Below are 72,089 nucleotides of genomic sequence, written 5' to 3'. Positions count from 1 at the left end.
AACCTAGGGACAATAAAGAAAAAAAAAATCCTGTTTTTTTTTTTTTTATGTCATTTTGCGATTTAAACGTGGTTTGTTTGCTTAGTGTATGCACATGCTTCCCTGTATTGCCGCATGTTTAAACAGTTGTATTGATAGATAGTCCTGTTGTATTTTATAGTGAAATGAATTGTTAAAACCTCTGAAAGGTTATTACAACCAATTGGGAAAGTATTTTTCGGTGCAGAAAACAATGGTGTATGTGAAATGTGTGACTCTATAGATAAAGTAAAGTTGATGCCGGTTGCTGTTTGACCAATTGGGAAAGTATTGGGAAAGGTTGCTGTTTAACCAATTGGGAAAGTATTTTTCAGTGCAGAAAACAAAGGTGTATGTGAAATGTGTGACTCTATAGATAAAGTAAAGTTGATGCCGGTTGCTGTTTGACCAATTGGGAAAGTATTGGGAAAGGTTGCTGTTTAACCAATTGGGAAAGTATTTTTCTGTGCAGAAAACAAAGGTGTATGTGAAATGTGTGACCAATTGGGAAAGGTTGCTGTTTAACCAATTGGGAAAGTATTTTTCTGTGCAGAAAACAAAGGTGTATGTGAAATGTGTGACTCTACAGATAAAGTAAAGTTGATGCCGGTTGCTGTTTGACGAAACAGGGTATAAAAGATAACCGAGGAAGGGTGTACAAAGAAGGTATACTGTGTTTATGAAAGCAGGGTAATTTCGTGATCAATCGCAATTGTAATTGCGTGGTATACAGATAGCTTAGTATCTGTACGCTGCGAGGTTGTACCGCACGTGTTATATGCGTAACCAGTGATTGAGTGATTGTGAGCGGTTGGAGGAAATATGCGGGAAAGGATGTTATGAATGTATATTTAGTGTTCTCAGTGATAGAGTACTCAACAGGAACGTCACTGGAAAGGCGGGGTATTACTACGTCGATATTCTCGTGCTACCAGTGGAGCGTGACTGAGTTAAGAGACCTCGCTGGGTTCACTAGTAGTCGCAGGTATTGCTTAGTGGTACACAGTGGAGAAGGAGTGAGTGGACGCAGCTTACGGAATTCGTCCATGAGGATTTTGTTTCCACATGGGTGCTAAACAATCGTGGGAGATGGCCGATATGACCGACGTACAGGACAAAGTATCATCTGTGTTTGTGAGTAGAGACTGTAAGGTAAGAATGCCGTGGAATACAGTAAAGGTAAGTATATAGTTGCATACAGTAAATGTAAGTATATAGTGGCATACAGTAAAATTAAGTATGCAATGGCATACTGTGATCAGTGGGTCAAGATAGCCAATGAATGTGTGAAACCCTTTCCCATAGTTGTAAATGTTGATCAAGAGGTAGTGAGTATGGTTAGAGATAAAAATATGTGTGAAAACTGAGAATTAAACTGACTGTTTTAAACTGTGGCAACAGTAAGGGAACATGTAGCAGGATAGCAAATGCACAGCTGTAAATAGCGTTGCTGAGCGAAGAGAATTGAGCGCAAGCAGAAAACTATAAACTGAATAAAAAAAACAAAAAAAAACAACTTATAAAAATAGCAACTGTGACTAATAATCTGTATTAAGTGTGTAACTATTCAGGTTTAAAGATGAGTAACTTAAATGTGTATTTTCTTTTGTGTTTGTTTATGTTGTGTAATTGAATCTAGGAAAAAAAAAACCTGCAATAGAAGTAGAGTTAGTGCAATATAAAAAAAAGGACAGCAATTGGATCCAGTTAGACCAATTTTTCAAACAGTCTGGAGATACCTCTGTTTCTAATACATTCATTGTCAATATGTAAAGTGACATTCTTCACCTTATGTGGATAATTACTAAAGTGCAGCCAGGGAAAATAAGTGTATCATGTATTAGTAAAATAAATTTGTTGTATCCTTGTAGTGGCTTAGTTTCAGATATCCTACAAAGAAGAAAAAAAAGGTTTCACATGTATTGCTATTAGCAGTGTCGGACTGGGGCATGTAGGGTCCACCGAGAAAATGCAGTGATCGGGGCCCACTACATTGGGGTGTGGCCAACTGTAAGAGGGGGTGTGGCTAGTCACCGGGGTGTGGTCAGTCCATGGAGGACAACTTAAAGCACTATAGTGTGGTCCTTATAAAAAATAAAATGTGCACCTTCTTGGATGCAATGAATTAGCCCCCCTCTACTGGTAGGGAACTGCATGGGACCCATTAACAAAACACTTGTGGTTTGGAAGAAACTCTCGTACAAGCCCCTGTAGTCTCCTGAAGCACCAAGACTGCTACAAATGTAGGATTTCGATTTGTTCAATCAGCTACATCAACAGTTTATAGCTGTACATTTTAAAATATATATATATATATTTGTTTCTGTTTTTTGATATGACACTGAATAGAGCAGACACTAAACTAAAATATATTCTTTTACAAGTATTTGTTTTGTAGACCACATATATTTATACATTTTGTTACAGAAGTGGTCATTGTACTTTTGTATCTAAATCAGAAACCATTTGTTTGGAAAAGTCCAATGAAAATTGCCAGGGAATATAGATCTACTGATCTCAATGGGGTGTAACATATTTTGTCCACACCGGCAGCAATGGAATACATAAGTGCATCATTCCAACCCTCATATGTTATTATTGCCCATGTATTAGCCTATAAGGCACAGTACAAAGACCAACGGATCTTTTGCTCCACTAGTTCTGCAGTGGTTTTATTGTCTCGCATTCTATTTGGACTGCAACAACAAAAACTATTGCGTTACTTACCTGTGCAAAGCTCCGTTCCTTTCTTCATGTTCTTCTGGACAGCCGCTGCTGGATGACAGGACCTCCTCCTCCACTGCTCAAACTGCTGAAAAACACACTGCTGCGCAGGTGCAGAGAGCCCAGACATGGCTCTCTGAACCTGCGCGGTAGTGTGGTTACAGAAAGTGTTGCCGTCAAAACAAGTGTTGGCAACAAGCTTCGCCCTAACAATGGAGGGGGCGGAGCTTCAACACGGCCGTGCCTACCGGTGGATAGCCCGGCAGGCCAGTCCGAGGCTGCTATTAGTAAGTGAGAGATATCCATTGTGTTAAGAAAAATGGTTTTAACTAATTGACCCTGACTGCAATAAGGCTATAGCCTTAGAACAATACAAAAGACTAGAGATACCAGTTGCTAGGGATTTTTTTCTGCATAAGATATAGTTGCCAATGAATGTATACAGTCTGAGTTTTTTTTTGTGTTTTCTGTTTTGTGTTTGTTTTTTCTGTTTGCTGATGATAAGGATTGAAAGTAAAGAAATGAAAATGTTTTGTTTGTTTCTGATACTAACTTCATTTTGTTTTTCTCTTTTGTAGACGAGGACAGCCAGAGAAATATATTTAGTAAAATATGGGGATTGCTGGAGAAATACCAAATTTTCCCTTAAATGACAAGATAACAATGGGTCATTGTAACACTCTTTCTTCTAATTGCGGTGGCTCATGATAATTTATTTAGTTGAGGTTATTATATAAAATGAAGTGTGTATATACTCTGATTCTAATGTTGTTTTTATGTATTCCAAGAAGACACACATGGGAGATAGAGTATGTGTCACAAAGGGTTAATTTTGCACTTTTCTATTATAGCCACATGCCCATCACAAGTTTGTATAGCTATTGTGATCAGAGATATCGGGCTCCTTACGAAATGATGGACGACACTAGATTGAATGGGCGATATAACCCCCTGTTAAATTTAATAAGAATGGGAGAAGGGTCATAGATTAGTTAGGAGTCAAGGGGATTAGTGAATTCATTGAGAGCCCATTGCCCATAGTGCCTAATCCAGCTGTCATTTTGCTGTAAATCTCTTTATCTGCTTTCCAGCTTTTTTGCAAATCATTTTGTTATTATTCTTTGCAGTCCTATTTCCCATTCTTTACATCTCTAACTGTCAGTATCTCATTCTTTTTTTATAAAGAGGTACAAAATACATACACACTGTCTCAAAGGATTATAGGAAGCCTCAATATCAGGACACAGGACTGGCATGACTATTTTTAAAAAATTTTCAACCAAATAAGGGGTGCAGTATGCAAAATAGTTTTGCTGTGTCCTGATTTGTTTATATCCTCAGTGCTTGAAACTAAAGACTTGTTCATTCATTTCTCTGTAACAGGACTTGAGGTTGCAAGGGGATGGATCACAGCCATGCCAGACAAACGTCCAATACTGGAGATATTGTCTCACTCACAGGACTAAGACATTTTTTACAACGGACAGAATTAGGGGTACACACACTACACTGACATAGTTACGAAGGTAGCTAAAGGTTTTGTTTTTATGTTTATAGAAGCTGCTGATTTTAAGCAGCAGCTTTGTTGTGGAAATATGATTCAAGTTATATAGATTGCATGTGGTGTCTGCCTTTTTGTCTCCTGAACAAAGTGTACAATGTGTGCCTCTAGATGCATAAAGAGTGGAAGGAAGGAGACAGGAGACTAGCTGAAGGTGAATTAGGCAGATATACAGATATGCATCTCTGTGTGGAACATTTGATTACAATTTTTACCACAAGACTTTTCATAGTCAGACAGACATGTACTGGATATTGTTATAATTGACGAAAGTGCTATAAAAATTGACCCCTTTGCCCTCCTCAGCCAGGTAGCTGAACTTGTGGGATTGAAAATGCCATGTGAGATGGCAGAAGATAAATCAGTTGATATACATTGGTTTTGAGTACTTGTCTAGGATAGGAGGGTGCATTGAGGTGACTGAGGAACTTTTATGACATTAGCAGGACATGAGTAACACACTCACATTACATGAATGACTTGTGACAGTGACACAGTTACCAAATGAAGTAGCTGTTATTTAATTTAAAGCCTACACACATGATTTTAATAACAGGGCAGACAAAGCTGTCAAGTGAGCAGCAGGTTTAAAAATGACAACAGACAAATCAATGTTTTTTTGTTATTTTTTAACTTGTAAACACACAAGAAATTGTTAAAATATAAGGTTTGTGTTCCTTGCAGGAAAAAGTGTTCTGGAAGGCGAAGAGATGTGGTCAGGAGTCCTCTGGACTCTGGAGAGATGGACAAGGTAGGCCTGTGACTCTCAGAGCGTATCTTTAGGCCTAGCTGAGGCAGCACATGATCTGACTCAACTGGGTAAAGAAGATATGTGCAAACTGATAAGAGCATACTGGGGTACTTCAGACGTTTCTTCTTAGGATAGTAGGAAGACAATGTCCCCTTTTATTTAAGTGAGGAAAAATGTCGGGAAGACAATACCAATAGTGCCATCCCATACCCCTCCTACAGATGGACTTTCTCCAGGGAAAACAAATCAACTTCATTCAATTGCCACCATACAGGATTTTCAAGTATATACTGGTGTACTGATGAAACATATATCTGGGTAAAGGTTTATTCAAATGTTTCTAATATTGCTGTCTCATATTTAGGATTTTTGTTAGTAGATATGGTATCCCTAGAGTTATATTGAAAGTGATAGGGGTATTGATTTTACTGCTAATAACTTTTAGATAATGAGTACAACGTACGAGCAGTGATAGTAAGTTACATACTCTTTATCAGCCACAAAAGTGTGTGAAAATAGAATAAATGGTACTATCTAGAACAAGTTGTATAGAGTGATGGTTGAAACTAGATTGGAGTGGCCGGAAGCTTTGGCTGCTAGTCCTCCATATCATCAGAATCACTCCTCAGCTGTCTCTTAAACCTGTCACCTTTTGAAATACTTTTGATTTTTACTGAGATGAGTTTATAATGGAGAGACTGTTGAAAATCTGAGTTTATAATGGAGAGACTGTTCAAAATCTTGTAGAGAAAACCAAATAGGGAGACAGCAACAAAGGACGTCCCCTGATATATACTGTCACGAGCCGCGGCGGTACTCACAGCCGCTGCGGCTCGCTTACTGCATTCCCCGGTGTCCCGGCCGTCACCTTGACGGGGGACACCGGGGACAGCCGGGCGCGTGCACAGGGTTATCTAATAGCCTGGAGGCTATTTGGCTTTTATTAAATTAATTAACAGGGCCCTGTGGGTAATTACAGAGCTAGGCTCTGATTGGTCTAACCATGTATTTAAGGCAATGAGGTCTGCTGCCTCATTGCCGGTTATAGCTTCTGCTGCCAGTCTGCTGACCTGCTCTGTGCCTTGTTCCTGTCTGTTGAATATTCTGCTGATTACCCGTGTATGACCCTTTGCCTGGATTTGGACCTTGCCTGTGTATCTCGTGACCCTGACCTCTGGCGTGTTTACCGACCTTCCTGTCTGCTTGTGACCCTTGACCTCGGCCTGTTTATTGGAATTGCTATCTGTTGCCGGCCCTTGACCTTTGCTTGGACTTCACTTCATTTACCTGGGTTCTCCCCAGCCGGTACACACTTCACGACCCTCTGTCAGTCTGCAGCCCAGTCTGTCTCCAACAATAGGGGCTCCAGTGAACACCTGACTGGCAGAGTAGATCCCGGGTTGTGTTGTACCGGCTGGAGGGGTTCCTAACATTATAACTGGCCTACACACGTACCGGAGACGAGGGTGTAATGGATGGAAGCGGAACCGCACCGTCTCCGGTGCAAGCCCTAGCGGGTCATGTCGAGTCCCTATACCAGATGATCCAGGGATTTTCTGAGCATTTGTCCGTTCAGGAAGAAGCTGCAAAGCCTTCACAATCCATTCCAGATTCCACCTGTGAACCTAAAATGAATCTGCCAGACCGGTTCTCCAGAAATAGATCCCTGTTCCGGAATTTCAGGGAGAGCTGCAAGCTCTATTTTCGGTTGAGACCCCGCTCCTCTGGTTCAGAACAACAAAAAGTCGGGATTATCATTTCCCTCCTTCAGGGTGACCCCCAGTCCTGGGCCTCCTCCTTGCCGCAAACCAGTCCTGCCATGCAGTCAGTAGACGCTTTCTTCGAGGCATTAGGTCTACTATATGATGACCCGGATCGAATAGCCTCTGCTGAGGCTCGTCTACGGGCTTTGAAACAAGGTCGGCAGAGGAGTACTGCGCCGAATTCCACACATATTCCTGACAGTGGATGGAATGACCCTGCCTTATGCAGTCAGTTTCACCTAGGCCTGTCGGAACAGATCAAAGATTCTTTGGTGCAATACCCGTCTCCTACCTCATTGGAGAATCTTATGCACCTCGCCATTAAAATCGACAGGAGAATTAAGGAGCGAAAGTCTGAGAAGGAGGCATCCTCTCTTCCATCTGCCTTGATTCCTGTTCCCATGGATGGTGAGGAGCCTATGCAGTTGGGAGCGTATCGTCTCTCCCCTGAGGAAAGAGACAGGAGACGATCACAAGGCCTATGTCTCTATTGTGGCACTATGGGCCACTTCTCCTGTTCCTGCCCTAATAAGCCGGGAAAAGAGCATGCCTAGGGAATGAGGGGAAAGTTTATCTAGGTCTGCAAATTGTTTCCCCAAAAAATGCTGTATTGATCCCTGCACAGCTCACGTTCAGTGCTGGTTCTGTGGACCTGTTGGTCTTCATTGACAGTGGAGCTGCAGGCAACTTCCTCGACATCGGGTTTGGCCGCTCGGCTGGAATTCCGATGGTAAAGCTCAAATCTGCCATTACTGTATGTGGCTTAGATGGGAGTCCATTGTCTGGCAGCAAGATTACCTGGGAGACCCCGCTACTACAGTTGAACATTGGAGCTCTCCATTCAGAGTCCATAATCTTCTTCCTTATCGAATGTCCATCGGTTCCTTTGATCCTGGGCCACCCTTGGCTTTCCCGTCCTAACCCTGTCATGGATTGGGTAAAGGGAGAAATTGTCCAGTGGAGCTCTTATTGTACACAGTCTTGCTTGACACTGCCTCTGCGTGTGATTCAGTCTATTCCGGAGCAGCTTCCCTCACAATATCATGAGTTCTGGGATGTGTTCTCCAAAAAGGCTGCTGATACTTTACCACCGCACCGTGACTTCGACTGTGCCATCGAGCTCATTCCTGGTTCCAAGTTACCCAAGGGACGCTTGTACACCCTCTCTGGTCCAGAGACCAAATCCATGCAGGAATACATTGATGAAAACCTGGAGAAAGGCTTCATCAGGCCATCTAAATCTCCAGTAGGAGCGGGATGCTTATTTGTATCCAAAAAGGACAGAGGACTAAGACCTTGTATTAACTACCGGGGATTGAATCTCATTACAGTCAATAACACCTATCCCCTTTCTCTCCTCTCCGTATTATTTGATCAATTAAGAGGTGCTACAGTCTTCACCAAAATCGATCTTCGTGGAGCGCATAACCTCATCCGTATCAAAGAAGGAGATAAATGGAAGACGGCATTCAATACGCACTCTGGCCACTACGAGTATCTGGTCATGCCGTTTGGTCTTAGCAATGCACCTGCAGTATTCCAGGACCTGATTAATGAAGTTCTTCGGGAGTTCCTTGATTGTTTCGTGGTCGTCTATTTAGATGATATCCTCATCTATTCTAAATCTTTATCCGTACATCAGGATCACGTCAAACAGGTTCTACGGAAATTGCGAGAAAACCACCTTTACGCCAAACTAGAAAAGTGTGAGTTCGAGGTGCAGAAGGTATCCTTTTTGGGTTACGTAATCTCTTCTGAGGGATTCTCCATGGCTCCAACTAAGGTTCAGGCTATCTTGGATTGGGTGCAACCAAACAATCTTAAGGCGGTGCAGAGGTTCCTGGGCTTCGCCAACTACTACAGAAGGTTCATTCATGGCTTTGCTGACATTGTGGCTCCCATTGTCGCCCTGACTCGCAAAGGAATGGATCCAACTAATTGGTCGCCCCAAGCAGTAGCCTCATTCGAAAGCTTGAAAAAAGCCTTTGTGTCCGCTCAGGTCCTTAGACACCCGGATCCAGCTAAGGCATTTGTGCTTGAGGTCGACGCCACTGATGTCGGTGCCGGTGCTATCCTATCACAGAAGGATCTTCATACTCATCGTCTACACCCATGTGCCTATTTCTCCCGTAAGTTCTCTTCAGCAGAAGCCAACTACGATGTTGGTAATAGGGAACTATTGGCAATCAAATGGACCTTTGAGGAGTGGCGGCATTGGCTGGAGGGTGCTTCACATCAGATCTCCGTTATTACAGACCTCAAGAACTTACAATATATTCAATCGGCCAAACGCCTAAATCCCAGACAGGCCCGTTGGTCGTTATTCTTTACCCGTTTTAATTTCGTGATCACCTACCGACCAGGTTCCAAAAATGTCCGGGCAGATGCTCTGTCTAGAAGTTTCTTGACTCACCACGTTCCAGTTACAAACCCAGAACCTATTATTCCATCTTCCATAATTCATGCTGGGTTAACCCAAGACCTGAGTATCACACTTCAGAGATTTCAGAGATTAGCCCCTGATATTACTCTGGAGCGATGTCTATTTGTTCCAGTCCATTTAAGGAAGGCGGTTCTTGCAGAGGCACATAATAGTAGGACTGCTGGACTCCCTGGAATTCAGAAGATGCTAGAAATCCTTTCCCGTATGGTCTGGTGTCCATTATTGTCTGCTGACGTCAAGAGTCATGTCCTCTCATGCGAGGTTTGTGCCAGGAATAAAATCCCCAGGATTCGTCCAGTAGGTCAGTTGGTTCCATTTGCCATTCCTGCAAAACCTTGGACACACTTGTCCATGGACTTTATAGTGGATCTCCCACCCTCTGCAGGACACAATACTATTTGGGTCGTGGTAGACCGGTTCAGCAAAATGTCACACTTCATACCATTAACCAGACTTCCTACTGCTCGAGATTTGGCCATCTTATTCATCCAACATATTTTCCGTCTCCATGGACTCCCTACTGACATCGTCTTCGATCGTGGATCCCAGTTCATAGCACAATTCTGGAAATCCTTCTGTACCCTTCTCGAAATCAAGATCAGTCTGTCATACGCATACCACCCTCAGTCAAATGGGCAAACTGAAAGGGTTAACCAGTCCTTAGAACAATTTTTACGATGCTACACGTCGGAATTCCATGATAACTGGTCCTCCTTGTTACCCTGGGCAGAATTTGCCTATAATAATTCATGTCACTCATCTACCAAAACCTCTCCGTTTTACTGCAATTTTGGTTTTCACCCCAGATCTTATTCCTTGTACTCACTCAAGTCCGCTGGTATTCCGGAGATTCGCTCCACTGCCAGGGATCTCAGAGTTATCTGGAAAAAAGTGCAGTCATCATTGAGACAAGCCTCATTTGTTGCAAAAAAAAATTCGGACCTGCTCCCTCAAAGTGGGCCAGAAAGTGTGGCTTTCTACAAAAAATATTAGGCTCAGACAGCCTTGCAAGAAGTTGGGCCCTAAGTTCATCGGTCCGTTTTCTATCATGAAGCAGGTTAATTCTGTTGCATTTAGGTTAAAAATTCCTGGGTCGTTGAGAATCCCCAACACATTTCATTGTTCTCTATTGAAGCCTGTACTATATCCTAATCATACCCAGCCTTCAAGGTTGCCTGTGAGAAATACAAACAAACCACAAAAATACGTTTTCCAGAAGATCCTTGATTCTAAAAAAGTGCAGGGTCAGGTGCACGTCCTAGTGCAGTGGAGGAATCGCGGATTAGAGGAGCGGTCCTGGGTCCCGCGAAAACAACTCCATGCTTCAAGACATTTGAAGGAATTCTTCAAGAAATTTCCGAAAAAACCTGGGTGTCGGGGTTCCTTAACCCCTCCTCAAGTGGGGGTACTGTCACGAGCCGCGGCGGTACTCACAGCCGCCGCAGCTGGCTTACTGTGTTCCCCGGCGTCCCGGCTGTCACCATGACGACCCAGCACCCGACCGTTGCCAGTGTAGCGCCTCATAGTGTAGCGCCGCGTCCCAGCAACAGGGGACAGCCTTCTGCTGATTACCCGTGTATGACCCTTTGCCTGGATTTGGACCTTGCCTGTGTATCTCGTGACCCTGACCTCTGGCGTGTTTACCGACCTTCCAGTCTGCTTGTGACCCTTGACCTCGGCCTGATAATTGGAATTGCTATCTGCTGCCGGCCCTTGACCTTTGCTTGGACTTCACTTCATTTACCTGGATTCTCCCCAGCCGGTACACACTTCACGACCCTCTGTCAGTCTGCAGTCCAGTCTGTCCCCACCACTAGGGGCTCCAGTGAACACCTGACTGGCAGAGTAGATTCTGGGTTGTGTTGTATCGGATGGAGGGGTTCCTAACATATACTAGCTGTTATGACATTGGACTGGGAGAATATCGCTCAAGTTGTTTTACAGACAGGTACCAAGTTTTGATGACCAGCATCACATCCCTAGGAGTAGCAGAGAGACACTAGGACCCATTCCACCCACTGCAGAGAAGTCAACACCCAGAGAAGGTTCAAATTACAGACGAGTATGACACTCGTGAATCTGTGTCGGGAGACCCAAGATTGTAGTTAACAACACCTGAGCCAAGGACTTTGCAAAGACTGTTATCCAGCATGGAGCAGCGGTTTTTCTGTTTTCCCTTTCCAGTGTTTCTCTCACCTTATTCTCTTTTCAGGACAGTCAGTTCAACGGTGAACAGGTGCTAGAGGCTGGTTCAGATGGTGATACTGAGGAGGTAGTGTGACTGGATCACTCATAAATAACTTATTTGTGGCTGGATCATGTAGAAATAATTTATTGTAGAAATGTATTTAAATCAGAGGAGCAGGCACTAATGTATAATTTGAAATGCACTTATCGTGTTACATCGGGATGTGTTTTGTATGGAAGTGTCATTATTTGGGTTTGTAACTTTGTGAGAGGAAGTCTGTTTGCTGAAATGCTAAGTAAGTCTTTACATGAAGTGACAAACACCTGTTTAGCCTGCATGCCCAGCAGGGGGCGCTGCCTGGCTGTCTGGCGTGGCTGCATCTCAGATAATGCAAGCATTAAGTTTTAGCACATAACAGAGTAGTGTAAATATTGTTAGCTTTGCATTGCATGTAAATCCATGTTTGGGAAACATATCATATCCTGATACTAAAAATAACTCAGACCTCAGGGGGCTGGCTGGTAATTACTACTACAGCCTTATTGCCTTATTGCAAACAGTCTGATCCGAATTAAGAAAATGCCGTTTTATTTTTAATGGTAATTACTAGAGCCTTATTGCAAGTTGTCCTTTCACTGTTTGTTTGTTTAAACATTTAACTGCTAAGGTTTGTTGGGGGGGGTTTATTGAGGGCTTGAATGAAGTACTCTGATCACATGTGTCTGTTGAGCAGATATATTCATAGTAGAATGGCTGCAAAGCCAGTGATGGCTGCTTAGTTAGTGTGTATAGCTCTAAGTGTATAGATACAAGTGTGAAACAAAAAATTTAAACAGCATAATTCGGAGTTATACCGGAGTTACACTGGAGGAAACAGGAGAAGAACATTCTGCCTATTAACTCAGCTTCACAAGGACAACAGTCAGTATTCACCTGAAATTTCATATTCTACCTCTGATGTTTTCAACTCACTCTTGCTACAAGCTACATGCAACATGAGGACTGTTTTGGACTCTGATCTCATTTTCCTCTCATCTCATGAAAGTTTGTTCTATTTGTCAGTTTGTTTTCAATGCAAAATCCACTCTGTTTAATCAGACTGCTGTACTACTTGCTCAACCACTCCCTACCATGCTACAGTTATTTCTGTCCCCTATCTCACCACTGTACTTTATTTCTATTTAAGCTTTGTCTCCCTTTACAAGTAGGAAGAAATTATACTGTCTTTCAACCAATCTCGTCTCTCATGTGTCTGCAAAATCTCAGCTACTCAATTACCTGCTCTTTATTACTCTCCATTCAACACTTCCACCCACTCACCCACATGGCTCCCCACATCATTACTTTATACTATCCAGACATCCAGGAATACACTACATTTGCTGCAGCCTAGCTCTACACTACTTATCTGATTACACTGGACATTGCAATTAGGCAATTCCTTTAATTCCTCATTTTTGCTATTTGACTACTAGTCCCAATGCTTGCCAAAATATTTTTCTTTCTCTCTTTTCATGGCATTATCTTTAGGACTATATCATCCCTCACCCATCCTGCAACACACACCTCTGTCCACATTGCCCCTTCATTACTTCACTCACCTCTAGTGAACACTCACAAACTCTTTTGCTATTTAAATTCAATAACTTTAACAGCCTCACCCTGCCGCCAGAAACTAAAAGGACACACATCTTACAATCATCTTTCCTACCTTTCTTCCTCCCTGCTTCTATTAGCTGGTGATATATCACCTAATCCAGGTCCCCCTCACTTCTCCCACACACATATATCTGATCACTACAGAAATCTGGCAAACCTCAAACACATCACCTGTCTCCTCTCTCTTCCAAAGTCCTTTAGATGTGCCCTTTGGAATGCACGCTCTGTTTATAACAAACTTACCTCCGTACATGATCTCTTCCTCTCATACAACCTCAACCTTCTAGCAATAACAGAAACATGGCTCACGCATTCAGACACTGCCTCACCTGCAGCCCTTACACATGGTGATCTCCATTTCACCCACACCCCCAGACCAGGAGGCAGACAAGGAGGGGGGGTTGGACTACTTCTCTCCCCACAGTGCACATTCACAGTTCTACCAAGTATCCCTTCACTCACATTCACATCTTTTGAAGTACATGCTGTTAGGATTTTAACCCATTCTCTATGCGTGTTGCTGTCATCTATCGCCCCCCTGGTCCACACCAACAATTTCTTGAACACTTCTCTGCATGGCTCCTTCACTTCTTATCTACTGATATCCCCACCATCATCATGGGTGATTTCAACATCCCTATTTCTAATCCACGTTCCAATGCTGCTTCCAAACTACTCTCTCTAACCTCCTCACTTGACCTCTCCCAGTGGATTGAGTCTGCTACTCATCAGGATGGCCACTGTCTTGATCTTGTTTTCTCTAGACTATGCTCAGTTTCTAATTTCCTTAACACTCCTTTCCCCCTCTCGGATCATCACCTTATTAGCTATGCGCTCACCCCCAGTTCTTTACCCTCCATGGTGTCAAACTCTTCCAAGCCTCCTCGTACCCGCAGGAATATCAACGCTATTGATTTTCAACAGTTTTCCACCTCTCTCCAACACTTTCTCTCCCCAATTTCTACATTCTCCTCCCCTGATCGGGCAGTACCCCATTTTCATCAAACCCTAGCAACTGCTCTGGATCAAGTGGCTCCAGCGACACTACATACTTCGCGTAGAATTCGTTGCCAACCGTGGCACACTACAGTAACACGAACTCTACAAAAACTTTCTCGTAAAGCAGAACGTCACTGGCGTAAATCTTGTGCCTCTAATGATTTCATCACATATACTGATATCTACCACTCCTACAGAAATGCTCTGGACACTGCTAAACAAGCATACTACCGATCTCTCATCTATGCTCAGGCTTCTAACCCCAAACGCCTCTTTAACACATTTAACTCTCTTCTGAATCCTCCCGTCCCAAATCCTCCAACTAACATCAGTGCACAGGATCTTGCTTCCTATTTCAAGGACAAAATAGATAAGATCAGGCTTGAAATGGTATCTTCCTTGACAAGCAATCTGCTCAATTCCTTTGTAGCACCCTCTGACACTCTCTCTTCATTTGATCCCACAAATGAAGAGGAAGTTTCTACTCTCTTCTCATCTTCCTACTCTACCTCCTGTCCTCTTGATCCCATTCCCTCACAAATTGGTATGTCCCTGTCTCCTGTGCTCATTCCCCCTCTAACTAAAATCTGTAATCTATCTCTTTCTACTGGTATTTTTCCATCTATATTCAAGCATGCAGTGATTACTCCCATTTTAAAAAAACAGAATTCTGACCCTAACGCTCTCATAAATTACCGCCCCATCTCCCAGCTCCCATGCCCCTCCAAGCTTCTCGAGAGAATTGCCTACACACGCCTCACACACTTTCTTACAGCAAATCAACTTATTGGATCCTCTTCAGTCAGGCTTTCGCTCTCAACACTCCACAGAGACTGCGCTGACCAAAGTTGTCAATGATTTGATCACTGCAAAAAATAATACCCAATACTCTCTTCTAATTCTCCTGGATCTCTCTGCTGCATTTGACACTGTTGACCACTCTCTCCTCATACAAACGCTGCAATCCCTAGGTCTTGAAGGCACTGTCCTATCCTGGTACTCATCCTACCTATCTAATCGCTCTTTCAGTGTTAATTTCTCTGGATCCACCTCTGCTCCACTTCCTTTATCAGTTGGAGTTCCACAAGGCTCAGTCCTAGGTCCTCTGCTATTCTCTATCTACACCACTTCTCTTGGAAAACTAATAAGCTCCTTTGGATTTCAGTATCATCTCTATGCGGATGATACACAAATTTATCTATCCTCTCCTGATCTTTCACCATCTGTGTTGTCTCGCGTTGCTGACTGTCTATCTGCCATTTCATCTTGGATGTCTTCTCGCCAACTCAAACTCAATCTTTCAAAAACTGAATTAATAATATTCCCACCCAAGAACAGAAGCTTCCTGCCTGACATTTCTATTTCTGTCGATAATATGACCATAAATCCCACCCCGCAAGCTCGTTGCCTAGGTGTAATCCTTGACTCACAACTGTCGTTTTATTTCCCACATCAACTCTATATCTAAATCATTTTACATGCAGCTAAAGAATATTTCCAGAATACGCACATATCTGACACAAGACACCGCAAAAACATTAATTCATGCACTTATCATCTCCCGCATCGACTATTGCAATTCCCTCCTTACTGGTCTTCCCAAAGTCAGACTTGAACCCCTACAATCTATTTTGCATGCAGTGGCTAGATTGATTTTCCTTACAAACCGTTATTTCTCTGCTGAGCCACTCTGTCAGTCTCTACATTGGCTGCCTGTATTTCAACGAATCCAATATAAAATTCTTCTACTAACATACAAGGCCATCAACAAAATTGCACCGACATACATTTCCTCACTTGTCTCGAAATATCTCCCTACTCGACACCTCCGTTCTGCACAAGATCTACGTCTCTCCTCAACTCTCATCACATCCTCCCATTCTCGGTTACAGGATTTTTTCCGGGCTGCACCTACTTTGTGGAATTCCCTCCCTCGCACAGTAAGACTTTCCTCTAGTCTTCAAACCTTCAAGCGTTCACTGAAAACCCACCTCTTCAGACAAGGTTATGATATTCCTCAACCATCATCTTAATTTCCCTAGATTACCCTATTGCCATCCTCTACACTGCTAATGCAAGACAACAACCTTCTGACCAACATTGCAACACACACAGCCCACTCAGTACTTTTACCTTTGCAGTCTGGCTGGTCCATTGTGCAATATGATGTAGCACATGCCCTTGTGTTTCTAACTCCCATTGTCCTATAGATTGTAAGCTTTCGAGCAGGGTTCTCTTACCTCTCTGTCTGTATGTATTACCCAGTATTGTCTTATTAATGTTTGTTCCCAATTGTAAAGCGCTACGGAATTTGCTGGCGCTATATAAATAAATGTTGATGATGATGATGATGATGGCTTACCCTGTGATGCTGTGTCCAAACTGTATAGAAGGAGAGACCTTGTACACCTTGCGACCTTCAATGACCTGCTTGAAAACATTTTCCATGATGAAAATCCTGTTCCCTACAGACAGGGCTGCCAAGAGGAATTCAGGGCCCGATACAACAACTTCACAGGGCCACCCTTATAGTTGAGAATTAAAAGAATTTTGTGCCACCGCTTACATTTACACGTCCAAGTACTGTTTGTGCAGCACAAAAAAAAATATTTTTGCGGCAGAAAAAATATGTATGACCACACCCACGAAAAATGTGGGCATGGTCGAACAATTTGGGGCGTGGCTATGAATCACTTAGCGTGCCCAGGAAACCCTCTTACAGAAAAAAAACTTGCATTGTTGTGTACACCACTGAACGGTCACCAAAAATTGGGATTGTCCCACTAGAATCACAACATTTCACACACTCTCTTGCTTTCTCCTACATGTTATTCTCACATTCAACACCTGTGGCTGCAGGTTTTTTTAGTTGCGGCTTGTCTGGATCCTGGAATGTTGGGAGCCCTATTTGGAAATAAAAAATGGGTACATTTAGAAAATTACAGCCAGCCCCGGCGTTAAATCAGTAGCACCCACGATTAATAATTAGGCCTTTCTCCAGCCCCAACATTAAAATAATAGTATTCACATTTAATAAACAAACCTATTTCCCTCCCTACAAACAGCCACAGCAATAAATTAATAGTATTTACATTTCAGAAATATACCTATTTCCCGCAACCATCACTGACATTAAATAATTCATAGGCACATTTAATAAAGAGACCTCATTCTCCCCCAGATTCAGTAGCCCCAAACCACCCCATCTTAAATTAATAATCTGCACTATAAAATTGCCCAACCATTACCCCACAAACAAAATTTCACTCATTAATTAGCCACCACCCACCTCACATTACGTTGCCACAAGCCCCCTGTGCCATCACATACACATTACTGTGCCCCTTCGTCACCATGTTGTGCCCCATTATGATCACACTGCGCCCTCTATGCTGCTTTTCCCCATCACCTGGCCCCCCCATCATCACCCTGTACCATGCTGCTCCCCCCCGACTTCATCACACTGTGCCCGGCTTCATTACACTGTGCCATCCTGCCCCCCTCTCCTTCATCACTGTGCCATGCTGCCCCCGCTCTCCATTACTGTGCCATCCTGCACCCCCCTCTCCATCACTGTGCCATGCTGCCCCTGCTCTCCATCACTGTGCCATCCTGCACCCCCCTCTCCATCATTGTGCCATGCTGCCCCCGCTCTCCATCACTGTGCCATGCTGCCCCCGCTCTCCATAACTGTGCCATCCTGCACCCCCCTCTCCATCACTGTGCCATGCTGCCCCCGCTCTCCATCACTGTGCCATCCTGTCCCCCCTCTCCATCACTCCATGCCTTTCTGCTGCCCCCCCTTTTTTCCCTCATACTGTGCCTCTCTCTCTCTCTCCCCCTTTTTCCTCATACTGTGCCTCTCTCTCTCCCCCTTTTTCCTCAAACCGTGCCTCTCGCTCTCTCTCCCCCTTTTTTCCTCAAACTGTGCCTCTCTCCCCCTTTTTCCTCAAACCGTGCCTCTCTCTCTCTCTCTCCCCCTTTTTTCCCTCAAACTGTGCCTCTCTCTCACCCCCTTTTTCCCCTCATACTGTGCCTCTCTCTCCCCCTTTTTTCCTAAAACTGTGCCTCTCTCTCTCCCCCTTTTTTCCCTTCAAACTGTGCCTCTCTCTCTCTCCCCCTTTTTTCCTCAAATTGTGCCTCTCTCTCACCCCCTTTTTTCCTCAAACTGTGACTCTCTCCCTCCCCCTTTTTTCTTCAAACTGTGCCTCTCTCTCCCCCCCTTTTTACCTCAAACTGTGCCTCTCTCTCCCCCCCTTTTTACCTCAAACTGTGCCTCTCTCTCTCTCCCCCTTTTTCTTCATACTGTGCCTCTCTCTCCCCGTTGTTCCTCACACTGTTTCTCCCTTTTTTTTTTACTTACATTTGTATTAGCTGTTTTCCTCTCTTCTGTCTTCTATCTTGGTACTCTCTGCGCTGCTCCTCACTGACTGTCAGACGTGACTTGATGACATCACGCCCGGCAGTCAGTGTAAACAAAGCAGAGAGGAAAGAGGAGGGACGCCGGCGCCGCGATCACGTGAGTATCTTTTTTTTTTTTTACACCCTGCTTCCCCCACCAACAAATGGGCGGAGCCCCGAACCACCATACCGCTGGACCCCCACACCCATCGGGCGGCAAAAAAAAAAAAAAGGGAAAAGCAATTTAAAAAAAAAAAAAGGAAATAAAAAAAAGTGAAGAGTGAGGGCCCGGCGGGCCCCCTGGCATGCCCGGGCAATTAGTACCCGCCCCCCCCCCCTCTCGGTGGCCCTGCCTTGAGATCTCCTCAGTAAGAAGATTACTGCGCACCGCGGAAGGACTACGGCAGGGCGTGAGTGATGGAAGAACAGAGAAGAAAAGTCGGAGGTAAGCGCTTGTGTGGCGGGGGGTTTCTCCATTAGCCCGGGGGCCTCTATTCTCTTAATCTGGCCCTGCCTGTGCCCAGTAGATCAGGGAAGAGACACATCCTCACTGTGGTGGACTATGCTACCTGGTATCCAGAGGCTGTAGCTCTGTCCTCCATAACTGCGGAAGAGGTAGCAGACGCGCTGCTAGGAGTATTTAGAAGAACAGGGTTCCCTAGTGAGATCCTAACTGATTAAGGGACACCGTTCATGAGTGAACTCAGGAGGCTGGCTTACCATGTGAGGCTGTGGCCAAACTATATAAAAAGAGAGACCTTGTACACTGAAATGTATCATCATTCTTGATCCATCTGACCTGATCTCTGGTACCTTCAATCAGTGTGACTGCAAATAAACTTGCTGCAAAGACCTGCCTGAAAGCGTCTTCCATGCTGAAAATGCTGTGACCTACAGATTAGACTCAAAATGTAATCCGTTTCTGTCTGTCTGAGGATTGGACCCAGCTTCCCTTCACCACCACTCTGCTCACTACCCAGCAGCTCTGGCCATTGTGATAGGCCAGGGGGGATCCATCCCCAGCAACCCTGATCCATATTAAGCAAACAGGGGTACCAGCCCAGGTGTACCAGCGAGGGGGTACTCTATCAGTGACAGTAACCCAGAAGGAACCCGGTACTGGATGCTGTTAAGGAGTCCAGTAGTGGCAGCATTTGTAAGCCCCTCCTACTGCGATTAGAGGGCGCATTTGGGATAACGAAAGGGAACGGTGGCAAAGTAAGCCCAGCAGGTTCCCAGCAACAACAGACAGGGTGGCATAGGCGGTCCATCCTGTCACAGGTGGGAATGAAGGAGAAGTTGTTAGCACAATCGGTTCAGCCAATTACATTATAATTCAGGGGTAAAAGAAAAATTTGTAACCTTCGAGCTCGGAGACAGTGTGAGGGGCTATTGTCTGAGGAGTATTGTGTCTGTAAGTACTTTGACCCCATAGTTGAAGAGAGGTGCATCCAGCGTTGCCAGTCCAGTATTAATTTGGCCTTGAGCGGACGTCTATGAGAATGATTATCACTCTATTGTGGGGAAAGTTTTAGACCAAACTGAGTGCTGGGTGTGCTCTCACGTGCCTCAGAGATTATATTAAGGACTAGCTCTCTTTCCACTAAATATTTCTGAGGTACCCGAATTATGGGGAGGGAGGCCAGTTGGGTAAAGTTAATACAGCTAGGTCCCTTAGCTTGAAGTCTCTCAATATGCGTCAGGGCGATCAATGTTTCACGTACAAAGAAACTTGAGTATTAGGGGACTGGACAGAATGAACAAACAATAGCCCGCCTCACAAATGTTGATGAAAAACCTGTTGATATTATAAAGAGTGTACTTAACTACAAATGTTGAAGGCGATCATAAATGAGATTATGTTAACAGACATAGGATGATGTTATTGGTAAAAATGTATTATTTAAATGTCATATAAGCTACCAGACATGCTTTGGATAGATGAACATGCTAGGCATGAAGAACTTTAGTAGAATATTCTAGCTTGATGTTACCTATTTTATCTTACCTTGTATCGTTTCAAATAATGTATTACATATGTGGTTAAAGGACATACAAAAGGTTAACTCTGAGCTCCAAAGGTATGTGTTCCATAGGAAAAGAAAATGGTTTCTAGAATTTTGACTCTCCTTTATGGTAACCTGACTCATATCCACAGACAGTGTGGTCATACGTAAGGGGGATATACATTACAGAAAAATTAAACATACTACTGTGATCCTGCAATAAAAAATTTAAGGTGATAATTTTGTGTACTATCAAAGGATGGCATGTGAAAGAGAAATAATTGGATGAAGTAAACCATAATGTATTCAGTATTTTTATACTTTCCTGCTTTATTGTAATATCTTTTATGCATTATGATGGCTTGCTGTAAATCCTGCTATATTTTGCAATTAAATATCTTTGTGCATGGGAAACACAATAATCACATTGGACAATTGGTAAGCAATAAAATAAACTTAATAGCCCCAAACAATATACAGATGAATATTCGGATATTGTGCAATGTATTTTGCTCCCTTAGAGATAGGAAAAGAACTATAAAGTGCAAGGGCGCACGCAGGGGGGGTTTCTGGTTCTCCAGAAAACCCCTCCGCGAACGAACGGGCACTAAAGATTGCCCATACACAGCAGCACTGTACTGTACAGCAACCGCGGTGCTGTATTGTACTACAATACAAATATAAACCCCACCCTCCTACCCTGTTTTGTTAAAAATTACACATAGCCTTGTATCCAAGTGTGAAAGGATGGACTGCCTATGCCACCCTGTCTGTTGTTGCCAGCAACAACAGACAGGTAACTGTTCCCAGGAACTAGCTGGACTTACTTTGCCACGTAACCTTTTGTTATTCCGAATAAGCCCCTCCTGCTGCAGTAGGAGGAGCCTGCTACCACCAATAAACTCCTTTATGGCATCCAGAACCACGTTCCTTCTGGGTAACTGTCCCTGCTACTGTACTCCCATGGTGGTACACTTGGGCTGGTACCCCTGACCGCTTACTATGGGTCAGGGTGCTGTGGATGGATTTCCCCTGCCCTATCACACTGGCCAGAGCTGCTGGGTAGCGGGCAGAGCGGTGGTACTTGGAGCTGGGTCCAAACCTCAGACAGCCAGAAACGGATTAGATTTGGGTCTAATCTGATCTGAAAATCACAGGATTTTCAGCAATATTGAAGAAGTTGTGAAGCAGGGTCTTGAAGCAGAGAGTGATATTTATTTTGCTCAAGTGTTCCACTGATTAAAGGTATCAGTGGTCTGGTCAGATGGAACATCAAAATTATACATTTCAGTGTACAAGGGCTCTCGTTTTATACAGTTTTAGACACAGCCTCACAGGCTATTTTTAGAATCAGGATGCAATTTGTTTACTCAAACATGGATTTACATGCAATGCAAAGCTAACAATATTTACATTTATCTGTGATATGCTAAAACCTTGCTGTGATTTCCTGCTCCTTATTTTGGACACAGTGCACATCTGACAGCAAGTCTAATTACCCCTTCCTTTCCCTTAAGGGGTATTGGACACTCACATCAAAAGGTCTAATTAACATGAGATTAGCATGGGTGCTTTCTTTCAACAGTTGCAGAATACACATTTCCTCCAAAAAAGAATTCCACAAGAAAAGTTGCAAAACCCCTAACAAGGCATTTCCTTAAACCAAGATATACAAAAGACTTCCTAAACAAAGGCTTATTGTATCAGATATATACATCGGAAATAAAGCATTTCCTCTAGCAAGGTTAAAACAAACAAGTTTCTTCCCTGGTCGCTGAAATAAAGATTTCCCTTACCAAAATATACACAATATTAAAACATAAGTGCATTCGCAATTATATATATAAGCGCCCTGCGCTATTTCCTTTAAATAAATTTATACCATAAGTTACTTATAAGTGATCCAGTCACATATATATATATATATATATATATATATATATATATGTATATATATATATATATTATATACGTCTCATTTTATGATGCTAATATCATATTAACAGTGATGGGACCAGCAAATGAATGTCATGCCACACAGTAGTGCCCAAGTTTACATCATGCCTTATAGTTGTACCCACATTTCATACTATGAAACATAGCTGCGCCCCCAATTCATAGTATGCCACATAGTTGTCCCTCCTATTGATAATGTGCCACAGTTGCCCTCCTCCATATTCATTGTATGCCACAATTGCCCCCCCATATTCACAGTATGCCACATAGATGTGCCCCTCCATTTTTAGTACCGCTCTTACGTACCTTTGGAGACACGCATCTTCCTCTCCAGAAACCCGGGAGTTGCTTCAGTAAAGCAGCTGTTTCGGCCATCATTGGCTGCTTTAGTGAGACAGCTGCAGCGCCGGCATGCCAAACAAAGTGGTCCGCGTGCCACATCTGACACGAGTGCCGAGGGTTGCCGACCCCTGATCTAATGAAAGGGGAGGCACCATATCCTCAATTAGGCGAATATGTTTATGCCACCGTAACTCATCGAAAGATTATATCCATATTTGCTTGTATGCTCATTGCTTAGGAAATAAAATTCCAAATCTAATGTAATGACATTCTAAAAATTGTGCACTTTATGTAGAAAGGACAGAATAGAAAGATGAGGTGGTGGAGTGGCCTTTTCTATAAGACCCACTCCATCACAAAGAGCCTGTTCATCATCATCATCATCAACATTTATTTATATAGCGCCAGCAGATTCTGTAGCGTTTTACAATTGGGAACAAACATTAATAAGACAATACTGGGTAATACATACAGACAGAGAGGTAAGAGAACCCTGCTCGCAAGCTTACAATCTATAGGACAATGGGAGTTTGAAACACAAGGGCATGTGCTACATCATATTGCACATCGGACCAGCTAGAATGCAAAGGTAAAAGTATTGAGTGGGCTGTGTGTGTGGCAATGTTGGTCAGAGGGTTGTTGTCTTGCATTAGCTGTGTAGAGGATGGTGATAGGGTAATCTAGGGAAATTAAGATGGTGGATGAGGAATATCATAACCTTGTCTGAAGAGGTGGGTTTTCATTGAACGCTTGAAGGTTTGAAGACTAGAGGAAAGTCATACTGTGCGAGGTAGGGAATTCCACAAAGTGGGTGCAGCCCAGAAAAAATCCTGTAACCGAGAATGGGAGGATGTGATGAGAGTGGAGGAGAGACGTAGATCTTGTGCAGAACGTAAGTGTCGAGTTGGGAGATATTTGAGGGTCAAGTTTTGAGACAAGTGAGGAAATGTATGTTGGTGCAATTTTGTTGATGGCCTTATATGTTAGTAGAAGAGTTTTATATTGGATTTGTTGAAATACAGGCAGCCAATCTAGAGACTGACAGACTGGCTCAGTAGAGGAATAACGGTTTGCAAGGAAAATCAATCTAGCTGCTGCATGCAAAATAGATTGTAGGGGTTCAAGTCTGACTTTGGGAAGACCAGTAAGGACGGAATTGCAATAATCGATGCGGGAGATGATAAGTGCATGAATTAATGTTTTTGCGGATTCTTGTGTCAGATATGTGCGTATTCTGGAAATATTCTTTAGCTGCATGTAAAATGATTTAGATATAGAGTTGATGTGGGAAATAAAACGACAGTTGTGAGTCAAGGATTACACCTAGGCAACGAGCTTGCGGGGTGAGATTTATGGTAATGTTATCAACAGAAATAGAAATGTCAGGCAGGAAACTTCTGTTTTTGGGTGGGAATATTATTAATTCAGTTTTTCAAAGATTGAGTTTGAGTTGGCGAGAAGACATCCAAGATAAAATGGCAGAGAGACAGTCAGTAACGCCAGACAACACAGATGATGAAAGATCAGGAGAGGATAGATAGATTTGTGTATCATCCGCATAGAGATGATACTGAAATCCAAAGAAGCTTATTAGTTTTCCAAGAGAAGTGGTATAGAGAATAGCAGAAGACCTAGAACTGAGTCTTGTGGTACTCCAACTGATAAAGGAAGTGGAGCAGAGGTGGATCCAGAGAAATTAACACTGAAAGAGCGATTAGATAGGTAGGATGAGCACCAGGATAGGACAGTGCCTTCAAGACCTAGGGATTGTAGAGTTTGTATGAGGAGAGAGTGGTCAACAGTGTCAAATGCAGCAGAGAGATCCAGGAGAATTGGAAGAGAGTAATGGTTATTATTTTTTGCTGTGATCAAATCATTGACAACCTTGGTCAGCGCAGTCTCTGTGGAGTGTTGTGAGTGAAAGCCTGACTGAAGAGGATCCAATAGGTTGTTTGCTGTAAGAAAGTGTGTGAGGCGAGTGTAGGCAATTCTCTCGAGAAGCTTGGAGGGGCATGGGAGCTGGGAGATGGGGCGGTAATGTACGAGAGAGTTAGGGTCAGAATTCTGTTGTTTTAAAATGGGAGTAATCACTGCATGCTTGAATAGTGATGGAAAAATACCAGTAGAAAGAGATAGATTACAGATTTTAGTTAGAGGGGGAATGAGCACAGGAGACAGGGACATACCAATTTGTGAGGGAATGGGATCAAGAGGACAGGAGGTAGAGTAGGAAGATTAGAAGAAATTAGAAACTTCTTCTTCATTTGTGGGATCAAATGAAGAGAGAGTGTCAGAGGGTGCTACAAAGGAATTGAGCTGATTGCTTGTCAAGGGAGATGATATCATTTCAAGTCTGATCTTATCAATTTTGTCCTTGAAATAGTAAGCAAGATCCTGTGCACTGATGGCAGTTGGAGGATTTGGGGCAGGAGGACTCAGAAGAGATTTAAATGTGTTAAAGAGGCGTTTGGGGTTAGAAGCCTGAGCATAGATGAGAGATTGGAAGTAGGTTTGTTTAGCAGTGTCCAGAGCATTTCTATAGAAGTGGTAGTTATCAGTATATGTGATAAAATCATAAGAGGTTCGCAATTAAGCAATCTCATAATATTTACAAATGGTGACAGGGAGTCAGAGGTTAGTCTGGGTGAAAATGCGGGTTCCAGTGGTTATCTTATCTATCAGTGTGGTTTAGTATAAACACAGGGGATGGCACATACCACACAAAATTTTAAGAGTCTGACTTTGTAGATAAGGGAAAAGATGTAAGTGGTTCTCTAGCACAGTGGCAGCATTTAAATGGAATGCAGGAACAGTTGGGAAAAAAATATATAAATTAAGAGAAGACTTGTAAGCCATTCCCTGGCGAAAGCAGCTGTTTTCTCTGGATTTTTGGGCTATTGCAGTATGATAAAAAAAAGACTTGACAAAAAAGAAATCAGAAGTGCAAAACTTCAGGCTGCGAAAAAATGGCACAGTCAGTATGTAAAGGGGACAAAACTTTTTTTGATATATATGTGAGCAGAGAAAAACAAATGGAAGAGAAGACTAAAGATGTCGAGAGAAAGTCTAGTGGTGAGAGACAAGCATGTAGAAGATCATCTCATCACTTCCTCCCATTCTCGGTTACAGGACTTCTTTGGGCTGCACCCACTTTATGGAATTCACTCCCTCGCACCACAAGACTTTCCTCTAGTCTTCAAACTTTCAAGCGTTCTCTGAAAACCCACCTCTTCAGACAAGCTTATAGTATTCCTCTACCACCCTCTTAATCACCCTAGGTTACCCTATTATCACCCTCAACACATCTAACACAAGACAACAACTCTCTGACCAACATAGTTGTGTGACTGAGCATACAGCCCACTAAATACTTTGTAACCTTTGCAGTTTAGCTGGACAAATATTCAATATGATGTAGCACTTACCCTTGTGAATCAAACCATTGTCCCATAGATTATAAGCTTGCAGCAGGGACCTCTTACCTCTCTGTATGTATCACCCAGTATTGTTTTATTATGGTTTGTTCCCAATTGTAAAGCACTACGAAATCTGTTGGCGCTGTATAAATAAATGTTAATGATGATGAAGTATATATGTTTAATGTTTACAGTTGAAGAAGAAGGCAAGGGACCTCTGTTAAGTGACAAGAATACTGATGCAAAGAAAGAAGGCATGAGTCAATTTATAGAGGAGAGTATCCTGAGGAACTCTCAAAACTGAAAGTAAACAATTCGGTCCCAGATGGGATGTATACAAGAATACAAATAGAGCTTATAGGATGCTGTTTATTCCATTAAATGAATTATTGAACCAGTCACTATTAGCAGGAAAAGTTCCAGATGACTAAAAATGTGCAGGTGTAGTCCTGATTCACAAAATTGAACGTTGAGAAGAAGCTGCCAACTACAGACCAGTGAGACTGACTTTGGGGTTAGATTTAAAGGTGGTGGAATGGATTCCATATTGGGTGAAGGAAAGATATTAGAGAGTTGGAGTAAATGGAATGCATTCAATAGTGGGACAGGATACCAGTGAAGTACCACAATGGTACGTACTTAGATCAATCCTCTTTAGTATATGTATTGGTCACATTACTATTGGCATTGAAGGGAATGTATGAAGTAAAAAATGCAAAATCATGTACTTGGGTTTCATAAATCCAAGGCAGAATATAGTCTTAATAGTACAAATGACACTAAGGAGGAATGGGATGTAGGATTCCTTATTTCCAGTTCCATAAACCTTGGCAGACAATAGAACAAATGGTCACAGCCATTTGGAGGCTAGGTTGCATAGGAAGAACATTTACCAGAAAGTGAAAGGCGGAGATGATACCATATAGGTCATTGGTGTAGCCACAACTAGAATACAGTTTTCAGATCAGGAGGTCATATCTCCAGAAGGGCATAAATAAATTAGAGATTGTAGGTTACTGAAATTGTACATGAGCTACACCAAAAAACTTACCAAGGAAGGCTAATGCATCTTTGAGCAGATAAACAAGGAGGAGAGGGGACATGATATCAAGGGTTTTAACAAGGCATAGAAAGAAAGCATTCTACAGAGGAGGAAAAGTATTGAAACAAGAAGACATGCACTAAGACTAGAGTGTGGCAGGTTTAGCGGAAAATTGAAAGAGAATTACTGGACTGAAAGGGTAGACAATAGGTCTTCCAGCAGAGGTGGTATAAGCTAATATGGTGGGGGGATTTAAGCTTGATTAGGATAAATAAAAAAAAAAGTCTATTCTTTATCTGATAATGCAGTAAAGATCATATTTGGCTTGAAGTTTTTGGGAATAAAAATGGGCACATGAGATTGGACCATGTGGTTCTTATCTGCCATCAAATTCTATGTGAGGTCAAAATAGCCAGTAATACGCAGGTTAGTATGTCTGAGGATGCCAGCAGGGTCGCCGCTGCGGCATGAGTCAAAAAGTAAATGTGACATATGCCTTTTAAAACGCAATCCTGCATTATGCTGCTATTTCCTTTGTCTACAGTATATTCATTTTAGTAGGATTGTCTACTGGTCCCTCAGAAGAACCAAATACCATTGGCAAAAGTTGAAGTGGTGTAGACCTGAGAGACTGTTGCCAGTGTCATATTTTTAATTATATTAGCTTCAGAAGGGTAACGACCATATTGTTCAACTCAATTAATCTTCTCCAGCTATTCCAGTGTGTCAGTTTGTCTTTAAGATGCTGTTTTTGTATGGGCCAGGTAAGTGTGAACACTGGGAGTACAATTTGACAGAATTGCCTTCACAACTTCTCCTCAAAAAAGGTGATAGGTGTACTGGATAACACCAAATGGGAGCTCACTCACAACACAGCTGTCCACATGGAAAGCCAGGCCATGCTTCTTAATTTGTCTGTTTCTAGAAATATTTTTTCTGTAACAAAATATTTCACAGAATGCTAAAAACAGACTTTGAATATCAGATATTTGCTAACCTACACCATCTCATAAGAACGTAACTTGTTTTTTTAACAATATGACCAATTTTTATCATAATCACAGCTGCACGTGCACGGTCTTATAATAACATATTATTTTAATAAAATGTGTAAATAAAGAGGGCTTTACAAAAAAAGTTTTATTCACCTTCCTCAATGGTCTTTCCAGCTCCTTTCTGAACAGCTTCCTTGGTCAAGGTGGAAATTGCTAAGCAGGAACACGCATGGCAACTAGAGGTGCTGAGGCTCGGTTCCCCGAGAACCGAACACACCCAAACTTAGCAGATCCGAGTACCGAGCTGAGCCAGTTCGGTGCTTTCGTGCGCCCTCGGAGTTGAAAACGAGGCAAAACATCATCGTTACATCATCGAATCTCGCGAGCTTTGGATTCTATAAGTACCGCCCTCCATGGCGATCCAGCGCCATTTCACAGAGGGACACAGAAGGGGTTGCACAGGTCTTGCCCAATCCTAGTGCAGTAGGGCAGTGTCATAGGTAGAAAAGAAAGAGGAGGGGTAGCAGTGTTCTTCAAAGTCTTCAGTGACATTCAGGAGAGCTCAATTGCTAATTGTCATTGTTGAAATAGAAATAATAGGTCTGGCAGGCTTGGTCTTCTAAATATGCAGTCTTTGTTTGAAAGTGTATGAAAATAATATTGTGACCTGTGAGGTGGTCCAAATTGGCTGCAAATGACTTGAAATTAGTGATATTGAGGTTAATAATAATGTGGGGGGGGGGGGGAAGGCAAAATATGTGATTTTAGCAAAAAAAATATAGGGATTTTAGAAAAAAATCGGGATCCAAAACACAAAGTTAATCCAGATCCAAAACCAGAACACGGGGGTCAGTGAACATCTCTAATGGCAACCCAATGCTGGCTGCCAGCAAGCTTGGTCTTCTAAATATGCAGTCTTTGTTTGAAAGTGTATGAAAATAATATTGTGACCTGTGAGGTGGTCAAAATTGGCTGCAAATGACTTGAAATTAGTGATATTGAGGTTAATAATAATGTAGGGGGGAAAAAAGGCAAAATATGTGATTTTAGCAAAATAAATATAGGCATTTTAGAAAAAAAATCGGGATCCAAAACACAAAGTTAATCCAGATCCAAAACCAGAACACGGGGGTCAGTGAACATCTCTAATGGCAACCCAATGCTGGCTGCCAGCTGAGTTCCGCATTGACTGAAAAAGTCCCCAGTAAGCACTAAAAAGTTGCTGCAAACAAAGAAGGTAAGAACAAATTTTAGAGACCTCCTTACTCACATATTTTATTAAAAGGATAAAATATCTGGGTGAAGAAACCATTTTTAGGCTTACTTTTCACAGGGCTGCAAATAGCTGTGTGCTACACAGTGGACAATGTTGTCTATAGCATCACTGAATAATGTGTTGATGCTTTATAAATAAAATATAATAATAATAATAATAATAATAATAATAATAATAATAATAATAATAAAAAAGTAGTTTGAAGCTTCAACAATGCTGAATGAGTGAATATACCAAAGAAAATCACCACATAAGATCGGCACACACAGGACCTGATTCATCTGAGGACTTAAGTCCCGTTGCGTGCCGTATTGTGGGAGAAATTGCTCTGTGCATGCTCAGAAACTGACTTTACACTAGTGAAAGCAAGTGCATGCAATTCAAGTCCAAGCACAAATCACACTTCCAACTGGCTACGGTTTGAAGGGTGGAATGGGGCAGGTAAGAGGAGTATGCACGTAGGAAATGTACAGTAAGGACGTGCCGAGGTGGAGTGCATACACATTCGTCCGATTCAAGCTCTGGGTATCTCTCAGGCATCATATGTAATTTTTAGCTGTATCACTTGCACCAGCTACAGGGTAGGTGTAAGCAGGGAAGGGCTGTCAAATTTAAGTCCCGGGCAAGATTCAACTCACAGCCTATTAGGAAAATTTTAAAGAAAAAAAAATGCAGGTGACCCAGCTCAAGGTAGCCCACTATGGGACTGGCTCGGGGACAGATGCCCCCCTGCCCCTGGGTGTAAGTTCTGATTATTAGTGATGACAGACACGTATGTATGTTACAACAATTGATAAATTGTAAAAATGCATTTTATGTACAGTACACATTAAGAACATCCAGATATGTATTTCATGTTAAAGAAATTGCTCTAAAAAAAAAAAAAAAAATGTTTAATGTATTTTTATATTAATGATTATAGAAGAAGTGTTAATGTATTTAATACATTTTCCCATGTGCTCTGATGGGACTTTATATTGCACATATACATTGTGCATATCCGCCAGTATTTCTGTCTATCTCATAGCCAGAATGTACTTATACCCGTATTCAAATGGAAACATTTCTTGAAATCCTCCTGTATAGCAATATGGGCATACATGCATGAAATTTCCATCTGCTTTTAAAAAAAACGCAACTTGTGTTTACTTTGCGTTCCTTGATGAATCAGTCCCACAGATTCCAAATCTGTAACACATAGAATAAACATAAACTTGCCAATTTACTTTTTAGAACATTAAAATTAATTGGTGCACATAATTTTGAGACACACTCACATAATTTGCTGTAAGACAGTGACAGAAATACATACCGAAGCCACAATTAAAATCCCAGAATCAGTTCCTTGTGACATTGAAAAAGTCACTTTTAATACCTATTTAAAGTTGTATGCATATTGCTATGCAAAAATATGGTCTGTCTGAATAAATTTACAGCATGAAAAATACAATTCTAAGGGGAGTGGTAGAGGGGTGCATCTGAAACCTGTTTAGTCCTTTGAACAGCGTCGGACTGGCCTGCCGGGGAACCGGGCGATCCACCGGTAAGCCCCGATGCTGGTTAGCCACGCCCCTGCATGGGTCCGTTGTTCGTGACAGCAAGGTCAGGTGACACTGACAGCACTGCAATGTCATTGAAGTGCAGGGAGGCCAGACGCGACTGCGGCTCTCTGCACATGCGCCGTACAGACAGTCATTGGTAGATGAGTCACATGACTCATCTTGGAAGAAGACCCGCCCACGTTGAAGATGTCCTGCAGCCCAGAGGAGCTCCTCGAAGAATGCAGGAGCAGCAGGAGCCATTGCTGATAAGGTTAGTAAAGCGCGCAGCATTGCAGCAGCGAGCAGCCTGACATTTTGTGGGAGAGGGACATGAGAGATGAGGTGCAATAAGGGCATGAGAGAGGTGCAATAAGGCCATGAGAGATGAGGTATAGGGGCATGTGAACTGCCATGGAAGAGGGGCAAAAGCAGCATGGCAGTGTGTGAAGGGGGGCCAGGTCAGCATGGCAGTGTGTGAAGGGGGCCAGGTCAGCATGGCAGAGTGTGAAGGGAGGGCCAAAGCAGCATGGCACAAGGTGAAGAGGGGCAAAAGCAGCATGGCAGAGTGTGATGGGGGGCCAGGTCAGCATGACAGAGTGTGAAGGGGGGCCCAAAGCAGCATGGCAGAGTGTGAAGGGGGGGCCAAAGCAGCATGGCAGAATGTGATGGGGTGGCCAAAGCAGCATGGCAGAGTGTGATGGGGGGCCAGGTCAGCATAGTAGAGTGTGATGGGGGGCCAAGTCTGCATGACAGAGTGTGAAGGGGGGCCCAAATCAGCATGGCAGAGTGTGAAGGGGGGCCAAAGCAGCATGGCACAGGGTGATTAAAGGGGGGCAGGAGAAGGGGGGAGCAAAAGCAGCATGGTAGGCACAGTGTGATCATAAGGAGGCACAGCATGGTGATTAAGGAGCACAATAGTGTGTGTGTGACGACACAGCAGGCTTGTGGCAATGTAATGTGTGTGTGGTAGGTGGTGGTTAAGTATTAATTGTGGGTCCTATTGATTTAACGCCGGGGCTGGTTGAAATTTTCTAAATGTACCCATTATTTTTTCCAAATAGGGCCGCCAACATTCCAGGATCCAGACAAGCCGCAACTAAAGAAACCAGCAGCAGGTGGTAAAAGTGACAAGAACAGGTAAGACAGTCTGTCAAATGTTCTGAGTCTAGTGCAGGCTTGGCTAACCTGTGGCAATCCAGGTGTTGTGAAACTACAAGTCCCAGCATACCCTTCCAGCAATAAGCTGCTATATATTGGCAAAGCATGCTAGGGTTTATAGTTTCACAACACCTGGAGTGCCACAGGTTAGCCAAGCCTGGTCTAGTGGGACAATCCCGATTTTTGGTGACTGTTCTGCCCAATCTAAGGGGCAGGTCAAGACTGTGTACTCTTTATACACACACTGCATTCTTTATATACTACACTATGGTGCTAGCTGTCCTTCGTGGGCTGACCACTCCCCCTCTAGTGTCTGGTCTCGCCTCTATGATGGCTGGCCACATCCCCTCTGGTGGGCCCCTAGCGTTGCATTCCCCTGGTGGGCCCTTCATGCCCCAGTCCGACACTGCCTGTAAATGATCCAGAAATGGACCTTTATGTAGTAAATTTTACACATAGGTTATCACATTCATCTACATATGATTTGTGTTGCAACCCTTTACATTTTGCCCATTTTCAGAAATGATGTGTTCTACAATACAAAACATAACTGATTAAGTAAATCCAAGTGCACAGATGTACAAGGGCCACCTTTTATAAAAAAAATCTACATGTTTCCCACCACCCTATAGTTACAATAAAAACTCAAAAACTCATTTAGCAGCTAAGCCACTGAAAGAAAGGGTCCAAATGAATGTAAGAACAGACTGTATCACTAAGCAGCAGGAAAATATTGCTAACATTTCCAGGGATGCTTTGCTACCGAGGCGCAATGTAAGCCCATCACTCTCGGCTCCGTCTATGCAGACTTTGGTGCGCTGCCATCGCCATCATGTTATGTTTACTCATCTTCATTATAATGCAATGTTTTTTATATTTTAAATATGTTTCTTCAAAAAAATGTACCAGAGAAAAAAGAATACATAATGATAATTACATTCAGTATACAGCATAAAATGAGTTATACAGGGCAGTTGGTCATATTAAAAACATGGACAAAACTTAAAAATCTGGGACTGTCCCTGGAAATGAGGGACACTTGCTGACAACTGTGCAGGAGGAACAATTGTTTCATACAAGGACTGATCCCTTCTGATGGTAAGGAGACCACATTGCATGCTTCTTTTCCATCTGTACTTCAGGAAATGTAATACATTACTGTTTCATATTGTGAATTGTTAGGGGTCATGCAACTTCAGGTACCGTCTCTTGACTGCTCTCCCTGGTTCCCTCCAACTCTTCCTCTGTAGCTTCATATAGTTTGATGTTGCCACTGTCCTCTCTTAGTCTTGGCCAACTGCAACACTTTTGCCCTCTATGAGGAATCTCCAGAACCCCTTCTCTTATTGCTCTCTCTCCCATATTCAACTTCACATCAGAGCTATAGCATCTCTCACTTTCCTCGCTGTCTCTGAGCCTGTCTCCTAGTTGTGGTAAGGATGAAATACAAGGGTCTGAGTGAATGCTCATAAGGGACACAGACAGGTCATTAATCGGGGGACACAGTAGCTGTGCCCTAATTAATATGTTCCTCCTATTATCCAGCTCCCCAGAACTGTCTCTCCATGTTTTCTGTCCTTGCACTTTTCCCCCATTGGTAGCAGATAAAGCAATGTCAGCATGTGTTTGTGTGACTACACTGCTTTGAAGAAGCCTCCTGGTCTCCATGTCTCGGTTTTCATATAGCAGCGTGTTAGCACAAATAAATACAAAAAGACCAAAACCCATTATGACTGGACCAATCAGTTTCAGTCTCTCTACAGAATGTCGGGGCTGTGGAGGAGGCATAGATGATAAATGGTTGTTAGATTTGTGAGGCCAATAGCCAATAACAGCTACTGTTAGACCTATTAGGACAATAAAAACCCCCACAAACACAAAAGCTCCAGGCAGCGATCGAAGACGTAGCTGCCCTTTAGGAGTTGCATCAGAGGGTGGAGAAGAAGAACGGCATCTCTGGAACAGACCCAAAAAGCGTGGAAAGAGGCTAACATCCAGGTGATGAGTAGTTAAACGTTTCATGATGAAAAAAAGACCTGCGGAGATAAAAAAAAAAAAAAAAAAAGTATATGTGCAGTCAAGAGATACTGAGGGATGCAAATATATACATTGCCAAAATGATAACAAACCACTAACCTAGGAAAACAAGTTGATTAAAAATGATTTTGTAACATATTTTATTTATATATATATATATATATATATATATATATATATGTAATGTTCCATATATTGCAATATATGTTAAGCTGACCAACTCACGCCAGAATGGGAAGACTTTGGTATGAGTTGGTCAGCTTAACATATATTGCAATATGTGGAACTAACATTCCCTGTTTTTTAATATAGAAAAGTGCAGCGTTAATTATGTGTTTGGAGAGTGCAGAGTATCCCTGTTTTTTATCTATACCATGTGGGCAACCCCCTCTTGCACCCCAGTCTGTACATGGAGAGTGCAGATGATCTACATCTGTTTTTGTTTATTTATATATATATATATATATATATATATATATATATATATATATATATATATATATATATATATATATAATGCCCAGATTTTTTGATCACACATGGAAAATTTGATTTGCATATCCTCATGGTGGTTAGCAGCAGGGTACAAACTATTTCTTTCTGTACTCCAAATATAAGAATATCAGAAATTATGAGATGTTTAGAGAAAAAGTTACCATCAATTTCTAATAGCTCATTCACATAGTACAATTTGTATTTTGAGGTTGGATGGAGTTGACACAGTCATAGCATGATGAGTTCTCCAATGATTTTAGTGAAGTGCATTGTAAGCTAACCATATGAACGTTTGTGCTTGTTGCCTCAACTCATTGATACATTCTCCCATTATCTTTGCTTTATTTATTTATAAACATTTAAAGTGTAGTATTATTATTATTATTATTATTATTATTACCCAGATAAATAAAAAAACAAATATTGATTAGTGCAAATATCCCAGAAGTCAATATTTTATGTCGAATGCAGGTCCCTTTATCAAGAAAATTCTATGTGTGCAATCAAATATGAATGCGACATGTGTCAGAAATACACTAACAATCTCCCATGTCATGTCGTAGTCGTAATAACGACCATGATGCAGGAGAATGACAGAAGTAAACATGGTAACATGCATCTATGGCATCGATCATGACTGGAAACAAAAAAATATAAAAATTGTATTCACATTACTTACATTAACCAATCACAACAAAGTTTTCAACTAATTATATATTACAATCTCAATATAAGATTACGCACATTTGTTGAGGATTTACATTCATTTAAAATAAATACTATACTTTTTCTTACTTGTAAAAAAAAATTGTAATGTTGGTATTCTAATATGTCTACAGCAGATTTAGAAAATGAGTTTGCATACAGTTATGAGTATTTCATGTGCACCATGGACAAAGTGATGAACTGCCTCTCCAGGTGAAATGTGGAGTTGGACCATTTCCTGAGGAGCTCCTTGAATGAAACTCTGCAATAGGCACTGCCTCAAACATTGAACAGACCCCATGGTCCCCAGCAATTTCATGCAGCGGAAAAGGGGCAATGCCTATCTTCCCATTAAGGCCTTGGTCCTCTTTAGGACAGAAAGCACCTTATCCTCTTGTAGATACACCTTCTGACACACTATGTCAAAGTTGAGGTCCAGGAATGTCATCTGTTGAGCTGGAATAGAGGAAAACTTGAAATTGAGAAACCAGCCGTGTCTCTCCATAATGTCAGCTGAATGTGCTGAAGCAGAGCATATTCTGATGACACCTTTAATACTAGCTTGTCCAAAGTATGACTATTATCCCCTGAGAATGCAGAAGACTTGCATAATGGTCATAATTTTTGTAAAGACTCTTGGAGCAGTAGCCAGGCCTAAGTTTAAAGCTTGAAACTGGTAATGCTCATTGTGCACTACTAAATGGAATAGACACTGATGCCCTTCCCATATAGGAACATGTAGATACGCATCTTTTATGTCTAAGGAGACAAGAAGCTCTCCTTTTTCCTTGCCAGTGATCGCTGACCAAAATGACTCAATCTTGTTAGGACCTGAACTTGTTTGTTGAGTTTCCTGAGATTCAAGATCGGACAAAAGGATACCTCTGGTTTTTGGACCAGAAAGAGGATGTAGTTAAACACCAAACCTCTTTTTTGAGGGGGGAACCAAAGCTACTACCCTAGAAGCCAGATCATATGTTGTGTGAGCGACAGTCCTGAAACTGCAGGAAGAAAGACCTCTGGTAAAAAAAGGAATCTGACAAGGTCTATGAGTTAGCCTCTTATGACCACTGCTCGTACCCAAGTTTCTGAGGTTGAGACCAACCAGAGGTCCTCAAACCGACACCACAGAGACATGGTGGACCATAGTGTTATGCAGAGGCCTTGTCTAACAGCTGGGGAGACCTAAGTCTGGCTGACCCCCTGCCTCTCTGAAAACTTTGTTGGGAGGTAGAAGACTGTCCTCTAGCAGCTGCTCTTGTGCATCCAAAGGAATGAACTGGCCGAAACCATGGCTGTTACGGTTTACTATTGCAAACAGTTTGAAAAGAGCTTTTATGTCCTATAACAACCTAAATGATATGCTCCAGTTCAGAGCCAAAGAGAGTAATACCACGAAAGACTCATGAGTTTGTTTGGGTTCTGCATCCACCAACCAGGAACTTAACCACAAAGAACACCTGGCAGCAATTATAAGTGCAGAAAGTTTAGAATCCACAGAACCACATACAAAGAAGAACCACATACAAAGAAGCCTGACCTAAAAATCAGAGGCTTCCAGAATATGTTCAGCCAACATCAGACTGTCCACAAGATAATTTAGAATTACATTTGACACAAGAATAATGTTGCACAGACTTTTCAGCAGGCCCTTTAGTCTTGGAAGTCTCTTTCTCAGTCATAGTGGTAAAATAATAAAACTCATCCACTTTTGTTCTACTACTTTTTATAGAAAGTTGCAACAAAATCTGACACCACCAATAAACAGGTGAAAATGCTGCAATAATCACTGATTTCTTATATAGAAAGAAAAACAGGTCACTTAATTAGATATACACATTCACTGAAACAAGTATACTCATAGACAGTGAGAGAAAAGTAAACAGAAACAGTGTTAAAGCCTATTTTGTTTCTATTCAAACAGAGAGCCAGCAGGAGAGCAAGAAAACAGAGCGTAATTTTGAAAAACTGCACCCCTACTGAGGAAGCCTTTTTTAAACACACAGGGGAGGAGAATATGCCAAAGTCTCCTTTCCCTGACAGCACTTCCTAGAAGTAACTATGTATTTTGTGTTCCCCCTGCATCAAGTCACCGCTCTGACGCCTACTCAGTTTTTCTGTACGTGCCGATAACCTACCTGTGCCTGCTATCCCCCTACAAGTTGTTATCTTCCTAAGAAGAACTAGTTTTGAAAAGGGGAGGCTAGCGACGCGAGCAGCACACTCTCTCTATGCACTCTTAGAGGAGAGAGCGCTGCATGCTGGCAGATGTGAGGGGAGCTCACAAACTGTAATATTCCCATCCAACAATAGAACCTTACTGCCTGATATCTCTATTTCTGTTGACAAAATGACCATAAATCCCACCCTGCAAGCTTGCTGCCTAGGTGTAATCTTTGACTCGCAACTATCCTTTGTTCCCCACATTAACTTTATATTTACATCATGCTGCATACATCTAGAAAACATTTCCAGAATACATACATATCTCACACAAGACACTGCAAAACCTTTAATTCATGCACTCATCATCTCCGGCATCGACTATTGTAATTCCCTAATTACTGGTCTTCCCAAAATCAGACTCAAGCCCCTACAATCTATTTTGCACGCAGCGGCTAGATTGATTTTCCTTGCAAATCGTTTTACATCTGCTTAATCACTGTCAATCTCTACATTGGTTGCCTGTTTTTCAACGAATCCAATATAAAATAACATACAAGGGCCATCAACAAAATTGCACCAAGATACATCTCCTCACTTGTCTCAAAATATCTCCCAACTCGACACCTCTGTTCTGCACAAGATCTGCATCTCTATTCCACTCTCATCACTTCCTCCCATTGTCGGTTACATGACTTTTTTCGGGCTGCACCCAATTTATGGAATTCACTCCCTCGCACCACAAGACTTTCCTCTAGTCTTCAAACCTTCAAGCGTTCTCTTAAAACTGACCTCTTCAGAGAAGCTTATAGTATTCCTCTACCACCCTCTTAATCTTCCTAGGTTACCCTATTACTACCCTCTACACAGCTAAAACAAGACAACAACTCTCTGACCAACATAGTTGTATGACTGAGCATACAGCCCACTAAATACTTTGTAACCTTTGCATTCTAGCTGGACAAATATTCAATATGATGTAGCACTTACCCTTGTGTATCAAACCATTGTCCCATAGTTTGTAAGCTTGCGAGCAGGGCCCTCTTACCTCTCTGTATGTATTACCCAGTATCGTTTAATTACGGCTTGTTCCCAATTGTAAAGCGATACGGAATCTGCTGGTGCTCTATAAATAAATGATGATGATGATGCACACCTCAACCCAACTAGTGGAGGCAGCCCACTAGCTATCCACTCCCTAGGAAGTGTCTATTGAGGTAAGCTTTTTTTTTCAATAAATAAAAGTGAGTTTAAACCAAGACAAAACACAATGAAAACAATAAACATGAAAAAATGTTAAAAACACACCCTACTAAAAAGGGCACTTGAATTAATTGAGGTTAGCTCCTGATGGGGCTATATAGTGAAGGTGCTACATACTGAGTAGTTTTAATTATAAGTTAACTCCAGGTCCACCTGCTATACCCCATGGTCACAGTGTCCACCAATGGCAGGAAAGAGAAAAAGTCGTATTACAGACTTATTTGTTAAACTTATGGAGAGAAACACACTTCTTTCAGCAGATACATTCCACCCAATTAATAATTACATTACAAAAATACAGCTAGTACAACTTTTCCTGTTAGAAGGATAGTTAGTGATCCAGAGTTTAAAATGGAGAAAACATTTTGCCATACAGGGTTTTACATGCAAGTCAGCATTTGTTATTTATTTGCAAAGTTATCCATGTGGTAAGATTTACATAAGCATGACTATTAGACTGATAAATGTTCTATAATCTGAATATAAACACTGTAGGGAAGCCTTATAAGATCTGGCTCCAGAACCTATTCACTGCCCTGTAGCAAAGTATTTCTGGCAGATGAGATATGGTATGAATTGATTATGGTACCAAATGATTTATTTAGTACCTGCATTAAGGATAGCTGACAATAGAGCTAGTAAGACAGAAGGAATGCTTTTGGATATTTACATTGAATAGTCTAACACTAAATGATATGAATGACTATTATGAATTTCAAGCATTTCTTTGAAGTCTCATTCCACCATTTTTTTGTCTAAGATTATGCATAACTAGGATTGAATTTGTCATCTCTATAAGAATTAAGGATAGTATTTGGATCTACTAACTAACGTCTATACTTTGCTTTTTGACAGTTTTTTGGAAATATTCGTGTTATTATGGTATGGTTCATGGAGTAGAAGCATTTTATCACAACAAGTGCTGTGTTGTGTTGGCTAATTTATTTTTATATTAAATAAAAAATATTTTACAATATGACATATAAGTCATTCTGTAGCCTTGTACAAAAGTGCTTTGTTCCTTGGGCTGGGATTTTGGGAAGCATTTGCCCTCTGGTCTCCCATGACAGAATTCTTAGTATGTACTTATTACTACATATACAATATGGGGAGATTATTTAAATAGAAACTTTCACAATTGAGATAATTTTAGTTTTTCTTTTCTCCCTCCACTTAATTGAGAGCATACAATATGCAATATATGTTTTATGCAAATGCACCGAATTTTCTTGAGAGAGTCTATTGCTCCATCCTCCCACCTGGGTGCTACCTTCCTTCAGCGTCTCTGCTATGCGAGGCAGAGCAACCATAGGGCTAGAGCAGATTGCTCTAATTTGCATACAATATGTGCTATTATCAAATGCTCTCTCCAGAGCAGAGGAACCATAGGAAAATATTTGTTTTTCTTCTTACCCTTAAGTAGGCCACACACATTATGATCCTTTTGCTCACTCCAAGTGCTGAGCAACAGGATAATGGTCTACATGTGTATTTATTGACCAAATCGGATATGACTGATCTGTGCTTGGTCCGAGATATATTATTTTTAATAGGGATTAGAATTTGCTATCACTATATAGATCTTCATATTGTGTTACAGTCTTGACAGCATATTTGAAGCTTGAATGGAAGTGGAAGCCAAATACATGCTCTGTCTAATCACCATTCACCATTCATTCATCATGGCCATAAAATGTTCCCACACATCAAAGGTCAACTGTGTCCAGGAAAATACCAGGACGAGCCTTATATGGTATTATATGGAAAGATGACACAACCTGATAAGTGAAGGAAAGCAAGAGAAGTAAATTTAAACTTAGCTAAGTAGAGAGTTAAAATTTGAAACAGAACTAACTGTACAGTATACTATATGCAGCCAGAAAGGTTCACATTCCTATAATACGCAACTAACTTAAATCCATTTCCTGATATGACTACACTATAAATGCATACCCCAAATTGACCAGTAATGTGAACTGTGAGACTGTATATAACTCTGTATATAACATGTTGATCCTGTTTCTATAATGTTGTATAACTTTTCTTAATAGACACGCAGCCAGATGGCACCAATTATACCCTTGGACCACATGTTCCAATCCAGGTAAAGCATGCACACAGGTCTTCTGCAATCTGCGCCTGTAATGTAATGTTACGCTATAATATTTTATATGAAAAACATTGTCAATAACCACTATCTGAAGTTAGGAACTTGCCATGCCATTCTGTAATACTGCCTGAGCATGTCCATGTAATTTGTATGTACAGAGCATGTGAAAATTATAATACAGTACATACCTTTTTATGTGCAACATGAACCTAAAGCGGTTTGTGTTCCAGTCCACAACTTGTTTAGTACCTAACTGGTTCTCTCTGTGAAGTATTATACTACTTCTCTCTTTAGAGTACTGGATGTAGAACTTCTATATACTCTTATGTCTCCCCCAAATGTTTGTAAGCAGACTAAACAAATCCATTACTTTATCCTTTCTTCTTTCTTTCGTTGTATCCATCCCAGGACTGAAGTTTGGGCTGAGAAACAGAGTTTCTGGAACTGGGAGGAGGCGAGAAATGGGGAAGAAGGGAGGAGGGCAGTGTTAAAGAGACAGAAACACACTTTGGTTTTATAATTTTTTCCATGATACTATACTATGCTACAAGTTCTCTCAGGCACTGACACAATTCATCATTTATTTTATTAGACTAGAAAAGTTAACCCTTTTGTTGATCATTGCTAGTTGTTATGTATTTCAACAGTTTTGCAAAACTATTCAAATATATTTGTGACAATCACAAGAGTGATGTGATGTTGAAGAAAAGAGGGAGTACATGTTAAAAACATGAATGATATTGGATCATACATTCTATACTATTATAAAAGTAGTAGGGAAATCACAGCATTGTGTGACAATTGAGTTTCTATATGGAGATATATATATATATAAAATATTTAAAATATGGAAACTTTTGAAGGAAAGAAATCAGGAGACCTTGTCTAAGGTATTATTATTATAAGCACTTCATTTAGGTTCATTGACTCTGGTATGCATTGCTGTACAGCTAAAAAAAAGCACATTATTTTTATATAAATGCTGTGCCAATATGCAATTATGATGGAATTCATTTTGTCAGACATTGCACTAAAAATTAGACATTGTACAGCTAAAAAATATTTATTTTGTCCAGTAGTTTTGCAGATTTTTAATTGACAGTTTGTGAATTGTAGATATTAAATACTTCTCCAAGCATCCTGACGTGGCTTCTAGTCCTCCTATAATTTTATATAACCACACACTGAAAACCACTATCACTCCACCCAGTGCTCTAAGGCAACAAAAAGCTAAGTATGATCTTTTTACTAATTTTACTAGATGAACAAAAACAGTGTTTGTAGTGCACACCACACTCTACAAAGACTTAGCACATAGGTAAATCATGCAACTGCATTAGGAAACAAACCCATTGGCATCTGAATTAAGCATTTTTAAAGCTTTAAATTAGTCTGACACTAGAAATCCTTGTTCCAAGTGACTTTATACCTAAGTTGCGTTGCGTTTTTCAGATACCATTAAATCATTTCTAAAACACACATCAAATGTATATTGAACACTTGTGCATTTTTACAAGTGTTAAAAAACACATATGAAGTCCTTAAGTCCTTATTTGTATTTTGGAGTTTCAACTATGTAGTATTTTGTTCTTGCTGCATATTATACAGAGGTTTGCTCCAGTCCTACTGATTGTATTACAAACTTAAATGAATCTTTAGCCAACCAAGTATAGCAAATTCCAGCAAATATTCTCTAATTGCATGTATTGTAGCTAATGCAGGGTAGAACTAAATGGATTTTTGTACTTATGTTAAATCCTTTTCTATTAATGCAATGGGGGACACTGGAACACTGTGATTACAGGAGCTTGGGCACTTTAAATCATACTTGCCAACTCTCCCGGAATGTCCGGGAGACTCACGAAATTAGGGTTGATTCTCCAGCATCTGGCCCATCTGCCCACTTCAATAAAATTAGAGGCGAATGTACGGGTGGAGGGGGCGGGGCCCCACCCCCAGTTATGTAATGTTTGTTTGGGGTCTTTTTACACTGTAAAAAGACCCAAAACAGGCATTACCTGCGCCCATACAACCCTCCTGCCCTCCAGGATCTCCCGGACATGGCCAACATAAGGTTGGCAAGTATGGTTTAAATTTACCAGCAAAATCTCAAGCCCTTCCCCCTCTATACCGCTATTGGCTGCCTTGGAACCTCAGCATTTTTTCAATAAAGCCCTAAAGAACAGAACCAGTATTAAAGAACAAGATTGAGAGGAGAGAACAACGCTATCCAATGAAAACAAGATTTCTAACAAGGATAGCAGTGAAAAAACAAAGAACAAGAACAAAGAGCAAAAAGGTAGTGTGTCAAGTATCCCCCATTGGATTTAGATAAAAGGATTTAATGTAAGTACAAAAATCACATTTTCCACATTTTTAGGAGTTAGCCATGGAAGTCCCTGGAACACTGAAGATGTCCCAAAGTTGTCCCTAAGGGAGGGTACAGTAAGGAGTTGCAGTGTGCAGCACCTTACATCCAAAACCATCATCTCTGGATGCAAAATTATTGAATCTGTAGAACTTTGTGAATGTGTGTACTGCAGGAAATGTGGCCACCCAGCACAACTGCACAGCAAAGTCCCCATGCTGTGCTGCCCACTAGACACCCAATGATCTAGTGTAATGTAAGCCTGGCTATTTACCAAAGTAATCTATCTGGCAATGGTCTGTTTAGGCGCTGGCCAACCTCTCTTGTGAACATCGTAAAGAACTCAAAAGGTCATCCGTCCTGTGTAATTTCCATGTCCTATAGACATAGGTATTCAGTGCCCAAACAAAACTCAAAGAGTGAAGCAAGCCTCTTTCCTCTGGAGACTTATCCTGGTCTAATGCTTGAATCACAATGTCCTGTTCTAGAGGGAACTTGGAGACAACTTTTGGCTAAAGGATTGTTTAGTTCTAAGCACAGTCCTAACCTTATGGAAGATGAGAAATGGCAATCTATAAGACAGAGTCCCAGCTCCAAAACTGTCCTAGCTGTCGAGATAGCCACCAGGAAGGCATTCTTCTAGGTAAGGAACTTGAACTCAACTAAAGCCATTGGTTCAAAAGGAGGGTGCTATAAGTCTCTCAGCACTAGGTTGAGATCCTAAAGAGCTATCCGGGGTGTATGGAGGCTGCACAAGCTTCTCCCTGCAAGAATGTCTGCACTTCAGGTAAAAGTCAGTTTTCTGAAATACAGCAGAGAGGGCCTGGACCTTCAAAGGACAGAGTTTTATACTGACATGCCATCATGTTGACATCTGGATGACCCCTCCTGTCCACAATATGCTGCAGAACATCATAATGAATGGACCATTCCCCAGGGTGAACAGTCTGCATCCCAATTGTCTACACTGGGATGAAAACCCGTGCAATGACCTGAAAAATTAGCTTTGCCATTACATAATTCAGCAGGATTCTCTTATGGCCAGGGCACTCTTGGTGTCCCCTGGTGATATAGTCAAGGCATTGTCTGGTAGGATCTTGATGACGCTTCCTTGCAAGAACTGCCACTGACTAGAGTGTTGCAATATGTCTAGATTTCCAGCACATTTATTGTAAGCTTTGACTCTTCCAATAGCTTGGAACTGATGCGGATGCACAACAGCCCCACCCTCAGAGGCTGGCATCCGATGTCCCAATTGTCCATTCTCAGATGGTGAACGGGCCACCCCAAAACATGAACATGAAAATACATTTGAACATTATTTAACAATTGGTTGGCACAATATTTAGAAAAATATACAATATTGCAATAAGGCCAGCCTGAGGGGACAATAAAAATATTATTCACTATGGACAATGAAGGATGGTATGAAAACAACAGAAGAATAAACTTCTCAAAGAGACAACAATAGCAAGTAATTATGTAATTAAACGCTATGTGAGGTACAATTTAAGGTACCAAAATGCATCACCTGCAACAGCTGCACAATGGGAATCGAGACTTTAATGACCAGCAGATTGGGAGCTGCTTGAGGATGCTGTGACAGTGAGGGCTTCTGACGCTGGTGAGTATTCTGGAAGGTGCTTGTGAGAGGGGACAGAGGAGTGTGGTAGAGATAGCGGATGGCTGACAAAAAGATGTAACAAAAGCAGGAGTTAAAAGACAGAACTAAATAATGTGAGAAGTAGTGTGACAAGAGATAGAGACAGCACCGAAGAGTGTGCGAAGCAGGGCCTGATCAACCAATTGGCTTATCAGACTGCAGTCTAGGGTGCTGGGACCTGTGGGGCGCAGCACCGCCAGCATTTAAGATTTTTTTTTTTTACAGATTCTGTGTCCCCGAGTCTCTCTCTCCTCCCCTCTTCCCATTCAGCCCATTCTGGCTGTCGGGAGTGATGTCATTGTAATGGGTGCTAGAGGAGACAAAGTCACACAAACCGCAATCCCCTTCCCGACACCCCAGGTACTCACGTAATCCTGAGGGACCACTATGAGATGCACCGTGCTGTCCTTTGCGGCAATCCGGGAACCACACTTCATGGCTGATCACCCTTGCGCATCTGCCATTGTTGGAGCCTGACCTTGGGTACCTACAGAGGAAGAACACTAAAAGAAAACAGGTGGCATACAAAACAACGAGCAACTTGGCATGGTACATGCCAGTGACCACCTCACTAATGATCACTTCTTCTCCTTCGGGAGCAGACCGATCCTGCTGCTGTGCAACCATCCTAAGCCACCGGTATTTGCTGAGACAAAGCAGCTCACCAGGCCTCCAGCCGCCGCCTGAACCCCGGCTGTCAAGGGGGGTGGAATTGTAGTACATGACTTGGATGATTATAGGAAAGAAGCATTCAGACAATTAAAGAACATTGAATTTTATAGAAGCCTGTACTCAAATCCCACTCGTGAGTTCCAGAGAGAACTTAAGGGACTCTTGGAATCAGCTCTCTATAAGGGGATAATTACTAAGGAGGAATTTAGGTTTTTATTCTCATTATATCCGGTCACAGCTATTTATTACCACTTACCAAAACTACACAAAAATGCTATTATGCCACCAGGGAGACCTATCGTAGCAGGTATTGGCTCACTAACGTCATCACTTTCTTGATTCTTTTTTGCAGCCACAGGTGACTAACTTTAGATCCTATATGAGAGACTCCACACATTTTTTAAATCTAATTAGTAATATACAGTGGAATGAACACTATGCATTCCTCACTTTAGATGTGGAGTCTCTGTATAGCAATTTTCCACATGATAAGGGAATTAAGGTGGTAGAATAGATACTTTCCAGTGATATCGTCATGTCTAGAGATCACTGTAACTTCATTGTCAGATCTAGAAGATTTATTTTGATTCACAATTATTGTATGTTTAATAATAAATATTATTTGCAGGTGATGGGTACTGCTAAGGGGACCTGGTTTGCGCCGAGTTAAGCCAACCTATACATGGGCAACTTTTGAAGACGCCCATGTGTAGGGGGCCGGATTCGGCGCGGACCTGGTCCTCTATGGTCATTTTATTGATGATTTATTTATTATTTGGGGCGGTGGTGAGACATGGGCTTTATCGTTCATTTCTGCACTTAATGAGAATCAATATAATCTACAATTTACACACAAATTCCATAAGACTTCTATGGAATTCCTTGATATTCAGGTTACGATTATTGATGGAGTGATAGAAACATCTACCTTCAAGAAAAAGGTGAATGTGGTGAATTATCTTCACAATACTACTGCACATTACTCAATGTGGGAAATGTGTAAAAAATGGAGAACAAATGAATGTAGCATTTATTTCAAAACATAATAAAATGTCATGGGAAATCAAGAGTTATTAAAAAATATTATCCCATTTTGCATCAAGAACCTGTATTAAAGTATATTATACCACAAGACTCGAAAACAGTCTTTAGGAAAGGTAATAATTTTAAGAATCTATTAGCCCCAAGTTTAATTAAATGTGCTCTACAAAGTTTAGGAGAAACTACAAATTGGATCCCAAAGAAAATAGATGGATGTTTCAAATGTATAAATGTGAGATATATTACCTGCTCTCATATTTCCAATAAGTTAATAGAATTCACTCATGGAGATAAGAAGTATACGGTTAGAGGGTTCATTATCTGTAATTCAAGTTATGTCATTTACATGTTGAAATGTAGTTGTGAAATTATTTATATTGGTAGAACGACTAGGGCTCTGAAAGTTAGGTTTCTAGAACATAGACGGAATATCATAAATAGAAAAGTGTATTATAGTGTTCTTCGCCACTTTAATACTTACCATGAGGGTAGGATCCAAGATATGACATTAATTGGGATTGAACATGTTAAGATGACAGAACGAGGTGGTGATAGATTTAGAAGACTATGCACACAAGAAGTGTATTGGATCCATCAATTGAATTCCTTGAGTCCCGTAGGATTAAATGAAATGTTACAATTGAATGAAGTCCTTTCTTAAAGACATCTCCAACAAGAGTGTGATGTTTTACAGGGGTGTGTTTGAATGTACATATGCATGTATGTCAGTGCCGTAACTAGACATTTTAGTGCCCTGGGCGAGACACGGTACCGCCCCCCCCCCCATCTAAGTGGGAGTGGCATTTCACAAGTGGGTGTGACCAACCTAATGTGTGGGTGTGGCTAGCACTTTACTGAAAGAAAAAATAAATATATATATAATATATATATATATACACACATATACACAGTGGTGGGATTCCAATAAATTAACAACCAGCTCTCTGCCCTAATGACCATTTAAAGTATGCAAAAAATATATAGCAATAGGTATTCTAATATTTTATGCACTTAATACTCAAATAAAAACAGCAAAACTGTCTGTGTCTTTGTGTTAAGGAATTTAGAGTGTAAGCCCCAATGGGGCAGGGAGTGATGTAAAAAGAGTTCTCTGTACAGCAGTGCAGAAGAAATTCATAAGTTTAGTTGTTTTATGTAGAGGACAAAGTATATATTTATTTTACATAAACTGTACTGGGCATGAATTTAAGGGGGGTTCACATATACTTAATTTGAGGTGTGATACTAAATTATCTGTCTTATTCATTTATTCATATAATGCCTCAATGTAACTCAAATACTGCAGTATGTGTAGGTTGAAGTTACTTTAATATATTGTGACAAAAATTGTCATGTGTTATCCTTGTCTCTGGAGGCAGATGTAGTTGAAATCCTTTAAATATTATGAATTTACTCTGCCATGTTAGAAGGGAGGTGCTTCACTTTGTGGGCAAGCAGAGTGTGACTGAGAGGCTTGCAGACTTGCTCTGCAGAAATGCACTGTGGTGATTGGTGAATTATTACAGAGGGGCAGGGATATTGATGTCATGGCAGCTTATCTGATACAATTTTAGCTTTTTTTAACAAGAATATAAGGTACCTTAAGGAGAGTGTTCTAAAAATGTATGATGTAGGTTTAGCTGTCTGTTATGTAATGGGGAGGAAATATACTCTATTAAACTGTACTTTTTAGCAGAAATGCAGTGGAATATCACTGAACCAAAAGATATTTAACCGTCATTGTTTTATATTTGAAAATTTTTACTTTATCTTGAAGTTTGTGTTCATTACACAGGTACAAAAATGAGAATGAGAGAAAGAGAATGAAAGAAAGAGAATGAGAATGAGAGAAAGATCATTTGGAATGCAAACTTGCGTTCCAAATGCCAACCTTCCTGTCAGTGGAACGCACATGCGTTCCACTTAAGGGCAGAAGCACCAACCTCTTGTAAGTTAATGTTAATCTCTCTCTCTCTCCAGCCCTTAAGAGGTCATGGACCTGCCAAATTTAGAGAAGTCATTGATGTGAGCATAGTGGTACAAAAGATACTAACTACAGATACATCTAGTCTAGTCTACTTTTGTGTATGTGTTTTATTTATCTGTTTATTAATATAGTTTACATTTAATACTTTTGACATACATCTGCTGTTCGTAATAAATATCTATATTAAAGATTATATCCATCCACAAATGAACTTCTTAGTCATCAGCCAACGGGCCCCTAACTAGCAGAAATGTGATCTACCCATATGAGTGGACCCCACAGTTTGAGAGTACTCACTCCTGCTGGCGCTGTACTGGATATTGTCTTGATAATGCAGGAAATTTAAAAAGCATAATAAACCTATTTTTTAGATAGAAGCATGATCATAAGTGGCACTGTAATTTATTTTTGTTTAAACCTTTCTTAATATCTTTTGTGCAATATTTATTGGCTTGAGGAGTTCCAAGAAAATGTGCACCAACACCTCCAACTCACCAGTGGATATGATGAATAAACATATCTTGTAACTAAACATTTACAATAACCCACATAGTGCAGCATTTTATAATCCGATTTTATTGTTTATGAAAAAATGCTGTAATCTCCTTCTCTGTGATACTCCAGCCACTGGTCCTCGGTACAAATACAATGCCTGCGCCCCCACACACACACATAATATAAATATAATTTTATTTACCCTTTCCATCGCGCTGCGCTGCTCTCTGCTCTGCTCTGCCCCAGCAGTTCTCCTCGCTGAATATGACGTCGGGCGTGATGACGTCACGCCCGACATTCAGTGGGAGCGAGGAGATTGCCGGGAGCCGCCGGGAGACCAGGTGACTTTTTTTTTTTTTTCTTTATTAACAAATTTTCTTTTTTAGCAAAATTATTTTTTTTTTACTATGCCGGCGGTCTGGGGAAGGTAGCGGGCGGGTGCTGCGCCCTCTTGGGCTTGCGCTGCGCCCTCTTGGGCTTGCGCTGCGCCCTCTTGGGCTTGCGCCCGGGGCGAGGGCACCGCCCGCACCACCCTAGTTACGGCTCTGATGTATGTGCATGTGTATGCATATATGTGTGTGTGTGTGTATGTGTGTACACGTGTAGATTTTTTTGGGGAAGCTTTTGATTACTTGGATCTATTTAAATATGAATGGAATGCACTAAATGGTTTTTCTGGGGATATTTGCAGTTTTTTGGACAGGCAATTTATTACTGCAATTATATGTTAGAGTTTCTGTGTATGTATTTTTTTTCTATATATATGTATAGGTATAGGGATATAATTTTAGTATGGTTCAACATTTGAGGTTCATAAACAATTAGAATTAATTAAATATGATATTGTGAACACTAGATCCATAAGGGATTAAAGTAAAATATTTTTTTTGTTTTGAATTGTCTCTCTATATCCATCTATATAGCAGTGATGGCTCATAATGGAATTTGATAAAATGAATTACATATAGAAATGAGTAACATCTCTCTATATATGTTTTATAAAAAAAATATATATGTAATCTTTAATCAATTAATTTTTGTACATTTTTTATGTTTATATTGTAATGAAATTGTGAAAATATTTAAGGATTGAGAATATCAGGATAAATTGAATTTAAATAATTATATATTGAAATATGAAAAAATGGGGATTATTATAATGAGTTCATGAAATGGTGGTTAATAAGCATTATTTGGTTTTTTATGTAAGGTTTATTATGAGTTTTTATTGAATGGAAGCTTGTATTATATATATCTTCTTGACTGAAGGAATAGTATTAATGGGTTAATTAAACAACTGTTAAATAATTGATTAAGAAGGAGGTCTATATAGAGATCCAATATTGAAATAATGAAATTTACTAATGGCTCTGAAGAAATCGTCTCTTACAATGAAACGCGTCAGTCAAAGGATTCTTTTCTATTAGATATCATCACTACCCGTTCCTGCTGCTATTTGTTACAGTTTATGCTTCCGTGACTAAATATTTGGATACCGGCTCATGCCCTTGAATATACGCTGTTTAAGACAGGGGGAGGAGAGCGCCCTCAGCGTGCATGCTGTATATCATCTAACATCTGGACAGCTAAATATCTGTTTGCTGGACTGGTTGTTTTCAGTGCATTTTGGAGACCAGATAGAGAGAAAGAAGTGGGTTTCGATATTCAACCCTAAGGTAACCTGTAATATTGGACTCTAGCACACATTTTCTTCACGGAGATATATGTACCTAGCGAAGAAGGTTTATTCATAGTTATACTGGACTTTTATTTTGTATCGTACTTGGAAGAACACATTTAAATGAGATTCATGTGGAATTTATACTATTCTTTAGTACCTATGTGAAGGGCGGAAATATGACACAGAAGGAATAATTATTGAAATCATAGTCCACTGGTCAAATAGTGAATATTTCATCTAGAGTGGATAAGTTTCACGGAACACCATCAAATAATTCACATGATCCTAAAAATCTCATTAGATCCTATGACATAATCACACTCAGAATATTGGCCTATTGTGTGATCTTATTTATTGTGTATTGATCTATTTGTTTTTACCTATTAGGTTAATATAGAGCTATTTCAAGCATTTATATGGATTCAAGTTCTGTGATTATTTTCTAATAGATTATCTATATTTACCGTTTTTAACAATTGATTTTTTAATAAAATTGTTTGTTTTGCTTACTATGTCATGAACTCATTTATGGTTATTGGCTATTGGTTCCAGTGCTGCTTTTCTTTTTTTTACCTGTCTTTGGACTACTCTGGACTTGTTACTTTGAATGTATCCTGCATTATCTCTAATCCACCAGAGGTGCTGTTATTATGCCTTGTCTATTCTCACTACCAGGGGTTAACCTGCTGCAATACCTAATCATCTGCATCTGTTGTCTCCTTATTTATACCTGCCACTCCCAGTTACCTTTGCTGGTAATTGTTGTTTATGTTGCTGCGCCTGACATTGTTGTGCTCTTTTGTTTTTCCTGTTCCCTGGAACTTCTACAAGCTGCTTTCCACCATATCTTTACCTGGTTTCTCTCCACAGCCTGTTCACCTGCACTAGCTGTGTTCCTTGTTAGTTGCTTTCATTCTTTCTCAGCAACCCTTGTTCAGTATCTCCAATACTTGGTTTGTACCATTCTGCATTATCTGGATCATATATGTTCAATAAATATCATGTACTTTCACCATATTCCGGGCTCCATAGCTGTCATTTCCAGCTTTCAGCATTGAAGTGTGACAGCCTGGCTCGCAATCTCTGTTCCAGTTCATTCGAAAGGTGTTCGATGGAGTTGAGGTCAAAACTCTGTGCGGGTCAGACAAGTTCTTCCACACCGAACTCATCAAACCATGTCATGTATTTGGCATAATGTAGTCAGGCAGGTAACGTTCTCCTGGCATCCGCCAATCCCAGACTCGCCCATCTGACTGTAAAATAGATAAGCATGATTAGTGACTCCACAAAACACGTCTCCACTGCTCTGTCTGTCTCCCTGTCTGTCTGTGTCTGTGTATAACTATATTAGGGAATTTATACTGTAAGCTCCAATGGGGCAGGGACTGATATGAATGAGTTCTCTGTACAGCGCTGCAGAATTAGTGGCGCTATATAAATAAATGATGATGATGATGACGACGTTTGGCATTGGTCTTGGTGATATGAGACTTGCATGCAGCTGCTCGGCCATGTAAACCCATTACATTAAGCTTTCGCTCCACAGTTTTTGTGCTTACATTAATGGCAGTGGAAATTCGGAACTCTTCAGCTATGGAATCGGCAGAGGGTTGTTGATTTTTACGCACCATGCACCTTACTAGTTGTTGACCCCGCTCTGTGGTTTTACATGGTCTTTCGCTTTCTGGCTGAGTTGCTGTTGTTCCTAAACGCTTCCACTTTCTAATAATATTACTTACAGTAGAATATCCAGCAGAGAGGAAATTTCACAAACCATCTTCTTACAAAGGTGGCATCCTATCACAGTACCACGCTTGAAGTCACTGAGCTCTTCAGAATGACCCATTTTGTATCATAAATGTTTGCAAATGGAGACTGCACGGCTAGGTGCTTGATTTTATACACCTCTGGAAACGGGTCTGATTGATACACCTCAATTCAATAATTAACAGGTGTGGCCAAATACTTTTGCCCATATGGTGTAGATACTGGATAAATCCACTACTGCAATTGTTATTTACATATCATCCTCATTTAGTGATGATTGTCATGTTCAGAAACTGTACTTTATTTGAACATGGAAATATTGCGCAAAATCAAAGCCTGCAAAATGATGCTATTGTTACCTAAATAAGTATATCAATTATTTATATAGTTAATCTTTTCTAGATTTTTAGTATCAATTCAGTGGTATAAATCTAAATAAATGCTGCCACTGTTAAATGTCTCTGAGTAACATTATAGTCATAACAAGTAGACAAGTTAGAATTGTTAGTATTTCAATGAAGAGAATATTCTAATAATATTACATTTGAACCTGGATTGTATTAGTAATTAGTTGACGAATAATATTGTAAATAATAAGTTATCCTAGTTTAAATAAATTGACATTATACCATTTTATTCACATCATTTTTGATAGCTTTGTTGGTGTAATTGGAATCTGGATGGAGAGAAGCAGATTATTAAATATAGTACATAATATTACCAGTGGAGTAGTGAGATAGATATATTTTCTTATATAACTACTCTCTTCTGATGATCTCTTGTTGACTGTTTACAGTTAGGTGAAGCCTTGCCATACCTCTCTGGTAGGTGTTCCTGCCATATGAAAGTAAAGTTCAACACCATTACGCCTGTGTGCCCATTAACCACTTCAAAGAGTACCACAATTATATCTGCTGACGGTACGGAGGTTGAGGTGAGAGGTTGTAGGGAGTTCAAGAATTCTCTACTACTTCAGACTAGCATAGGAGACATTGCTAATCTCTTCATCCGGTTTCATCTAAAGGTAAATATTTAATACAAACTCTGCACCTGTAAAGTGATCTGATGTGCTGCATTTCTATTTAGTTAAAGTTTATATTCAAGGGGGGTACACACAACAAAAGATTTTTCAACCAATTCATACCTCCCAACAGTCCCAATTTGAGGACTCGGTCTCACCGTGTAGATTGGGACAGCTTTGTCTCAAATGAACTAGATTGGTGAGAGAAATGTATAAATCCATTTACCTACATCCAGCGGTGAACGGGTGTTGTATGAGCGCAACAATTGCATGCTCTAGCAAGGGGCAGCCAAGTGACTGAGAAGCAGAATAAAGGCCTGCAGGGGCGTGGCTACAAACCCCAAATGATATAACCATGACCCTGTTGTTACATGGCCAAGCCCCATTACCCTTTCTGTCCCGATTTAAACAGCCACAATGTTGGGCGGTATGACCAATTATCATGCCAATCACACAATAAATGACTGTTAGGTCCAATATCATATTAGTGTGTACGGTCCCATGATCAAGTTTTATCGTACCCAAGCACATTGTATCGTTTGATTTGATTTTATAAGCTGACTAAAAATCTCTATCAATGATGGAACGATGTAGGGCAAATGTGGAAGTGTGTATTCACTAGAGATGGGCGGGCTCGGTTCCCCGATAACCGAACCCACACAAACTTTACCTATCCGAGTATCCGAGTATCGAGGGCCGAACGTCATCGTGACGTCGTCGGATCTCGGGGCTTGGTTCTCGCGATAATTGAAATCCATAAATATCCGCCTCCACAGCAATCCATCGCCATTTGACAGAGGGACAGAGCAGAGTGTAGTCACAGGCTGATTAGAGCAGGGACAGAGAATATACCTTATTCTTCATCCAATTCTGATAACAATTCTAGAGAAGAGAGGAGGATAGAATGTCCCCCCATTCTTTTGCATTAATATTTCTGGCTGTCAAAAGTACTATTTTTCAGCAGTCTAAAAAAATAATATTTAGCACTCCCAAGTGCTTTTGGGGGTGTCCCCCATTCTTTTGCATTAATTTTTCTGGCTGTCAAAAGTCCTATTTGTCAGCAGTATATAAAACAATTTGTAGCACCACAAGTGCTTTGGGCTCATAATGGATTCAAACCAGTCCACATATGAGCAGAATGAGCAACCAGGTTCTGCCACCAGTCCTGATGGTAGTGTTCCCAGTTCGTCATCTGGGAAAGGCGATGTCAAACTACACAGTCTTTTGAAATCAGTCAAAAAAACACACACCCAAATTTACCGTGTTGAAGCGAAAAAGAAGTGCAACTGAGGAAAAGTTAAGTGCCGATAAAAAAAATTTGCCAACATGCCATTCTACACACGCAGTGGCAAAGAGAGAATGAGGCCTTCACCTTTGTCTATTAGTGGCAGATCAAAAAATGTTACCGAGCCTAAAAGTGGTGCACAACTACTGTTACGTGTCAAAGCCGAGCTGCAAGATAACAGTAAGGCATTAGAGGATAATGTTTGCTCTGAATCACAAATGACACCAATCCCTGTGGAGACTCCATCCAACAGTGGGATGTCTAATCGTGAGCATTCTGTTAGTGTACCTGTCAGGATAAAGCATAGATCTGATATGCTGAAATAGAATATTGGATGTCAGGACCCAAATAAATCTTTGCATGAATATCTAAATTAACCTGATGGTCAATTCAGATAAAGGTGTGACCAAATGAGGCCAAGAACATGTAATTGAGTTAGGTAAACCCTTTGTGCAGAGACCAGCTTTAGATATGCAGATCACAGACATCCATTGTATTTGATCATGTATTTCCCTAGCTAGTACTTCCCTTCAATAGGTAGTATAAACACAAACTAACCCCTAGGTGTAAATTAGAGAGCTTGCATTTATTTACAAGGGATAATTCATAACTGCAGGGTAAATAGGTTGTATCAAATGAATCCATTGATAAGCTAGTGTAACAGTAAAAGACGCAGAGTCTGATGTAATGGTGTTTGGAGGTTTTTACATCCCAGTGTGAGGAGATAAGTCTGCCACTTTTAGCAGCTTTCAGGACATAGCACTGTTTGCTTGTGACACTTGAATAGACTTGTAGGTACCGCTCAGCATGTGGCCTGGCTCAATGAGGCCAGGGGATAACATAGCCTATATGTAATACTGTATAGACAGAAAGAATTCCGTTTTAAAATATGCCACTTAAAATCAATAAAAGCAGAGATCAACCACCTATTCCTCAATAGCATGAGGAAGGGCAGCTCATATGTTAAATTAAGAATTCTGCCCCACAGAAAAATGAAGAAAAGGAGTGGAAGCTCTGCGAATGCCCTGTACTTAGGCATGTTTGATATGAAAAGATGTACAAAGTCATAGGGGATTGGTTAATGATAAAATTGGATCGATGTAACGCTGTCCAGGACAAATATATCACATTGTAGAATTGGTTAATAAATCAGGCAACAGGTAAATTTGGTTTGAAAAAGTGTCCCAGGACACAACCCCGATTAGCATTAACCCTGCCCCTGTGAATGCCGCACCCATTTGAGGTTGCTTAAAAATCTGTGTTCTGAGGGAACAAATTGTCAGACTTTTGGGGATCAATCTAATTGAAGGACTGTCCATTATTTCTGCCTGCCCCAGGCATACAGATTATTATATGTAAGTAATGCTCTGTAGGTTATCTCTTTTATTTTAAACTGTTTTGCTTGTTATGTCAAATTTATTATTTGTTTATTCCTTATTTTTCTTTATATCTGAATGCCCTGTACCTTTTGTATATTAAATCTAAAATTTATTAAGTTGCGTCCTTGATACTCTAAATAATCCATAGCCTTTGTAGAGGAGATTGCTCGTCCAGGTAAACCCTTGGAATGCCAGTGTGTGATTTGTTGATACATTTGATTAACAAGCTGTGTGTGCTTGTATGTACATTTGTGTAACAGTCTGGAGGTGTGAAGAGTTAACCCTGTGTGTGCTGGTGGGAGTCTTGCTAGTTTGTGGAACTAGAAGCCTGTGTGCCAGTAGGGGATAGTATATTGGGGTCCTATTGCCCGTACCCAAAAGGGGGTGGCTGTACCTGAAGTGTCTGGGGGTGTGATAGCGCTGTGTTTGGGGGCGATTCCGTAGGTCTAAGAACCTGTGTGATAGGTGAGAGAGACTGCGGGCTGAAATCGTGTGTGACCTCATACAGCAAACACCCCAACGTCACGGCAGCTGGGAGCGCGTTCGTGACAAATTGGTGGCATAGCGGTGGGATGATTTAATTTCTTAGAGTATTAAGTGCATGGTTTAAGCAATTAACCCTTGCACTTATAAACTGATTGTAACCTTGCGAGGAATACAATAGTTTTACAAGGACGAAACTCAGGGCTATAATTTTTAAAGACATACGTGCAAAGCAGTTCCCTTCCCTTCTCTCTTGTTTTTCTTTTCTATCTTTTATTTTGCAAAGTGACTGCAAGGATGGCAGCTGCTTACAAGAAAAAAGCCAAAGAAGTTTTAATTGCCCTGTGTGAGCAGCGAGGTCTCGACTGGACAGATAAAACTAAAAAGGAGCTGGTTCACGCATTATTGGAGGATGATGCAAAGAAGCAATGTGATATGGAACCTGAGCTGGGGAGCAAGACAGAACCAGAGGATCAAGGTGTGGATAATGTCACTGAACCAGAGGATCCGAGTAGGTACATTTTCTTAAATCCAAAGAATCCACTTGTCATGATGAGTATGGCAGAGCTAATTGAAGAAGCTCAGCTGCGAGGTTTCTCCTGCCACAACAAGACACGCAGGGAGATCATCGAACACCTCGACTGGGAAGAGGAAAGCCCGATACATCCTTTCAGCGAGTATCGCATGATGGTCCTTATTCCGGGCTACACGATGAGTCTTATGGAACGGCTGGACTACCTGGAGGAGAGTTTTGAATACGCTCAGGAAGAGGTATCTTTCAGGGGTGGACTTCATACCCCATTCTGGCTAGATCAGTGTCGCCGGGTGGCTGACGAAAGGCAGCACCTGCAGCAGCTTCTTTCACAAGCTGGAGCAGTAATCGCCCAGCCTGTAGGGGTGGCCCACGAGGAAAAGGTACCCCTGCCAGCTACAGATAACATGGAATATGCTACCGAGATTTTGCATCCCGAGGCCCCTTTTAATCTGCTGGGGGAAGCTGATGATGCTAGCAGCATACTACCAGATGCTGCACAGAATTTGCTATTGGAGGAGGCTGATTTTAAAGAGGACATAATTGTTGAGAAGACTATTTCTGGGGGAAAAATGGAAGTGCCTGAAGATATTCCCACAAATGTTTTAGTAGTTACTGATCTTGGATGGTTAAATTCTCAGTATGTTCCTGCAAATGTTGTTCCTACTATCTCTAATTCTATTACACCATGTGACTCAGCCCAGGTAGTATGGGATAATGCTGAACCTGCCAATGATGTGACTTTGTGTAAAGAACCTGAACTGTTCTGTAATCATTTTGCATCTGGTGCTGTGCGAGTGAAATGTGATGATGAGAAGCTGATACGTGCCAGTGTTAACTCTGGCAATTATGATGATTTACGGGAAGAACCCGAGGTGCCAGGATGTGATAAGGAAAGAGAATGTCTTATTGGACCTACTGCCTTTAATGAGGATAATGTCAATAACAGTATTGTGTTAGACTCCAAACCTGTTTTTACACTGACATCTTGTCATGGGATAGGGACAGCGGACATTGTTATTGCAGATGTTGGCATTAATACTGGTGTAGATAATATGCTTACTAGAAATGGGACAGATGACAATGTGATTAATTCTGTTGTGCTAGAGAAAGACAATGTTTCTACCCAGGTAATGTGCTCGGAAGATGCTGTACCAGGTAACTGGGAGGGAGGGCAGAGTGAAGATGTATATTCTGTGCCTGAACCAGCTGCATACAGAGCGATTGAGCATGTGGGGGAGACACATAGTCCTGACCAACGGGAAGTAGCGAGTGACAGCAATTCTTACTTTGTTGCTGGGACCTGTAGTTCGAATGTTCACCACTCAGATTTACATCTGAGTTCTGACCATTCATCTGAGTTTTCCATAGAGACAGGGGGGTCAGTTGCTAGCCCACATTCACTTAGCCAGCCGTCTAACAGCTTAGAGGAGGTAGATGAGGGGCCCATACTCCCGGCTACTCTACATCCCCAGATAGATGAGTCCAAGGGGGAGGGGAGTGTCCTGTTATGTAGGCCCCAAGATAAGAAGTGCATAGGGTGTCCCACTGACAGGGAAGGTTGTAACTGGGGAGCAGGGCAGAGTAGAAGGAGGTATTCTGCTGTGCCAGCCTTAAGGGGTTCCCACTTAGAAGTACAGTATCAGGAATTCCTGGCCATTTTTCCCTCAGGCTTTCACTTAGAAGACATGAGGATTAGAGACAAAGTGCACACTGTAACAGGGTTGGTACACGAGAACGTGATGCAGGCCCAGACCAGCCAGAAGCAGTGGTATGATTCCCCTGCCAGGATGAAAGAGAGAAATTTTCATGATAATCGGTTGAAGGCTCATAATGACAGTGAGAGCCAGCTAGCAGCTATTACAGTGGACCCAGGGGGAAATTAGATGAGATGATCTTGGGCACTGACCTGTCAGTCAATGCCCATGCCATCTCTTGAAGGGGGGAGATGTCAGGATAAAGCATAGATCTGATATGCTGAAATAGAATATTGGATGTCAGGACCCAAATAAATCTTTGCATGAATATCTAAATTAACCTGATGGTCAATTCAGATAAAGGTGTGACCAAATGAGGCCAAGAACATGTAATTGAGTTAGGTAAACCCTTTGTGCAGAGACCAGCTTTAGATATGCAGATCACAGACATCCATTGTATTTGATCATGTATTTCCCTAGCTAGTACTTCCCTTCAATAGGTAGTATAAACACAAACTAACCCCTAGGTGTAAATTAGAGAGCTTGCATTTATTTACAAGGGATAATTCATAACTGCAGGGTAAATAGGTTGTATCAAATGAATCCATTGATAAGCTAGTGTAACAGTAAAAGACGCAGAGTCTGATGTAATGGTGTTTGGAGGTTTTTACATCCCAGTGTGAGGAGATAAGTCTGCCACTTTTAGCAGCTTTCAGGACATAGCACTGTTTGCTTGTGACACTTGAATAGACTTGTAGGTACCGCTCAGCATGTGGCCTGGCTCAATGAGGCCAGGGGATAACATAGCCTATATGTAATACTGTATAGACAGAAAGAATTCCGTTTTAAAATATGCCACTTAAAATCAATAAAAGCAGAGATCAACCACCTATTCCTCAATAGCATGAGGAAGGGCAGCTCATATGTTAAATTAAGAATTCTGCCCCACAGAAAAATGAAGAAAAGGAGTGGAAGCTCTGCGAATGCCCTGTACTTAGGCATGTTTGATATGAAAAGATGTACAAAGTCATAGGGGATTGGTTAATGATAAAATTGGATCGATGTAACGCTGTCCAGGACAAATATATCACATTGTAGAATTGGTTAATAAATCAGGCAACAGGTAAATTTGGTTTGAAAAAGTGTCCCAGGACACAACCCCGATTAGCATTAACCCTGCCCCTGTGAATGCCGCACCCATTTGAGGTTGCTTAAAAATCTGTGTTCTGAGGGAACAAATTGTCAGACTTTTGGGGATCAATCTAATTGAAGGACTGTCCATTATTTCTGCCTGCCCCAGGCATACAGATTATTATATGTAAGTAATGCTCTGTAGGTTATCTCTTTTATTTTAAACTGTTTTGCTTGTTATGTCAAATTTATTATTTGTTTATTCCTTATTTTTCTTTATATCTGAATGCCCTGTACCTTTTGTATATTAAATCTAAAATTTAATAAGTTGCGTCCTTGATACTCTAAATAATCCATAGCCTTTGTAGAGGAGATTGCTCGTCCAGGTAAACCCTTGGAATGCCAGTGTGTGATTTGTTGATACATTTGATTAACAAGCTGTGTGTGCTTGTATGTACATTTGTGTAACAGTCTGGAGGTGTGAAGAGTTAACCCTGTGTGTGCTGGTGGGAGTCTTGCTAGTTTGTGGAACTAGAAGCCTGTGTGCCAGTAGGGGATAGTATATTGGGGTCCTATTGCCCGTACCCAATAGGTGGTGGCTGTACCTGAAGTGTCTGGGGGTGTGAGAGCGCTGTGTTTGGGGGCGATTCCGTAGGTCTAAGAACCTGTGTGATAGGTGAGAGAGACTGCGGGCTGAAATCGTGTGTGACCTCATACAGCAAACACCCCAACGTCACGGCAGCTGGGAGCGCGTTCGTGACAGTACCCATAAAGAGGGACCCTTTCAGCAGTTCTGCTGATGTGTGCCTGAACAGCCCGAGTGTAGCCAGTGATACACAAGTTGAGGATGCCACTTTGGAAATAGAAGAGGTTGAGGGGGAGATTTGTGTAGGCGACGAGGGCGCTAATGAGGATGTTGATGAGGATGAGGTTGTATGTGTCACTCCTGCACCAGTGGCAGCAGTTCTGGCACATGACAAGAAAAAGGCCATTGTCATGCCAGACCATAAAACAAAAAAATCCACTTCTTATGTGTGGAGTTATTTCTACCCCAATCCAGACAACAGTATAGCCATTTGTAGTGTATGTCAAGCCACAGTCAGTCGAGGGAGGGACCTTAACCATCTTGGAACCTCATCTATGTTACGCCATTTGACGAGAGTTCATGGCAAAGTGTTAGGAAAAGCTGAAAGTTCTTCCCAAAAAATTACATGCATTCCATCATCAGCTAGGACCCTCCGCTCACCGACATCCCGACGGCTACAAAATACACCCACAACACCATCCTCATCAATATCCTCAGTAGCGTTCAGAGTTAGCCCTGTATCCCACTTATTAAGGCTGGATGACTCCTGCACTATTATTGATTCCTTTGAAGAAAGCGTTAGTCCCACTGCTGCTGCTGTTGCTGCTGCTGGGGGTGAATCGTCAGCCCAGAGGAAGGCCAAGAAAAAGAGCAGTCCTACATTTCAACAATTAACTGTGAAAAAATCATTTGCTAGGGGAAGCAAATATGACAGCAGTCACCCAGTCACCAAGCGAATCACAAACGCCATGGCTGCCATGTTATTGTTAGATCTGCGTCCAATATCCACAATAAACGCAGCTGGTTTTTCACAGTTAATTGAGGTTTTGTGTCCGCATTACAGAATTCCATCGCTACACCATTTTTCCCGTAAAGCTATTCCACAACTATACCAAAAAATGTGTACAAATGTAGAGATTGCACTGAAAAATGCTATTCTGCCCACTGTCCACTTAACCACAGATATGTGGACAAGTGGAAGTGGTCAAACCAAAGACTATATGACTGTGACAGCCCACTGGGTTGGTCATTCACCTTCCCCAGCAGGAACAGCAGCAGCATGTACACCACTACGTAACATTTGTCACAGGCAGGCCACTCTTTGTATCACCGGCTTCACTAACAGGCATACAGCTGATAATTTGTTACGCAAACTAAGAGATGTGATTGATACATGGCTTATACCACTTGGACTCTCCCCAGGATATGTCATTTCTGATAACGCCAACAATATAGTGCGAGCATTACAGCTGGGTGATTTCCAGCACATTCCCTGTTTTGTTCATACCATCAACTTGGTGGTGCAGAGCTTCCTACGAAATAACTGTGAGGTGCAGGAGATGCTTTCGGTGGCCCGTAAGATTTCAGGCCATTTCATGCATTCTGCCACAGCATGTAGGAGATTGCAGCAGCTCCAAGAGCAGTTTAACTTGCCCTGCCACCAACTTAAGCAGGAGGTGGTAACTAGGTGGAATTCCACCCTGTACATGCTGCAGAGGATGGAGGAACAGCGCAAAGCCATCCAAGCGTATTGCACAAGCCATGACATTGGGAAAGGAGGGGGCATGTATTTCACTCTTGCACAGTGGGGAATCCTTTCAGTGCTGTAAAAGGTGCTGAAACCATTTGAAGTTGTGACGTGTAAAGTGAGTGCAGATTCTGCTAGTTTGAGTCAAGTCATTCCTTTAATTAGACTATTGGAAAAGCAGCTTGAGAAACTGAGGGAGGAGATGAAAGCAAGCAATTCCGCAAAGTATGTTGGCCTTGTCGATCAAGTACTTAATTCGCTTCACAATGATCCTCGAGTTATTAAGATCTTGAACTCGGATCAGTACGTTTTGGCCACTGTGCTTGATCCAAGGTTTAAGACCTACATTGAGTCTTTGCTTCAAAATGAACAAGATGTGAACTTTTGCAAAGAGCTATTGCAAGTTGTCCGCTGAACTGGGCCTTGGCTTCACGTCGTGTCCTCCTTCAGTTTCTCAAGCTGCTGCTGCTCGTAAAAAATTAAATTTTCCAAAAAAAAAAAAAAAAAAAAAAAAAGCAGGGAGGACGCAGAGGGCAGACCAGAACAGTTTAACATCTGGGCTGGTTTGAAGGATTTTTCAAAAAAATGTGTGACCTTGCCCATAACTCCATCCAATATGAGTATAAACATGCAAAGGATGGTGGAGGATTACTTTCAAGAGGTAATTGATATGGAAATGTCAGACAGTCCCTTTCCTTACTGGGAAGAAAAGCAGGCCATTTGGAAACCATTGTACAAACTCGCTTTGCAATACTTAAGCTGCCCACCCTCCAGTGTGTACTCTGAACGAGTGCTCAGCACAGCAGGGAACTTAGTCAGTGATCGCCGTAGAAGGTTACTTCCCAAAAATGTGGAGAAAATGATGTTTATAAAAATGAACTACATCTTCCACGAGGAAGGCCTTCACCATCCAAGACATCCAAGCACTGACTGTTCTCTAATGGCGGATTCAAGCGGTGATGAATTGATAGTCTGCGATGATGACGTACACACTGATGAGGGTGAGGATGAAGCTGAAAATGATGACGATAACATCTTTTTAAAACTTTCTATGTAAGTGTAGGTGCAATCTACCCCCAAAGAGGAAAGGGACTTGGGGCATTTCCATATCACGTACCGTCTTGAAAGGCTGCTGTTTGGGCAATTTCTCCTTAAGGGTAGGGTGTCATACACAAAGTGACCCCAAACTGTCTTTGTCCATTTCTCTTTTCATATTGTACAGTCTATAACGGCTGAATTTTTTGGTATTTTCTACAAGTTGAGGGGTGGCCTAGAGAGACAGAAACCAAACTGGCTTTCTCCATTTCAATTAATATTGTACAGTCTATAACGGCTGCATTTTTTTGTATTTTCTACAACTGGAGGGGGGCCTAGAGAGACAGAAACCAAACTGCCTTTGTCCATTTCTTTACATATTTAAGTATAAGTGTAGGGTGTAATATACATCCAAACACGATGGCTGCATTGCCAATATTCATAGATGGAGAGGAAGACAATCTGGTCTGTGTGTAGAATTAATGAAGGCCTACCAGGAATTAAACTGTTTTTTGGATAATTTATTAGCTTTACAATTATATTACTTATCCAAGAAACAGGTGGAGCACTACATTTGGTAATTTTAGGCCCAAAAACATTCATTTTTAATCAAAATAGCAAAACAAAACCAAAACCAAAACCAAAACACACAATCACGGTTTGGCAAAACCAAAACACGACGGTAATCCAAATCCAAAACCAAATCCAAAACCAAAACACGGGGGTCAGTGAGCATCTCTAGTATTCACTCACAACCAGCAGATCTCTAGAGAGTGTGCAGAGTCATATGGTTATGACAGATGAAGAGCACAGATCTGAAGGTAAATCATGTAGGTGTGTACACAAATCTGCATGTGCATTTGGACTTAGTCGTTGGTAAAATCGTATCTACAGTAATTTTCTGTAGTGTGTACCCAGCTTTACTCCTCTAACCTATTTGTTTATTTGTTTAATACATTTATTGCTATCTCTGTATTGTGAAATTGGTGGGTGTTAACTCCAAATACTGATTACTATTTAATCCACCCTTCATAGGCTATTAGCCTTAATAGGCTGCTGGCTAGTGCACAGTTGTTTATCTATTGTGGATTTGTTCTAAATGTGGTTTGTTACAAATGTATATGCAGATATAAAAAGCATATTACGAGTGAAGCTGGGTACACACTACAGGATTTTCACTTAATGATGGTGCCAATCCCATGATAAATGACTATTAGGGCCAATATCGCATTAGTGTGTACACTCCCACAATCATGTTTTATCATACCAAAGCACATTGTATTGTTTGATTTGATTTTATAAGCTGACTACTATCAACAATGGAGCGATGTCTGGAAATTCTGAAATGTGTATGCACTCATGCCCAGCAGTGACTGCAGATCTCTATGGAGTTTCCAGTCACAATATTTTCAGCAGATGGTTATGACAGATTAGAAGCACATATTTGAAGGTAAATTATGTAGGTACACATAAATCTGCATGTCCATCTGATCTTTTAGCCGTTGGTAAAATCGTTACAGATTGGGACGATTGTCACAATCTGTATCATCTCAAATTGTGAGATGTCAATGTGAGAAATTTTCTGTAGTGTATACCCAGCTTTACACAAGGGTCGAACAAGGTCACTTTCTACATGTCAATACAGCTACATAAGAAAAACATGCACCTGTAAGTCCTGTAATCAATCCTCCACTTCATGCACAGCCTGGACACTCCCTGTTGAAGTGTTAATAGCTGCAATTTTACTATGACTTGTGTTGAGACTAATTCTCTCTGTGTGCTCTCTACAGTGGTCAGCTGCGAGACACCGGTGCCATCTACTGAGCATGTGCACTGCTTGTTCCTTACTGCGTATCAGTGTTGCAGTGCTGCACGGGCATGCAGTAATTAGCTCCTTGTATATCCGATTCCACAAGATGCTTACTATATTTATAACCTGTATTCAATAAACCAACATTCTGGTTAAGAGATAACATGTGGCTTAACCTCCTTACTCACATCTGCCGACACCGATTACAATCTAATGGGTATGCAGCACGGTGGCTCAGTGGTTATCACATCTGGCTCACAGCGCTGGGGTCATGAGTTCAATTCCCGACCATGGACTTATCTGTGTGGAGTTTGTATGTTCTCCCCCTGTTTGTGTGGGTTTCCTCCTGGAGCTCCAGTTTCCTCCCACACTCCAACATCATACTGGAAGGTTAATTGGCTGCTATCAAATTGACCCTAGTCTGTGTGTGTTAGGGAATTTAGACTGTAAGCTCCAATGGGGCAGGGACTGATGTGAGCGAGTTCTCTGTACGGCGCTGCGGAATTAGTGGCGCTATATAAATAAATGATGATGATCTGCCAATAACTTGGTGGTTTTATATTTTCTGCTGTTTGTAGTCCCACTTTCTAACCACACTTGTGCTCCATTCATCATGATTCTCCTTCTCCCCCTAGCCCAGTGATCATCCCCAGCCACCTCGCTGTACCTTCCAGAAGGTACAGGTTATTCCAGAATAACTTGATATGCACTACAAAGTTACCTGTGTATAATTTGTTTAATCTATAGATTTTTTCTTTTTGTATTATTTTATTTTTCCTATATTATGTAATGTGTTATGGATCATTGTGGTCTGATTATTGTATACTAGTGTAAATGTCTTATATTTATTTGGCACCACAAAAGGTATGCAGTGCTGTATAAGATAATAAGGAAACCACTTATTCTTAACAATAGATATCATAGGATAAGAATTTATTAAGTAGGCAAATGGCAACAACACTATGGGCCCGAGTCATTAAGGAAAGCCATACTTGCCAACTTATTGAAGACTTGCTCCGGGAGCCTGCCGGGGGAGGTGGGCGTGATGGGGGCGGAGCTCTAAAATGCATGTCAGCTTGGCCCCGCCCCCATGACGTAATGACGCAACCGCGTCATTTGACAGTAGGGGGGGGGGGGCAAACACTGCGATTCCCGGTGATTCGTGGCGTTTTCACTATGATGTGGGCAGAATTATGCCAGATGCGGGAGATTGCCACACTCTCCCGGGAGTCCATGAGACTCTCGCAAAATGAGGGAGTCTCCCGGACATTCCGGCAAGTATGAGGAAAGCAAAACAAAACAATGGAGTAACTTTGCACCCTAGCAAAACTATGTTGCATTGGAGGGCAGGTAAATTTAAAATGTGGGGACAGATTTATAGTTGGTGTAGGGTATGTCCTAGAGCAGTGTTGGCTAACCTGTGAACTCCAGGTGTTGTAAAACTACAAGCCCCAGCATGCTTTGCCAGTAGATAACTAGCTGATAGCTGGCAAAGCATGCTGGGGCTTGTAGTTTCACAACACCTGAAGTGTCACAGGTTAGCCATGACTGTCCTAGATCAACTTTAAATTTCAGTGTGAAAATTAGCCATCAAGTATTTATGTGGTATATGACAAAAAAAAAAAAAAGTATTTTCCTTATCTGCAACATAATAAACTAATTTGCACCACTTGCATTGTAACATGCTTTGTCTAGGATCAGAGTTACTCCTTTTTTTTTGCCTTGCGCCCGTTAATGACTCAGGCCCTATAAGTCTTAGTTTCACAAATTCAATCCTCATGGAGCCCTAACAGTGCTTGTTACAGATCTCCTTGCTGGAGCATAGGTGTATTCATTACAGACTGACACTGTAAAAGATACTCAGGTCGTACTGATTATTTCACTTGTAACCTGGAAAACTGTAAGGGTAACACGCACTGTTAGGGCTCCCTGAGGACTGGATTTGAGAAACCCTGCATTAAGAGTACATTGATTGTTTGTGTGATTAAAATCAAGATGTTAGTCCAGTATTTGGAAGTGAGGAGACACTCCCACCAAGTATTTTCCTGATCTCATAGTTTCTCCAGCACGTATTAGATGAATGGGGGTAAATGCCATGCCACTTGAAGGGGACCATATATTATTGTGTATATTTTTAAAAAATGTTCTGTGATAGTGCTAGTCACGAACGCCCATCCTGTCCCAGGTACAGCAATCTGAACAGCTGGCCATGACTGGCGTAACCTTAGTCACTTAGCGACGAATACACTTTTTCGGCCACCACAAAGGATTTATGGTATCCTTTACGTTCACCAGAACCACTTATTAATGTTTCACACTTAAATAATATACACATGTAGCGTTGTAAATTCACAAAGAATCATGGAGAACATACTAGATTACATTTATTTAATCTGAAACATGGTTACAAAAATTAATAAACCATACAATATATTGCACAAATAAGTTTCATAAAATAAAATAGGAAATTAGGTGTTAAGACTGAAATGTCCCATATTTCTCAATTGTGTTTCCTAATAGACCCCCTCATAAAAATGCACACATTATTATCCAAGTCAGAAGATTTTAAACCCTTGTTACATGCTCTTCACCCCCACCTTAGGAATTACATTTTCAATTAAGTCAGATTGATTCCCAAAATGACACAGTGATAGATAATTTACTTAGGAAAGCTCCAAGATACATGTTTGGGCACCTCAGAGAATCACCTCTGCTTGAGTGGCTAGATGGTTTACAACTTTGGGGCTTCAAACTCCTCCAAGATCCTTGTCTATTCCGGACCAGGCTAGTTTCAAAAGACTTGCATAAGTTCAAACTAATGTCATGGGCAGCACAGTGGCCTAGAGGTTAGCACTTCTGCCTCACAACACTGGGGTCATGAGTTCAATTCCCGACCATGGCCTTATCTGTGTGGAGTTTGTATGTTCTCCCTGTGTTTGCGTGGGTTTCCTCCGGGTGCTCTGGTTTCCTCCCACACTCCAAAAATATACTAGTAGGTTAATTGGCTGCTATCAAATTTGACACTAGTTTCTCCCTGTCTGTCTGTCTGTGTGTGAGTGTGAGTAGAGAATTTAGACTGTAAGCTCCAATGGGGCAGGGACTGATGTGAATGAGTACTCTGTACAGCGCTGCGGAATTAGTGGCGCTATATAAATAAATGATGATGATGATCTAGCAAAGCACATGTTATTGTATGTAACCTCGTAATGTAATCTTGTCATACATGAATTCAACAAAAAATAACAATCAGTCATTAGATATACTAAATAATCGTCACAGTGTTGTTAATGGAGGTTTTATTGTCAAATAAGCGACCATCCATCATGGTCCAGAGATAATCCCAAATAATAGGTGTCAGGGAAAATTATCACGACATATAAGAGTAATAGCACCCCAACTTCCGGCAGTGTAAGTATTTATGCTCTAAAATTGCGTTAATCACTCAATTTAATTGACTGGATTGAACAGTGGATAAATTCCTTCATCTGCATATAATAAAATTGAAGAATTTTGTGGTAGGTCATACTTCTCACATATGCCCACGAAACAGTTAGAGGCAAAATTGCACATAATATAGAGAAATTATTTGATCCCTGCTGTAACCCACGGCTGTGTATATTTAGAGGTGTTTTTAAGAAATATGGGTATTTCCATATCAGGGTAAGTGGGGAAGAAAATTCAGCTATTTCTAATTGTTTGTTTAATTTGTCCCAAATCTCTAGAGTGAACTGGATGGTTGGGGTACAAAAGACCAAGGCGGGTCTTAAGACTCCTGGGAAGTCATGGTAGGACGTTCAACCCTTGATCTTTTAACAAAGTATCCTCAATATCCATCCAATTTTTAAGACCCAGGTTGATTTGCCAGGACATATTATGGCTTGATTGCATAACTTAATATCTCAATCTTAAAAATAAAGGAAGGCCTTTCCTCCAGCGAATGTGGATTTTGCTACACACAATTTTTTCTAGTTTTCTTCCCCTTGCTGCTGTTTACCCAAGCTATCTAGGCCTAGAGTTGTTCTATTGTGCAAGGAGATTTCTACTGAGGAAATTGCTCAAGCCATCAAGGGCCAGAAATCTGGCAAAGCACCAGGACCAGATGAGTTTTCAGCTGCCTATTATAAAACATTTCAATTTAGTTCCGCACTTGTCTACTATTTTCAATGGTACTTTGAAAGGTAAACCTTTCTATTCACAAGCTTCATAAACCCAGTAAAAATTAAAACCTTTGTAATAGTTTTCATCCTATCTGAAAAATAAGAACGCAAAATTACGCTCTAAAATCCTGTCCACTAGGCTCAATTAATTACCCCAACACTAATCCATGATCATGTCGGCTTTCTACCAGGAAGACAAACTAGTTATAACACTCAGAGGACTATTTTTCTTATCCAAAGAATCAATACATTCAAAACACCATCCTTAATTCTGTACCTAAATACAGAAAATGCTTTAGACTGGATTCTCTGGCCCTAGGTTTGCTATTTGGTCAAATTTGGCATAAATTTCTTAAAATGTATTAAGGCCTTATACACAAAATAATCAGCCAGACTGACAGAAAATGCTTCCGTCTCAGTTCTTGTTCAAATAGTAAAATAACACCACAGTAGTGCTCTCACCCCTCATATTTGCACTCATAATAGAGACTGGCAGACATTAGACGCAACCTGCACATTGATGGGATAGAGGGGCGAGCAAGGTTTATAAACTGTCATTTTTTTCATTTACATACTTTTATATAGGTTTGGGAGAGAAGTATTTTGGATGAGAGATAAATTACTTAAATTGGAATCCCACACTTTTCAGTTTTCAGTCTCAGACAGCTATAAACATTATCCCAAAACTTAAATTAAAAAAATTAAATAAAATTAGTGGATTTATATTATCAATTATTATTTATCAGTATAAAGAAAATCCCCCTTATCTTATTGTTTACCTATAGACTGTTAGCTTGCGAGCCCTCTTACCTCTTGGTCTGTTTTACCCAGTATTGTTTATTACCATTTGCCCTCAATTGTAAAGCACTACGGAATTTGCTGCTGCTATATAAATAAATGTTGAGGATGATGATTGTTTGGTCATATTACATGTTCGATAAAAAAAAATTCTAGGAAGATAGTTAATTTTGTTTCAAACTTTTCCGGTCCAGATTCCACAAGGTATTCTTAAGCAAATACAGAGTTCTTTAAACAAGTTTATCTGGGGGAATAAATCTCCTAGAATGAAATTTTCCATCTTGCTTAGGTCAACAGATGAGGGGACTACCATAAATTTCTAAATATTAATACACGGGAGCGTGGCCTGGCAGCTATTCGAGGAAGTTGCACACATCCGGAGCTCTACACAAAAAGGCTGATAATTACTATTTATTGGTAACTTATGGTCACTCAAACTACACAGAAAAGCCTTAATCTCCCCTCGGGAGTGATTGCCTACCTGTCCGGTGTCCCGGCAACAGGAGCGGGCGACAACGTAAAAGACTGTGGACTAACGGCGGCAGATTACCTTAAGTTTACAAAGCGCCACCACGGTCTGTCCGGCTAGCGATATATGAGCTACCTGCCTCCTACTCTCCTTACGTTGCAGATCTTCTCCATAGCCCCGAGAAGCTGAGAGGCACCGTGACTAAGACGAGTTGACTGCCCCGATCGGAAGATCTCAAAGTGAACATCTTACCCACCGTCTATAACATCTAGGCGTTGGGTTTCCTTTTTGGGTGCTTCCGCTGTCTTCTGTGGACCGGGGGGTCTTGGCGAAGAGACCGGAAGTCCCTGGATGCCATTGCCTCCTTTTCCGCCAAGCTAATCTCTGCATTGACTGCTGGGAATCAGTCTGAGGCGCAGAGGAGGGCGGAGTTACGCTGCTTAGGTAAGGGGAAACCAGCCTCCATTCATATTCAGTCCCAGCGGCTCACTCTCAAACTCTCTACCCTTCACGGCTGCAATCTTCAGCATTCAGGAGCCAGTGTGACATGTCAATCTGCTCCCGACTACCTCTCTGCAGAAGGTTTCATAAAAGCAGCTACTTTATTAAATATAAGATTAACTGTAGAAACGCCACCGATTCCCTATGCAGCTCTCCTCTGCATTCAATAATTAGCAAATCCTGCCATCCAGTGGTAGTTTCTTATATTGCTTTGAAATAACTTTCATCACATAAAACCTTCATTAGATTCATTAAGAACTCGCTCTTTTCAATGAATGCCACTCTGTTGGTAAAGCTGGTGGTGTGGGAAGAGGCACTATATTCATACGATTGAGAACTCGTTTCCTGCCAAGCAATGAACCCTCTGCAAATACTCCAAATCTATATATACATATATATATATATACATATATATATATACATATATATACATACACATACACATACATACATACATACATATATATATACATACATATACATACATATATATACATACACATACATACATATACATACACATACATACATATATATACATACATACATATATATATACATACATACATACATATACATACATACATACATATACATACAGGTGATCCCTCAGGTGGTGATCCATCAAATCCCCTGATTACATTTTTAAGCATGTCTTAAACAGAAAAGTGATAAATCCACCGTAAACATACCATTATGAAAGCTCTGGAGAAGGCCAACGGTCGTCCTAAAATGAATACTCATCAAACGGACCTGGATTCAGACTCTGATG

At 41.1% G+C, this 72,089-nt stretch overlaps 1 long non-coding RNA gene across 2 annotated transcripts; it reads right to left on the bottom strand.

Annotated features, from left to right (window-relative positions):
• Nucleotides 1-32,838: 32,838 nt before the first annotated feature.
• On the bottom strand, nt 32,839-71,430 carry LOC142140303 (uncharacterized). Of its 2 annotated transcripts, XR_012688388.1 has the most exons (6): nt 70,898-71,430; nt 51,773-52,172; nt 45,412-45,737; nt 44,912-45,066; nt 41,201-41,456; nt 32,839-34,275 (listed from the first exon to the last, which is right to left on the bottom strand). It is a non-coding gene; the product is annotated as an uncharacterized LOC142140303 (long non-coding RNA). The 2 variants fall into 2 exon arrangements; XR_012688389.1 differs by lacking the exon at nt 44,912-45,066 and having other exon boundaries at nt 70,898-71,427.
• Between the last annotated feature and the right edge of the window lie 659 nt (nt 71,431-72,089).

This window comes from Mixophyes fleayi, chromosome 2, assembly GCF_038048845.1.
Source record: "Mixophyes fleayi isolate aMixFle1 chromosome 2, aMixFle1.hap1, whole genome shotgun sequence".
In the NCBI taxonomy this organism is placed as follows: domain Eukaryota; kingdom Metazoa; phylum Chordata; class Amphibia; order Anura; family Limnodynastidae; genus Mixophyes; species Mixophyes fleayi.
This window is presented reverse-complemented; position numbering and strand designations above follow the sequence as displayed.